Source organism: Rhinoderma darwinii, chromosome 3 (genome assembly GCF_050947455.1).
Source record: "Rhinoderma darwinii isolate aRhiDar2 chromosome 3, aRhiDar2.hap1, whole genome shotgun sequence".
NCBI classification, from domain to species: domain Eukaryota; kingdom Metazoa; phylum Chordata; class Amphibia; order Anura; family Rhinodermatidae; genus Rhinoderma; species Rhinoderma darwinii.
The window spans coordinates 95403825-95455556 of NC_134689.1; the positions used below are offsets into that span (position 1 = coordinate 95403825).

The 51732-nt window shown below is 41.5% G+C and overlaps 1 protein-coding gene across 2 annotated transcripts; it reads left to right on the forward strand.

Annotated features, from left to right (window-relative positions):
• Window positions 1-349: 349 nt before the first annotated feature.
• GRK6 (G protein-coupled receptor kinase 6) lies at window positions 350-40384 on the forward strand. 2 transcript variants are annotated; one of them, XM_075856481.1, is made up of 16 exons: window positions 350-443; window positions 1421-1516; window positions 2649-2761; window positions 2848-2925; window positions 22415-22515; window positions 22680-22772; window positions 23184-23247; window positions 26971-27111; window positions 30211-30401; window positions 32055-32092; window positions 34575-34664; window positions 34986-35194; window positions 37267-37404; window positions 37985-38122; window positions 38205-38339; window positions 39939-40384. In XM_075856481.1, the coding sequence occupies exons 1-16, from the start codon at window positions 365-367 to the stop codon at window positions 39987-39989; spliced, it is 1755 nt and encodes a 584-aa protein (XP_075712596.1). In that variant the 5' UTR covers window positions 350-364; the 3' UTR covers window positions 39990-40384. The 2 variants fall into 2 exon arrangements, with proteins under 2 accessions (XP_075712596.1, XP_075712597.1); XM_075856482.1 differs by lacking the exon at window positions 350-443 and adding an exon at window positions 515-626.
• Window positions 40385-51732: the final 11348 nt, after the last annotated feature.

A 51732-nucleotide genomic window follows, 5' to 3' on the forward strand; every position in this document is an offset into this window, starting at 1 on the left:
TTCAGCTCGCCTGGAAGGTTTTTTAAGGTGGAGAAAGAAAGAGTATTACTGTGTGCCAGCCTAATGCCATATAACAAGAGTGAATGGCGTATGAAGGCGCTATAGTACTTCTCCTGCAGTCCTACTACTGTTCTGTCAGCATGCCAACCATTCTCCGACTCAACAACTCGGCATCCGCCAGCCAACATATGGCCCCTCGTGACGTCACGACATGACAGAAGATTTATATAGAGCACAAAGCATCCCCGAGGGTTCCACGAATAAGGGCGGCTTCAAGTGACATTCCCCGTGACCAATCTCTTTATAGATCTGACCGAAGACTCCGCCCACTCCGGGCTGTTCTCCCAATCATCGTCAGAGCTCGATGACAGCTACTAGAGGCGATCTGGGCCGTGTGAACGGGAATTCAGTTAATGCTGATTGTAAAGTTCAGCCAATCATCAGTGAGTTCGGGGGTGCGGCTGATCGCTGGTTGGTAGGTGTGGGTGGGGTCTGTCATTGGCAGCAGGGTGCTGGGAGTCTGGCAGAAAGTGAGTGGCCGCCCGAGGCTCGGAGCCCCCGGCCAGGCCAATCTATGGAGCTCGAAAACATAGTAGCCAACACCGTGCTGCTGAAAGCCAGGGAAGGTGTGTATGTGCATGCATGGGGCTGGTGGACAGGGGCACTGGACGGGGAAAAGTTACATATGTCTTCCTATGTGCACGTCAGTTGTAGGCTACTCTGGCTACAGTTGTGTACGAGCCTATACATACATGGAGATGCGCGATATTTAGTGTGTGGGAAGATGAATGGAGTTGTATGTGACATGGTTAGATCATCATACACGTACATTTCACATATAATGTCACATTTCATTTGTATAATTTGGAGAATCTTTAAGAAAAATGAAAGATCTATGAAAGGACTTGCCTGGAGCTGTCATTCCTGACATTGGGGAAATAGAATTAAGGAGGTTATTAACCATAGGGGATCTTGTGCAGCTAAGTGGCTCTTAGCTTTACATCACTCCTATCAATAACTTAACATCATCTGGTCTAGACCATAACATTCAGAGCTATTCGTATTGAGCTAAGAAACCTTGTTATCACATGATCTGTATTAAAGGAATATTATGCTGTAAAAAAAAGCAACAAACTGATGTCGGAAGATGTTTTTATTTATTTTTGAAAGTGTAATACCCCTTTAAATGCATGTTTTTCACACAATTTTGATGCAAATCATTACATTGATGATGTCAGAAATGAAAAATACGATGTTTGTAAAGTCTGAAGTCATTTTCATGTATTTACATGTCAACAATACTTTTCCTGAAATGCGTGTAAGCGCTATTCAAACATGACCATGGATTTGCATAGATATGATCCTCTCTAAGCATCTGCTTTGCTGAATGATATCTGATATTTTTCATATTTGTCTACAGGTGGTGGGGGGAACCGAAAAGGAAAAAGCAAAAAATGGCGGCAGATGTTGCAATTTCCACATATTAGTGAGTGCGAGGAGTTGAGGCGTACACTTGGTGAGTCAAACGGATCACCCCAAAACGGTATTTTCTAACATACCCAAGAAGTCCATGTTCTCTCCTGCAATGTGATTCATGATATGTGTCCGATAGTGTTGGCTAATATCATTTCATCGCTTCCTCTTGCTACGGCGTTCTTACCACTTCCTGTACATCTGTGTAAATGTGTGATGTAGCGCGTTTCACAAGTAACCGTAAGAGTGAAAATGCTTTGCTAGGTCGTCTTGTGCCATGTGTAATGTTCACAGCTTGATTCAGTTCGGAATATGTACATCAGGAGAACCTTAGTCTGTGTACATTTGTTTCGTATGTGACTGCGGAAGTTTTACAAAAGTAAACTCCACCTTAAAGAAACACTCTGGCAAATTCCCCCCCCCCCCCTCCTCCCATCCATTTGTAAATATGATTCGGTGCAAGATAGTTGAATCTCTTACCAAGCGCCTTAATTTACAGTAAGTTGCTCCATTCCGGGTCGCTATTTGGTTACATAACCCGCACTCTGACTCCCTTAACCCTATATCGTCTGCTGTGTGGATCGGAAGCCGGTCTCTCAATACAAGCCTATGAGAGTCTCGATGTGGGTCTTATAGACTTGCATAGAGAGGCTGACTTCGGTCCATACAGCAGAGGATGTAGGATTCAGAGAGTCAGAGTGCAGGCTGCCGTTTATAGCAGTCTGCAATATACAGAATTTGATAACCCGTTATTTTCTGCTCCTATTTGCTAATATAGCAACATATACATTCACGTCAGTCCCTGCCACCAATAGAGATGACAGTCTTGTTTTAGTATGTTTTTGGGTTGTGGGATGGAGCCAGAATACCGAGAGGAAACCCACACGAGCACGGAGAACATGCCATCTTTATGCAGATGTTCTGAACTTGGGATATCAGAGCTGCAAGCGAGAAGTTCTAACCACCAGGATATTATGGAATTGCTATTTACGCAGTTCCCCATTATGTTCTTAAATCTGTTCGTATAGACCGTTTCACTGCCCTTTTTGTACTGCCCACGCTTTTAGCTTAGTGGCACCATTCTGTAGCTGTCTGTTTTTTCAGTGTGTACGTGGCTGAAGATATCTTGTAAGTCATATCTTTTACCTGATGTCTTCTTTCTATGTGTCCAATAGAGCGCGACTATCACAGTCTTTGCGACCGTCAACCGATTGGACGTCTCCTCTTTCGCCAGTTCTGTGAGACCCGGCCTGAGCTGCTGCGCTGCGTCCTCTTTCTGGATGCTGTGGTAGGAATATAGGGCCACCAGGATATAGTATCACGTATAAGCTGCAGGCGGTATGGATTTCTTTATCACGTTTCATTTATTGGCAGGCTGAGTATGAGGTGTCACCAGATGAGAAGCTTAAAGAGTGTGGACAGCAGCTGATCGAGAAGTATCTTATTGGCACGGTAAGGAATCTGATTCAGGAACAGCTTCCTATGAATTGTGGCAAAACTATTCACCACCTGCATTGCCAACAGTAATAGAATAACCAGTATTCATTCCCTACATGCAGAGGTGTTAAGAACTGCCTGGTCATCTCAGGGGTCAGTAATCTTCAGCACTCCAGCTGTTGAGAAGCTACAACTCCCAGTATGCCTTGACAGCCAAAGGCTTTATTATTCCAGTCAAAGGCATGCTGGGAATTGTAGTCTCACAACAGCTGGAGTGCTAAGGGTTGCTGACCCCTGCATTGGGTCCGTTAATGACACCACACCATGCATGATCTGACGACAGGTCAGTAGAACCTCTGAGATCTTCCTCAAAGGACGCCATGGGGTTGGAGATTGGCATATCTCCTGGGGAAAAATAAATTGTGACTAGTACGTAAGGCTCAGTACTGTTTTGCCTTCAACTAGTTGTTTTCCGAAACATGGGTAGATGCCAGCCTAGGGAAGAGTAAAGAACTTCTCAAACCCGCCCTTAAAAACAAACCTCAGACTCGACTGTCTAAAGTCCATTTAAATTGAGTACACCATTATGGCTCCTTAACAGTAGTGTCAAGGTTTTCCTCTCTTAGGCCCTGTTCACACAGTTTTTTTTTCCGCTGCAAAAAACAGCTGAAATTGACTCCCATTGATTTCAATGGGAGACTGTTTTTGCCGTATTTTTTTTGCCGCGATTTTTGAGACGCTCGCGGTTATTCCATCTTTCTGTTGAAGAGAGAGCTAAAAAACGTGTGTGGTGAAAAACCGCTTTAAAAAAACCTGAGCTGATTTTTTTCCAGGCAGAATTTTCTGCCTGCAAAAAACACTGTGTGAACATACCCTTACTTTTTTGCACTAAGAACAAGGGAACATCTTTCATAGTAAAGATTAGGGAATACGTTGATTTGTCCAATATTCTTGGTGCGAAAAAAACGGAAGGGAGAACAGACCCGTGTGACACTGTTACAAGTGCATCCAGAAGACGAATTTGCAGCAGCATCCATGAAGAAGTGTATATTTATTTCACCATATAACATTTTGGCCCGAACAAGTGGGCCTTGTACAGTGTACGTCATTCATGACCATTAAACCTTCCCCAAAAATCTTTGGATGCAGGCTGTTTTGGATGAGTGGTTTACAACCTGTAGATCTTCAGCTGCTGTGACGCTATATGCGATTGTCAGGGCATAGTGGGCGCTATCAAGCATATAAGAAGGCAGAAGAGATGACCAGCCCTCCCAAAATGCCCCTCGAATATCAAAAGGAGCATTATAGCCGTTGGCGCTCCGCGCAGAACAGTCCACTTGTAAAGGCAATTGAGAAGGGAATCCTCACCAGTTAAAACACAATCATTTGTCGCTATTCCTTGTGTGATGGAAACAAATCCAGAGTAGACAACAGCTGGTTTTCCGTGAGCGCGCATAGTTATGTAGTCGAAAAAAAGACACCGGTCCACCAAGTCCAACCCATAATCCTTCCATGTTGATCCAGACAACGTCAAGAAAAACCTATAAGGTGGATCCCAATTGTTCCATATTAGGGAGAAAAATTCTTCCCCGACTCCAAATACGGCGTAAACTCCTGGATCGACGTCCCATCTCAGAATCTAGTGCCCATGTCCAGAATTTCGTCTAGCGCCTTCGGCCAGAATTTCCTTGTCTTTTCAGTTGCATGCTGGGAGTTGTAGTATCACAACATCTATAACATACTGTTCTCCAGTATGGCATAATGTAAAAACTTGTTCAGTATCTATACCTGCTATTTCTCGTTTTCACTGTGTGCTCAGTGTTTGCTGTCACTCAATGACAGTCAGTGTCCTTGTAATCTCCCTGTTAAAATGACAAGAAAAACTTTACGGGCAAGAATTATGTGAGACGTTTGTTATACAGCTGAAGAAAAATGTCATTGAAGCCATAGTTTATTGACTTACATAGAAAGTTTACAGACTTGCTCCGCACCTCTCCAATGAAATTTTTATTTTATTTTTGCTTTTTAAGGGAGCATTAGAATGCATTTGACATTTTCCTTTTTCATACAAATAAAGCTTATAGGAAAAACATTAATTGTTGTAATATACTTCTGTTTTCAAGATCTCTGCTTGCTTTCAGAGAAGGAAAACAGCTTTTTTTTCATTTTTACAAGGAGGTGAGGAATTAAAACACAAAGTATATTAGATCATATTTACTGTATAGTGCATTAACTTTTTTTTTTTTTTTTTTACAAAGAAAAGCAAATGCAGAAAAATCCTTTAAAGGGGTTGTCTGCTCACAGGACGATTTTTAAAAAAAAAATTGTTTTATATAGTTAGTATATGGCTCTAGAATACGATTGCACCTGTTTTTATTGAAATTTCACTGACCATGCCCAAATGTCACTGCTCTGCTCCATGTAACTTCTGGGTTAATGGGCAGCTCCCTACGTGACTACAAGGCAGAACTGCTCCACAACATGGGCCAGTCCTTGTTGCTGCTGTCTGCACAATGCTATTCTGGCACTTATTTCTACAATGATAGATTGTCCCACTGACATCATCATCGCTTGCCAGATGTTAAAACGCACCGCAGGGGAATTTATGAGCGTTTTTTTTCCCAGCAGAATTGTTTCGCAGACATGCAATCTCCATAGACACACAGTAAGTTCTATTAATGTGAAGTGGAAACATCTAGGAGTTACAGCAGCTCAGCCACGAAACGGCACACCACGCAAACTCCGTTTATAAAGGGTGCAAGGCGCGTAAAAATCGCCTATCTGCTGCGGCATCACTCACTACAGAGTTCCAAATTGTCCCTGGAAGTGACATCAGCACAAGTGCTGTGGGTCAGTAGATTCATAAAAAAGGGTTTCCATGCTCGAGCTTCTGAACACAAGTCTAAGATCACCTTGCACAATGTCAAGGTAATATAAAGTTAACGCTACAGGATACAAAGACATTTTGGACGAGACCTTTCCTGTTCCAGCACAACTGTCCCTGTACACAAAGCGAGGTCCATAAATACATGGTTTGGTGTGGAGGAACTCAAATGGTCCGTACAGAGCTCTGACCTCAACCACATCGAACACCTTTGGAATGAATTGGAACACTGAATGCGAGCCAGACCTCGTCCAACGTCGGTGCCTGACCTCACAAATGCTCTCCTGCCTGATAGGGCACAAATTCCCACAGACACTCTCTAAAATCCATGGTTTTGAAATGGGATGTCCAACAAGCTCATATAGGTGTGATGGTAAGGTGTCCACATACTTTTGGCCATATAGTGTAAGTTGTGTGTATCCGAATGTTATTTAACATGGAATACATGGAGTAGCATGATGAGTACATGGGCAGGCAGACGCTGCGAGACTCCTGCTAGTATTATGAATGTGAGACACCCGCTGTTGAGTTTCGGTGGTCAGACTGTCCACCAGAATGTACTCCAGACAGCTTCTGATTGTGATCTACTGCTGTAATCTGGTGTCGTGAAAGTGGGGCTATAAATCCTCTTATCTCCCAATCCTCATTCCTTTTCTGATGACTACGAATTTTGTGTGCTCCAACACTGTCAGAGCCAGTCGCACCCTGTAAAAGTCAATTGAAACCGTCAGTTGTTTAGCAGTAGCGCAGCATTTCTATTGACTTTTGTGGGCAGAAATAGAAAGTCATACCATTGTAATCCGATGAAAGTCAAAGTGCCGCACATTACGTTCAGCCAGGGCCTGCTCAGGGCAAACATACTAGTCCTTCTCAATGAATTAGAATATCATCAAAAAGTTTATTTATTTCAGTGATTCAATTCAGAAAGTGAAACTCCTATATTATACAGATTCATTACACACAGAGAGATCTATTGCCAGCATTTTTTTCTTTTAATGTTGATGGTTATGGTAACAGTTAATGAAAACGTAAAATTTAGTGTCACAGAAACTTAGAATATTATATAAGCTCAATTTCAAAAATGATTTTTAATACCAAAATGTCGTCGTACTGTAAAGTCTGTACAGTATCTGCACTCAATACTTGGTCGGGGCTCCTTTGCATGAATTACTGCATCAATGCAGCGTGGCATGGAGGTGATCAGCCTGTGGCACTGCTGAGGTGTTATGGAAGCCCAGGTTGCTTTGATAGCGACCTTCAGCTCGTCTGCATTGTTGGGTCTGGTGTCTCATCTTCCTCTTGACAATTCCCTATAGATTCTCTATGGGGTTTAGGCCAGGCGAGTTTGCTGGCCAATCAAGCGCAGTGATACTGTGGTTAGTAAACCAGGTATTGGTACTTTTGGCAGTATGGGCAGGTGCCAAGTCCTGCTGGAAAATGAAATCAGCATCTCAATAAAGCTTGTCAGCAGAGGGAAGCATGAAGAGCGCTAATATTTCCTGGTAGACGGCTGCGCTGACTCTGGACTTGATATAACAGTGGACCAACACCTGCAGATGACATGGCTCCCCAAACCATCACTGACTGGGGAAACTTCACACTGGACCGCAATCAACTTGGATTGACGCCTCTCCACTCTTCCTCCAGACTCTGGGACCTTGATTTCCAAATGGAAATGCAAAATTTACTTCCATCTGAAAACAGAACTTTGGACCACTGAGCAATATAGAGTTGCTGACTCTCTCTCCTTGAGCAAAACAGCTTCCACTTTTCTGGGAAGGCTTTCTACAAGAGTTTGGAGTGTCTGGGAATTTTTTCTCATTCCTCCAGTAGAGCATTTGTGAGGTCAGACACTGATGTTGGATGAGAGGGCCTGGCTCGCAATCTCCGTTCTAGTTCATCCCAAAGGTGTTGGATGGGGTTGAGGTGAGGGCTCTGTGGTGGCCAGTCAAGTTCTTCCACACCAAACTCATCCAACCAACCATGCCTTTATGGATCTTGCTCTGTGCACTGTACCCACAAAGTTGGAAGCATACAATTGTCCAAAATGTCTTGGTATGCTGAAGCATTAAGATTTTCCTTCACTGGAACTAAGGGGCCTAGGCCGATCTCTGAAAAACAACCCCATAGCTTTATCCTTCCTCCACCAAACTTTAAGTTGACACAATGCAGTCAGGCAGGTAACGTTTTCCTGTCATTCGCCAAACCAAGACTTCTCCATCAGACTGCCAGATAGAGAGGGGTTATTCGTCACTCCACAGAACACATTTCCTCTATTCCAGAGTCCAGTGGCGACGTGCTCTACACCATTCCATCTGACGCTTGGCATTGTGCTTTGCGATGTAAGGCTGGCATGCATCTGCTCAGCCATTAAAAACTCATGCAATGAAGCTCCTGGGGCACAGTTTTTGTGCGAATGTTCATACCAGAGGAGGTTTGGAGCTCGGCAGTTATTCAGTCAACAGCGCGTTAGCGACTTTTATGCACTATGCGCCACAGCACTCGGCAACCATGATCTGTAACTTTATATGGTCTGCAACTTTGTTTCTGAGTTGCTATGGTTTCTAAACGCTTCTACTTGGCAATAATACCACTCACAGTTGATTGTGGAATATCTAGCAGGGAAGAAATTTCCCTGTCTTGTTGCAACGGTGGCATCCTATTGCAGCACCACCCTCGTATTGTGTGAGATCTTTAGATTTTTTTTCACAAATATTTGTAAAGACATACCGCATGGCTAGGTGCTGATTTTTATTTATTTTTTTATATATATATATATATAGCCATGGCACTGGATGAAACACCTGAATTAAATTAAGCGGTGTGTCCCAGTACGTTTGTCCATATAGTGTAGCTGGTAATTGGACAGATTCTTTAGCATAGCCGAGAACCTCCGCTTTTTTTTCTTTCTATTTGTAGAATGCCCTATCCCTGGAGTATTTTTCGGTTGTCACTTGACTGCTTAAGATAAAGATGCACAAGGTAAAAACTATTTTTTGTTCGGTTCCCAATGGAAGCTGTTGTAGGACTATTTCTAGAAAAAAAGCGTCCTTGAACGTAGCAGAAAAAGTAGTCCCATTCTTTTTGTTGCAGCTTTTATTGTTATAGTAGTAATTCTGTTCTTAGCTGCAACTTGTACCATATGTGAGTCCTTATGGTTATTTAGACTTTCTATAGGATCTACACCTATAAACAAGCCTAAGGCTGAGTTGACACTTCGCTGATTTTGTTGCTGATTTAATGCAGATCTCACCCTTTGCATTGCAAAGGGTAAAATCTGTGTTTAAAAATCTGCAACGTAGGATTTCAGTCTTAGGGCTAGTTCACACAAAGTATTTTGGAGCTCTTTTTGACGCGGAAGCCGTGACTATTGCTGCATAACTTGGCAATTTTACGGCTTAATCTTCAACTTTTTATATGCTTCGTGGTTCAATTCCTCACCATTATCAAGATTTTGGTTTGCTGTCTGCGAAATATAAACATTCTTGTTCAGCTCCAGAAACTGAAGACTGATTAGATAGATAGATAGATCTATCTGATCTAGATAAAAAGATATGATATAAATAGATTTAAAGTGATACATTTGGTATCCCCACAACCATGACTACCTGTACAATAAATTGATCATACTATTTGTGATCATTGGTGAAAAACGAAGGTGGAATTAATGCACCGGTAGATTAAATATTGTTTTTATTCACTTCCAATTTTAATGTTTTGCTGCAACCGAGGATACAGCTATGTCGATGTATAAATAAAAAATAATTCTAACCACCAGAATTCCCAGATGAAAAAAAAATAAAATTAGTTTTTCCATCTTTGACATTTATGTGATAGCCATATATGGGATATGGCTTAAATATCTCATTAGTGGAGGTTGTAACTTCTGTCGGGTCTTTTGATTTTTTTTTTTGTTTTTTTTTGTTTTGCCTGGAATAGCAGAAGTGCCTAGCTGGGTAGTTATTGCAGTAATGTTCTACTTGGCCATTCTTTGTTGCATAATGTTTGTGTCCGATTATATGGGGATAAGCTGGGCTGCTGTGTAAATAGCCTCTGCTTATTTTGTGGAGTGCCCAAGCAAAACCTCTTTGTATACTGCTTGTAAATATTTGCTTTAGCTGATTTATGTCATCCATATTTCATATATAGCTGAAATGTATAAGAAATCATTCAGCATATATCTCCCACTTTGTTCTTCACAAATATAGATAAATATATTCGACTTGTATACATATACTGTGACATTTTTTTAAATATGATGCCCCCATCCACTGTGTTCCTTTTTAAATAACAGGTTACAGCGAGATTACGCTTTGCTCTGCTGTAAGTACCAAACAAACGTTAACGAAATGCCGGTATTGTGAATAGACCTCCCGTCCTGGCTGGAAGGAATGTCTATTCACTGTGTAAACACTTCAGTAACGTAAACATATCAGTATAAGACAGCACATAGTGAATAACGCAGTGTCACTATGCGCTGACTAAATGAATGGAGAGAAGTGCATGACGCTGATTGGTTAGTGTCATACACTCCTCTGTACAACGCCCACTTGGTCTAAAGTAAAAACACGCCCACTTGGGCATTAAGAAACTAATTAGCATAAAGCTAAAATCGCTCATAAAGTGGTAAAAATAGATTGTTTTTCTAAATAAAAAGCACTGCTGTCATCTACATTATAGCGCCAATCTCCTTATGTAGGAGATAGGGCACTTATAATGTGGTAACAGAGCCTCTTTTTAAACCCTTCCCGCTCCTGGACGTACTATTAGGTCATGGCAGATGTATCGTTCGCGCTCCATGCCCTAATAGTACGTCTCGGGAGTAACGGCCGTTTCGGCCGTCCACCCGACACATACAGGAGATGTGACAGCTGCGGTCTTATACAGCAGCTGTCACAGCTCCTACAGCGGGGACCGATCGCTGTGTCCCCGCTGATTAACCCCTTAACTGGTTCCCGACCGCTGGCTGTATTTTTACGGCTAGCGGTCAGGGTCCTTAAAACCCGAGCCAAAGACTTTTTACGGCTCGGGTTTTAACTTGCTGCCCGCGTGATCGGGCAGCTGAATGTCGGGACTCCGGCTGTCAGTGGCTGCCGGGGACCCTGAGGAGAGGATAGAAGCAGCTTCCGCTGCTTCTTCTGTCTTCTCTGATGACTTGTACACAGCGCTCCATGAACGCTGTGTATAGGAATAGAGACAGCAGCAGCGGCGCTGGTTCTATTCCTCCCAGTGATCATGTGACTGGTCACATGATCGCCGGGTGCCGTTACTGACAGACTAGACACAGCCCAGTTAGTTAGCACAGCTGATTTCCCCTGTAACTGGGGCTGCTGTGCAGCCCCAGTTACAGTGGAAAAGATGGTGTAAAAGAAAGAAAAAAAAAATATATAAAGTTCCCCAAAGGTCTTTTTTGACCTTTTGAGGGACAGACCATAGTAATAAAAAAATTATAAAGTAAAGTGCAAAAATTAATTAAATAATAAATACACATAAAATACCCACCCCAAAAAAAAACGTTCCCCCCCCCCCCCCCCTCCCATCATTGTTGTAACGCTAGCGCTGACCCAATTACCCTAATATAGACATGTTATATATTAAAACTTACGGCAGACAATGACGATCACAAATAAAAGGTCTATTTTAGGGTAAAACTGTTACTACCCAAAAAAAATTGCTGAAACGTAAAAAAGCTTTTTTTTTTTACTATTTTCAAACTTTATGAATAAAAATAGCAAAAAAAGTGTGTATAAAACCGATAAAAAAAGAAACCTGCATTGTCTACGGAAAAAACATCGCAAAAATGACGTCGTTAGCCCAACAAATAAAAAAGTTATAGCCATTTAACTAACACATGCTAAAAATGTCTAAACAGTGTCTGGTCCTGAAGGCGCAAAATAGCCCAGTCCTGAACTGGTTAAAAGCCGCGTTCTATAGAGATCGTGGCTTTTTAGGGGTTAAGCTGCCATCGATGGTGACTATGGCAACCGGACACCAAACAATGCCGTCCGGCTCTGCCATAGACGGAAGCCTAGTGGGTCCTGACAAAGTCAGGACCCACTATGCTTGCTGTCAGTGAATAGCTGACCGTTCTAATACACTGCACCACGCATGTAGTGCAGTGTATTAGAATTGCGATCAGGGCCTCCTGCCCTCAAGTCCCCTAGTGGGACAAAGTAATAAAGTAAAAAAAAGATGCGTAAAAATAAGAAAATAAAAGTATTAAAAGTAAAAATCCCCCTTTTTACCTTATCAGTCATTTATAATTAATAAAAATATATAAACCAACAAATAAACTATACATAATTGGTATCGCCGCGTCCGTAACGGCCTGAATTACAAAATTATTTTGTTATTTATCCCGCACGGTGAACGCCGTAAAAGAAAATAATAATAAACCGTACCACAATCACAAATGTTTGGTCACTTCACCTCCCAAAAAATGGAATAAAAAGAGATCAAAAAGTCGCATGTACCTAAAAATAGTACTGATCGAAACTACAGTTCGTTACGCAATAAATAAGTCCTCGCACGGCTTTATTGATTGAAAAATAAAAAAGTTCTGGCGCTTAGAATAAGGTAACACAAAAAGTGAATGATTTTTTTTTACTAAACGTATTTTATTGTGCAAACGCCATAAGACATAAAAAAAAAGTTTAAACATAGGGTATCGCCATAATCGTATCGCCCCGCAGAATAAAGTGAATGTCATTTATAGCGCACGGTGAACGCTGTAAAAAAAATAGAATAAAAAACCAATAGTAGAATTGCTGTTTTTTAGTCACCACGCCACCTAAAAATAGAATAAAAACTGATCAAAAAGTCGCATGCACCCCAAGAAAACTACAATGGATTCCTCAAGGGGTCTAGTTTCCAAATTGGGGTCACTTTTGGGGGGTTTCTAATGTTTTGCCACCACAAGACCTCTTCAAACCGGACATGGTGCCTAATAAAAAGGAGGCCTCATAATCCGCTAGGTGCTCCTTTGCTTCGGAGGCCGGCGCTTCAGTCCATTACCGCACTAGGGCCACATGTGGGATATTTCTCAAAACTGCAGAATCTGGGCAATAAGTATTAAGTTGCGTTTCTTTGATAAATCCTTTTGTGTTATAAAAAAAATGGTATAAAGAGGATTTTCTGACAAAAAAAAAATGTAAATTTCACCTCTACTTTGCCCTAAATTTCTGTCAAACACCTAAAGGGTTCATAAACTTTCTAAATACTGTTGTGAATACTTTGAGGGGTCTAGTTTCTAAAATGGGGTGTTTGATAGGGGTTTCTAATATATGGGCCCCTCAAAGCAACTTCAGAACTGAACTGTAACCTAAAAAAATAAATAAATTAGGCAATGCTTCGCTTCTTACATTATACTGATAATGAGACGTGCCCACCCCGAGATGACCCCAGTTTTGACCGTTTGTATAAACGGAGACCCCTATTAGAACGTTTCAGTGCCCAGTTTTCCCAAGCATACACCCCCGAGAAGTGTATTTCTATTGATGAGTCCCTGGTACATTTTAAAGGGAGGGTTCAATTCCGCGAGTACCTGCCGGGTAAGAGGGCAAGGTATGGCGTGAAGATGTATAAGCTGTGCGAGAGTGCATCAGGGTATACCTACAGATTTAGGATATATGAAGGAAAGGCCACCCCCCAAACCAGACTGCATCCTGGACTACAGTAGGTACATGGGAGGGATGGACTTGTCAGCTCAAGTCCTGAAGCCCTACAGCGCCATGCGGTGTGGTATAAGAAGCTGGCCGGGCACATCATACAGATGGCATTGTACAATGCATACGTGCTACATCGATGTGCAGGCCAGAGGGGAACTTTCCTGGAATTTCAAGAGGTGGTTATCAAGAACCTAATCTTTAGGGACCAAGAAGGGGGGGGGCACCCAGTACTTCTGGAGGCGCGGCCACACGCATCGTACCAGGGCGGCAACACTTTCCAGGAGAAGTTCCCCAAACTGGCAAGAAGGGAAAAAGTCAAGAGGTTCAAAGTCTGCTATAAGAGGGCGATAAGGGATGACACAATATATCAATGTGACACGTGTCCCGAATAACCAGAGCTCTGTATGAAAGAGTGTTTTAAAATTTATCATACATTCCTTGGTTTATAATTTACCCCAATTTTACTTACCCTGATGTACTCCGCACAGCTTATCCCCCCTCGTCTTTCCCCTCTGGGCCCTGCTGTGTGCCCAGGCAGCTGATAGCAGCCACATGTAGGGTATTGCCATACCCGGGAGAACCCACATTACAGTTTATGGGGTGTAGGTCTCCGGTCAAACTGCTCACTACACCTCTAGATGAATGCCTTAAGGGTGTCGTTTTTAAAACGGGGTCACTTCTTGCGGGTTTCAACTGTACTGGTACCTCAAGGGCTTCTGCATACATGACTTCGCACTAGAAAATCCCCAGTAGGCCAAATGGTGGTCCTTTCCTTCTGAGCCCTCCCATGGGCCCAAACGGCAGTTTATCACCACAAATGGGGTATTGCGGCACTCAGAACAAATTGCGCAACAGAATGGGGTATTTTGTTTCTTGTGAAAATAAGACATTTTCAGCCAAAACTACATATTATTTGAAAAAAATAATTTTTGTTTTAATTCCCAGCCCAATTCAAATAAGTTCTGTGAAAAAACTATGAGGTCAAAATGGTCACAACACCCATAAATGAATTCCTTGAGGGGTGTCGTTTCCAAAATGGCACCCGAAAACCAATCCAGCAAAATCTGCACTCCAAAGAACACACAGCGCTCCTTCCCTTCTGAGGCCTCCCATGGGCCCAAACGGCCGTTTTATCGCCACAAATGGGGTATTGCTGCACTCAGGAGAAATTGGGCAACAAAATTGGTTATTTTGTTCCCTGTGAAAATAAGAAATTTTGATACAAAATGACACCTTATTGGAAAAAATTTCATTTTTTTTTCATTTCACAGCCCAATTCAAATAGGTGCTGTGAAAAAACTGTGCGGTCAAATTTGTAACAACCATATTTGAATTCCTTGAGGGGTGTAGTTTCCAAAATGGGGTCACTTCTGGTGGGTTTCCATTGCTTTGATACCTCTGAGGCTCTGCAAATGCGACATGGCACCCGAAAACCAATCCAGCAAAATCTGGACTCCAACAAACACATAGCACTCCTTTCCTTCTGAACCCTCCCATATGCCCAAACGGCAGTTTATCACCACAAATGGGGTATTGCCGCACTAAGGACAAATTGGGCAACAAAATGGGGTATTTTGTTCCCTGTGAAAATAAGAAATTTTGATTACAAATGACATTTTATTGGAAAAAATAATTGTTTTCATTTCACAGCCCAATTCAAATACGTGCTGTGAAAAAACTGTGCGGTCAAAATGGTAACAACAACCATAAATGAATTCCTTGAGGGGTGTAGTTTCCAAAATGGGGTCACTATTGGGGGATTCCTACTGTTTTGGCACCTCAACACCTTTTCAAACCTGGCATGCTGCCTAAAATATATTCTAATAAAAAAGAGGCCTCAAAATGCACTAGGTGCTTCTTTGCTTCTAGGGCTTTGTTTTATTCCACGAGCTCAGTAGAGCCACATGTGGGACATTTCTAAAAACTGCAGAATCTGGACAATACATATTTAGTAGTGTTTCTCTGGTAAAACCTTCTGTGTTACAGAAAAAAAATTGAATAAAATTGAAATTCAGCAAGAAAAATGAAATTTGCAAATTTCACCTCCACTTTGCTTTAATTCCTGTGAAATGCCTGCAGAGTTAAAAAAAAACTTTCTAAATGCTGTTTTGAATACTTTGAGGGGTCTAGTTTTTAAAATGTGGTGTTTTATCAGGGTTTCTAATACATAGGCCCCTCAACACTGTTTATGTTCTAAGCCTTGTAACGTCCAAGAAAAATAAAAATGTTCAAAAAACAATGCCAATCTAAAGTAGACTTATGGGAAATGTGAACTAGTAACTATTTTGGGTGGTATAACCATCTGTTTTACAAGCAGATGCATTTAAATTCTGAAAAATTCTATTTTTTCAAAATTTTCTCTAAATTTTGCAATTTTTCACCAATAAACACTGAATATATCGACCAAATTTTACCACGACCATGAAGCCCAATGTGTCTCGAGAAAACCATCTCAGAATCGCTTGGATAGGTTTAAGCATTCCGACGTTATTACCACATAAAGTGAAATATGTCAGATTTGAAAAATGGGCTCTGAGCCTTAAGGACAAAACTAGGCTGGGTCCTTAGGCTGGGTTCACACGACCTATTTTCAGTTGTAAATGAGGCGTATTATGCCTCGATTTACGCCTGAAAATACGGCTCCAATATGTCGGCAAACATCTGCCCATTCATTTGAATGGGTTTGCCGACGTACTGTGCCGACAACCTGTAATTTACGTGTCGTCATTTGACAGCTGTCAAAAGACGACGCGTAAAATTACAGCCTCGTCAAAAGAAGTGCAGGACACTTCTTGGGACGTTTTTGGAGCCGTTTACTCATAGACTCTATTGAAAACGGCTCCAAAAACGGCCGAAGCAACGGCCCGAAAAACGCCGCAAAAAACGTGAGTTGCTCAAAAAAGGTCTGAAAATCAGGTGCTGTTTTCCCTTGAAAACAGCTCCGTATTTTCAGACGTTTCTGGCTCAGCGTGTGAACATACCCTAAGGGGTTAAGGTTTATAGGTTTAGAAAGTATAGTTTGTAATATGATTGAAAATTGGCTCAAGGACCGTGTCCAGAGAGTTGTGGTCAATGATTCCTCTGAATGGTCCCCGGTTATAAGTGGTATACCTCAGGGTTCAGTGCTGGGACCGCTATTATTCAACTTATTTATTAATGATATAGAGGATAGGATTAATAGCTCTATTTCTCTTTTTTCAGATGACACCAAGCTATGTAGTAATGTTCAGTCTATGGAAGATGTTCATAAATTACAAGCTGATTTAGACACACTGAGTGTTTGGGCATCCACTTGGCAAATGAGGTTTAATGTGGATAAATATGAAGTTATGTATCTGGGTACCAACAACCTGCATGCATCATATGTCCTAGGGGGAGCTACACTGGCGGATTCACTTGTTGAGAAGGATCTGGGTGTACTTGTAGGTCATAGAATTAAATAACAGCATGCAATGTCAATCAGCTGCTTCAGGCCAGCAAGATATTGTCGTGTATTAAAAGAGGCATGGACTCACGGGACAGGGATGTAATATCGCCACTTTACAAAGCATTAGTGAGGCCTCATCTAGAATATGCAGTTCAGTTCTGGGCTCCAGTTCATAGAAATATACTAAAATACAGCATGCAGAATCTTAGTTATTAGTAAAGAATTAAAACTATTTAGCCTAAATTGAGGAGACCTAATTAACAAGAAATAAATTGAAAACTGTTCCATGTAAAATCCCCTCAAAAGACAAGGGGGTATACCCTTCGTCTGGAGAAAAAACGGTTCAATATGCAGAGGCGACAAGCCTTCTTTACTGTGATTCTGTGGAATAGCCTACCACAGGAGCTGGTCACAGCAGGAACAGTAGATGGGTTTAAAGAGGCTCTGTCACCACATTATAAGTGCCCTATCTCCTACATAAGTGTAGCAGTGACAGCAGTGCTTTTTATTTAAAAAAACTATCTGTTTTCACCACTTTTAGATTTATGCTAATGAGTTGCTTAATGCCCAAGTGGGCATATTTTTACTTTAGACCAAGTGGGCGTTGTACAGAGGAGTGTATGACGCTGACCAATCAGCGTCATGCACTCCTCTCCATTCATTTAGTCCGCGCATAGGGATCCTTTTAGATCGCTATGTGCTGTCTTATACTAACACATTAACGATACTGAAGTGTTTAGACAGTGTATAGACATTCCATGGGATGTCTATTCACAATCTCTGCACTTCGTTACTGTTTCTGCGGTAGTTACAGCAGAGCAAGCGTAATCTCGTTGTAACATGTCATCTACAGCGTAATCTCGCAAGATTACACTTGCTCTGCTGTAACTACCACAGAAACTGTAACGAAGTGCAGAGATTGTGAATAGACATCCCGTGGAATGTCTATTCACTGTCTAAACACTTCAGTATTGTTGATGTGTTAGTATAAGACAGCACATACTGATCTAAAAGGATCCCTATGCGCTGACTAAATGAATGGAGAGGAGTGCATGACGTTGATTGGTCAGCGTCATACACTCCTCTGTACAATGTCCACTTGGTCTAAAGTAAAAACACGCCCACTTGGGCATTAAGCAACTCATTAGCATAAATCTAAAATCGCTAATAAAGTGGTGAAAACAGATCGTTTTTTTAAAAATAAAAAGCACTGCTGTCACCTATATTATAGCGCCAATCTCCTTATGTAAGAGATAGGGCACTTATAATTTGGTGACAGAGTCTCTTAACTGGTTGCCGACCACTGGCTGTATATAAACGTCCGGTGGTTGAGCTGGTTGCCCGAGCGTTCGGATAGCTAAATGTCGGGTTCCCAGCAGTCAGTGACTGCCGGGGACCCTGAAGAGAGGATAGAAGCAGCTTTCATTGCTTCTGTCTTCTCTGATCGATTGTACATAGCGCTCAATGAGTCTATTGGTCCTGGCGATCATGTTACTGGTCACATGATCGTCAGGATGCCATTAGTGGAAGGCTGCAGCTGGGTCTAAGTAGACCCAGCACGACCCTATTAGTGACGATAGTCATAAGAGGGCTGATTTCCCCTGTAACTGGAGCTGCTGTGCAGTCAAAGTTACAGTGTAAAGGAAAACATAGTACCCAAAAGATCGGACAGACCATAATAATAAAAAAATAAAAGTAAAATAAAGTGTGAATAAAGGAAATAATAAATACACATAAAATACCGACCTCCCCCAAAAAAAAGTTCCCAACGCCAATCATTGTTATGAAGATAGCCCTGACCCAATTAGCCTAATATAGAGCTATAATATGTAAACATTTACGGTAGACAATGACTATCGCAAATAAAATGTCCATTTTAGGGTAAAACTATATTACCAGAAAAAAATTGCTGAAAAAGCATATTTACTATTATTTTCAAACTATAAGCCTAAAAATTCTAAAATCGCAAAAAGGATGTGTATAAAAATGATTTAAAAAAAAAACCCTGCATTGTCTACTAAAATTGTTTTTGTAAAAATTACATCGCTAGCCCAACAAATCCGTTATAGCCGTTTAACCCTTTCATGACCAAGAGTCATTGATGCCCCTGTGTCCAGGTCAAATTTTCCATTTTTGATATGCTCTTCTTTAAACGATAATATATTTGCAACCACTTTGAATATCACAACTATTTTAACTTAGTTTTTCTTAAGACTTAATGAATTCCATGTTATTAGGAGCAGAGAAGTGACAAATTTTTAAAAAAAAAGCACTTTTGTGTGTGTGTAGATGGATAGATAGATAGATGGATGGATATAGAGAGAGAGAAGAAAATAGAACACCGCAGCACTCACAAGACGAGGATGTATGGGTGCCAAGCAAGTCGTCCTGATCCAAGGACTGAACAATGTCGAAAAAAGCATGATAAAGGTCCTATTGTTAGACAGAAACGTCGCTGTTTTGTTGACTGAATAAAACCACCATTTTTTCACACATTGGAGTGCTGCAAGATTTCTATTTTTATATATATATATATATATATATATATATATATATATATATATATATACACTCACAATGCCATTCCAAGATGGTCTCATGTGCAAGCAGGTAATCCCGATCCAGGGGACATATATCAATATTGAAGAAAGTCCCACAGCACTCCGTGTTAGTGAAAAAAATTGTGGTTTATTAAGCTAGCACAAGCTGCAACGTTTCCGTCCTGCTATAGGACCTTTATCAAACATGCTTTTATATATATATATATATATATATATATATACATATACATACATACACACGCTTTTGCAGCTCTGTAACAATTAGTCTTTTCTCTCAGTCAGCCTGGATCGTTGTGAGGGGAGAGTCAAGAGGGTTATATTAACAAGACATGAAAAAAAGGCATTGAAAACGGATCAACTGTCAGTTTTTCATGGCTGTTTTGCATGTGTGTCTCAAAATTTTAATCCATTTTCCGGCCGTCTGGCTGTTTTTAACTGCCATTTGTCATTCATTTTTTCATTAGGGTTTTTTTTGTCCCAACACCACAGTGCCCATGTAGACAGTGCTGCAATACCCCTGTGGATGGTGCCATATTGCCCATTGTAGATAGTGCCAGTGCCCACTTTAGATAGTGCCACAGTTTCCACTGTAGATAGTGCCTACATAGTGGCACACAGTGTCCCTGTATATAGTGCCACCCCCCCCCCTGTATATACTGCCACACACCACCTGTATATAGAGCCCCCCTTGTAGATGGCACTATCCCCCCTGTAGATAGTGCCACCCCACCTTCAGGTAGCGCCACTCTCCCTGTAGATAGCGCCACCTAAGCTCACTCTAGGAACGGAATCCCCTGTCAGAACACTCTGGCCGGGGATTCCGCTCCTAGAGGGAGCCCCTGATGTTAAAAAAACAAAAAACAAAACCTTTCTCTGGATCAATAGGGGTAAAACAAAGTTCTATAATTTCTCCCAATCCTTCCCTTTCTCCCCTCCCTTGGTTGAACTTGATAGACATATATGTTTTTTTCAACTGTACGAACTATTAAACTGAATGGACACTAACTTTTCCAGCAACTTATGCTAATCTAATAGCTTACCTGATATGTATCAACTTTGTAAATTATGAACTTTAAAAAAAAAAAAAAATGTTGTTTTATCCATGCAAATTCTGTGTGAAGTTACTGCCGCTCGGTCCAGTAATCTGCTGTCCATCCCCTGTTGTCAAGTAAAATTTGTCCCTAGTTAGAGGAGACTGACTGCAGAAGGTGGGGATCTCCTTTCTTGTCTCTTCTCAACCTTCCCATAGAAGTCTATAGAGAGGGTAGTGGGGGCACGAGGAGGGCGAAGGAGCAGAGAGAGAGAGAGGAGACAGACATACTGCTTATATGAGTCTATGGAGGGGAAGCAGGAGTAGAGTGAGAAAGACAGACAGACATTCTGCAGCTTCTGCCAAGTGTTTACTGTCTCACCCCAGTGCTGGATTCTCAGCTACTTACTGTCTCACCCCAGTGCTGGATTCTCAGCTCATTACTGCTGTATAATCGCTTTCATGCTACTGCAGATTTATATATGTATGTGAGAGATAGGAGAGCAGGACTCTTCTCTTCCCTGGGTGCAGTGTTAGGCTCCGCCCCCTAGCTCACGGAAAACTGAGAATTAGCGATAGAGCCAGCAGAAGGGAAAATTGCAAAAAAATACAACATACAAGTCATATAATTGCCAGAAATAGTGTTATTCCTCATGTACACACACATGACGGCTTATTCTGAAAGTTAGGTATGCTTTAACCCCTTAACGACCGCCGTGTAATGTCTTTACGGCAGCCGCTCAGGGTAGTTCTTCTGAAGCGTCAACCTTCTCGGCAGTACTTCAGAAGCTGTTTTCCTCTAATCGGGCACACTGCTCCTGAAGCCCAGGCTGTTGATAACCGCATCGGGCTTCAGGACAAAGATTGTAGTCCAATAGCCGTTGTCTCCAGTCATGTGAGCCCAATTAACCCCTCAGATGCGGCAGTCAATAGCGACCACCGCATCTGAGTGGTTTTAGATGGGGGGGTTTTATGGCAGCCGCGGGCCTAACGAAGGCTGCTTCATTGTGTGAATGCCTTTTAGGCCATGTCAGAGGCAATTTTACATTGACAAGCAATAATACACTGCAATACAGAAGTAAACCTGAAATTTCGGCATACTTTTTTTGCTCCCTAAATTTGTGCCTCCCTAAAAGCCCTCCTACAGGGTTATGGCTCTTAAAATAAACGGCGTAAATTTAGGGCGCAAAAAAGTATGCCGAAATTCAGTTTTTGTTTTTTTTTCCATTACTCCACCAAAAAAGTTAATAAAAGTTAATCAATAAATTGTATGTGCCCCAAGATGGTGCTATTAAGACATACGACTTGTTCTGCAAAAAACAAGTCCTATGTCGACGCAAAAATAGAAGTTATAGCTCTTTCATTTCATTAAGTTTTAAAATACCTTCGATATTAAGGGGTCAAGGGTGTCAGCAGATTGTAATGTTGACAAACACATGACAACTTTCCATATTACATTCTACTCCGAGATTTCTGCCAAGTAATTCTGGGTGCAAGTGGGTTGTTCAAATCCCCCCCCCCCCCCGCCTTTATAACCTCTAAATCTGAATATTTTGCGACATTTCTAATTCCGTTCAATTGAAGATCAACTGTGTTGTGGCCATAATGAATTCCTATACCCGCAGCCAGCACATGACCTCAGATTGAGTGAGAGATCTCAAGGTCTAGACCTAGCCTAAATGATCATTGCCTTTTTTGTTTTTGTAATTTTTTTTTCCATTTTTTCTTTCCTGCTGTATGGATCTATATCAATTCATGTAATATCATTGGATTTGTTTTAGTCCGCATTATATGCATCTCCCAAAGCCTCACACTATTCTACATAGATGTCCTCTCTCCGGTAATAAGTGATATAAAGCCTATGTAATTACAGCGATTTACGCTACTAACCACACAGTGTCTGCGGATGACTGACTGTTTCTTTTTTTCTCTCAGAGTGAAGACTATATCACAGAGGTCCCTGAGCAGTTGGTCAGCAACTGCAAAGAGAGTTTAGAAAACAATCCCTGCAAAGAACTTTTTAAAGACTGTTCTAAGTAAGTTATGAACTTGTACGTAAGCCCAGTATATTGACCTCTTAGCATGAAAGAAACCATTTACAGATGCATGAAATCAAGTTGGACACAAACATCTAAAATGGTCATGTGAAGATCAAGTGTGACGCCTCCTTCCTGTGGTCCTAACATTTCATTTCTTTCAGACTTGTCCATGACTTCCTTAGTATGGCTCCATTCTCCGATTACCTGGACAGCCAGTATTTCAACCGTTTCTTACAGTGGAAGTGTCTGGAGAGGTGAGCATTGAGGAGATAGTAATGTATATATCATTTCTTTACTTTCGCCCTTTGACGTGTTAGGACAATTACGATTTATTATTTATATCTGAACGGTTGTTGGGTTTTTTTCTTTTCTTCCTTTGTCCTCCTTTACATTTCTCCAGTTTTTTTGGACTGGGTGAGATCCCGTTAGGTTCTATAGCAGCCTTTCTCTATATATATATATATATATATATATATATATATATATATATATATATATATATATATATATATATGTGTGTGTTGTATATTAGATCTATATTTAATTATGTGTGTGTGTGTGTATATATGTGTATATATGTATATATGTGTGTGTATATATATATATATATATATATATATATAATTTTTTTTATTGATGTTACATTATTAATAAATGTTTCGTAGGGAACCAGTCACAAAGAACACATTTCGTCAGTACAGAGTTCTTGGGAAAGGGGGTTTTGGAGAGGTAAGTTACTTCTCTTTGCTGTGCACTTCCTATGCTTCATGTGTCACTACCTGATGAGTTCCTTTTAAGAATTATGTAATTTTGTTGTGCTCTGTCCACATTGTCATCATATGCTTCGTCTGGGAGTTCCATCATCATACAGCGCTATTATGCACATCCCCATGACGAAACCTGATGGACCCCATTATAAGCCAGTGGGGTCAGTTGGCACTGCAACGTAGTTCTGCAACCGAAAACCATGACACAGATGTGAACAGAGCCTCAGTAGTTGTACTTGCTTTACCAGTTCTAGTGTAATCCAGAAAGGAATACTTTTTTTTTTTTTTTGTTTTTAGGCTAACTTGGTAATGTTGTCACGTGAAATAACAACACCTTTTGTTTTTAAGTCGAGAATAAAGATTTCATTGCTTTATCGACTTTCGAAACGTACCCCGGCGTGCCACAACATTTTTTTTAATTATTTTTTTAGTACCAGTTCTTTATTACAACCACAAGCAGAATTAAAGAACAGTATGGAAGCGTGATTTAACAAGACCTATAAATGTTTATTTATTAAATAAAACGAAAGACACCTGTTATGCAAACACAAAATCTAAATGTGACTGGGGTCATTGTGGTTTCTGTACTGCAAAGGTGTGCCAATAGGAAGATCTACTTCGGATAAGGAGCTGTGAGAAATAGAGTTAAAAGAAAATTGTCGAGCATCTGGATTTCCAATCCTCCATAAATCACACAGACCAAACTACACCAACAGTCGAGCCGAGGAGGTTGGAGGGACAGTTATCTCCATAATGCCATCATGGAACTAATCTAGATATGGCGACAAGTTAAGGTCAGCGCCATGGGTGATGCAGCCACAATTGACACAACCATTTGAGTAACTTGCTTGAATATGGTGGCAGGATATAGATGGCCACTACTATGGAATTTGGCAGGTTGGTATTGCTTTAGCGAGGAGGATATGGCGTAGGTCTTAGATGCATCCCCTGGGCCTCGCACAGTCCAGAAAATAACATTTATTCCATTATCCATAGATCATATCCAGCTATAAGCTACAGCTACTCATGCTGATTGGGTATTACTTACGATATGTAGACAGGGTCGTGCCAAGAATGGCTCATTAAGGCAAATATGACACTGAGGAAATAGAGCAGAGACAAACAGTGAAACGAAGGTGGAAGAAAGTCTCTTCAACAGATCACACGTTTGTTACCTCAAGTTTCGATCCTTGCTTGCCTTGGTGCAGTTTACGTTCATTAGTGTCCAACTAATGTAGTGCAGCGGAAGGGGTTTCAAGGATGCTAGTCTCGCCCAGCACTATCACCCACAGTTTGGCAGGGTATAGCACCGAATAGGGGGTATGGAGGATCCGTACCCGCTTCTTGATATATGTGAATTGCGCGCAATGTTTTTGGACCTCCTGCAGAGAAATCAGGGAATATGAACACTTAACGGCTGTCAATGGTGAGATCATCATGATCACATGCATTTCATGGAATAATGTCCAGATCCTTTAGAATGCAGAGTCGTGGTGAAGCCCCTGGTGGAGGGGTCAAAATGGCACTCTACGGGCATGTTCTATCGGAAATGGTGGAGTCAGTGTTTCTTTCTCAAATTTGGTTAGGAACCAGTAGCCAGTTCTCCACAAAAAATATCCCCTGATTTGCGGCCTTTGACGTGCTCCCACCAGTCTGATGTTTCTGCAAAGTCTGTTTTCAAGATCGTCAGACCTGTGCAAGAGCGTTGCCATATTGTTAACTAGTATCTTAAGATCTCGCTTCATTGGGAAAACTAGATCCTCTGAGCATTCTCGTCCACTACATTTATGCTGTCGTTCACTTTTTTTTTTAGGGTCATGTCAGATTAATGTAAAATCGTAGACATCAGTGCTTGGTTCACCGCTGCTCGTACATTTTTTTTTTATGGTGGGTTCACCCAGGTCTGCGGTGGTAGGTGTAGGATCTTGAGTAGTACATAACCCATGAGCAGGGGTAATGGCTTTTGGTGGCATTGGGGGCCGGGTAGGGAAGAGACAGCTGCCTAGACGGTATCTAGCATTGGATCATGCAGCACCTCATCAGGTCCATCATTCTCTCTGTCCGACAAGACAATGGAGGAGGCAGCAGATATATGTGCAAAGTTTTCAAGTCAGGCCTCTACAGCACAGAGCTTATTTGAGGCTGGGCACCATGTTGCTTCACAGGCATCATATAGTCTCTGCCTTTACTATCCTTATCACAGTTATTTGCGCAGTTCATGGCTGCAAGGGATAAGCAGAGTAGGTCTCATGGCTGTTTCCCACGGTAGGCAGCAAAATCGGTAGTGAATGCAGCAGGAGAAAGGAGCTTTTACAGGAGATTGTTCCCGGAGCCTGGAACCATGGGTCCTCACGCCTCCTAGTCAGGCCACGACTCTCTTTTGTAGTGCGAAAAGTATTAGCAGTTTACTCTCCGCAGTATGTGAGTACATTTGCTAATATACATTCTGGTCTCCTTTCGTGCTGATTTATGAGATTTTAATCGATTTTTTTACAGTGCTGGAGGGGGACCGGAAGTCTAGTGGCAGTGTTCCTTCATAATGACATGACTCGTCGTCATGTGACAGGCCCGGCTGTACTGTATGTAATCGCTGTACTACTGCTACTTCTACAGCGATTACATAGATCACAGCGGGGCCGGTCACATAATGACGTGTCGTCATGACAAGACTGTGCCACTAGACTTTCCGGTCCCCCGCCAGCGCTGTAAAAATTATTCAAATCTCATAATCAATGCGGCGGGGGACCAGAATGTATATTAGCAAATGTACTCCCATACTGAAATGAGTACACTGCTAATACTTTTCGCTCCCCATATAAGCACTTTAATGACATATCTTTCTAAATTTTTAAGTATATGTTCAATAAATTAGAACTTTATCTTGCTTCCTTGAATTGTAATGGTGATCACATGGAAATAGAAAAATATTTTTATGTTCACAGGGATGTACTCCTTTATGCAGTGTACACGTTCGCATGTTATGGAATGAGTGCGTATTTTGGGGGCAGAAATTAATGCCTCCCTTTCAAGAAATAAGATTTGTAATGCTGAACAAGATGCAGTATGGGTTGGCTTACCACATCATTAATATATGGCACAATTTTCCTTTTGTCTTCTGTTGACTCCGCTCAGCTTTTTCTCTGCACCTGCATAGACAGCCATTTTGGCAGAAAATGCGGCAAATTTATTGATGCAGACCTTTTAACAAAATTTGTTGCATGTTTGGCCATCTGTGCAACAGAAATTCAAACCTACACATGCTATTAATAGGTGTAGATGTGCGCCATAACATACATCAGTTTTTGGCAGATTATGGTAAAAAAAAAAACGTTTTTCAGCTGAGGCCCCGTCCTCCAACTAAACCCCTCCCCTTTCACTCGTGACTTTTGAGAACGTGACAAAAAATATGGTCGCCGATTTAGCGGAACTATAGCGGGCGGCAAAATTAGCTGCTTTTGATAGTGCCCTGACTGTGTCCAGCTCATTGTCAACCAAATACAGCATGTCTTACTTGTGATGTACAGAAACAGTGAATGAAAACTTTTTTATTTATATATATATATATATATATATATATATATATATATATATATATATATATGTGTGTGTATTGCGTGAATGTGTCATTTAAATAAATATAAAATATAAAAATGCCTTTCTAAATGAAATTTCGTCTTTCCTCCAGGTCTGTGCCTGCCAAGTGCGAGCAACGGGAAAAATGTATGCTTGTAAGAAACTGGAGAAGAAACGTATTAAAAAGAGGAAAGGGGAATCCATGGCATTAAATGAAAAACAGATCCTAGAGAGAGTCAACAGCAGGTTTGTAGTAAGTACACATCCATCTGTAAGTCCAGGGGAGGGTAACGGTAATATTACATAATAAAGTGTTATTAGGGTTTATGCCTAAGTGGTCACAAAGTTAAAGGTGTTATCTCATTATATGGACCGTGACGTCAGGAGCTTTCCCAGGCACAGCGCTTCAAGTAGCGCTCTGCCCGGAAGGTTTGGCAGTCGTTGTATACCTATACAGTGGGATATGTTTCAGCCTCCCATCAAGGGTATACGTCGGTAGTCCTCCCAGCGTATACGTCCGGCGGAAGGCTATAAACGTCAAGTGAGCAGGATCTTAGGAGCACAGTCCAGATTATAAGAACCAACCCAAGAGCCTTATTACTATATCAAATAAAATTTACAGTTCGCATAATACATTTGATAATGAAGAAATATATCAGGCAGCCATTCTATTGCTAATGTTTGTCTATGGAGATTGCACGGCTGTATATTTTATGCCCTTTATATCAATGGGTCTGGTTGAAATTGTACTTCTGCCCACTTGTATTGTAACATTGACACACTTTTTTTCAGATTTTTTAAATATTGCTTTTTTTTTTTTTTTGCCTTCCAAATATTATTTTCATGTATGTAATATAAAGTCAGCGTGGTAGTTCTAGAGAATACATAATGTATTTTTCTTTAAAATGACCATTTAACTAGATTTAAATTAAAGTGAGCTTTGTGTTAACAGGGTTTTCCCATCAGGGACATTTGACATATCCACAGGATATGCCATAAATGTCAGATGGGTGCAGGTCCCTATCCCTAGAACCGGGCCTCCTAAACCCCGTTCTACCGCTCTGTGCTCCGGCTGAAGCAGGTGATTCCCGACCATGAAGAAGAAAACTAGCCGAGCTACGCTATTTTCAAAAGTCCCATAGTAGTGAATGCCAGTTATGGAAACGGTGTAGCATGCGAGTTACGCTGTTTCCGTAACTACCATTCAGTTCTATGGGACTTACAGAAACCGCGTAGCTCAGTGAGTTAAGCTGTTTTCTTCTTCATGGTCTGGAATCACCTCCTTCATCCGGAGCACAGAGCGGTAGAGTGGGGTTTAGAGGACCCCGTTCTAGAGATAGGTGCGGGTCCCAGATGTGGGATCCGCATCTATCTGACATTTATGACATATCCTGTGGATATGCCATAAATGTCCCTGATGGGAAAACCCCTTTAACATTTTTAACTTTGTAAGAGGGGGAATATTTTCACCTCCCTTTCTTTTAAAGCGGTATTACGGGTTCAGCAAATGTTGTTTTTTTGTATAATGAAAAGTTATACACTTTTTCCAATATACTTTCTGTATTGGTTCTTCACATGTTTCAAGATCTCTGCTTCCTTTCATTTAATAAGAACGTTCATTGTTTACTCACAGTGGATATAAATCTGTTCTGATAATGTAATGGACACAGAGATGCACAGCTCGTTACAGTACATTTATCAGAACTGTGCCTTGTAATGAGCCTTGCACCTGTTTGTCCTTTTTATCCAGGGGGAGTAAACCACGTAGGTTCCTATTAAACAACTGCAAGCAGAGAACTTGAGGAACATTGGAAATGTATATTACAAAATTGTATGACTTTTTTTATGTTTACTGGTTATTTCTGGAGCTTCTTTGTTTAAGCATGAATTCAGTTAAACGTTTCCTCACCAAAATCAAGTAAATGTAAGCAGAGAAGCTTCATATAGTGCATGGGTGAGCATGGAAAGCCACGCTCTACATCTGTCTGTCGTGTCTGTAAAAGTATTGGCCTCCAGAAATATGGCGTTTTGTGTGAACTTCTGTATTTTCACACTATTCACATACACAAGCCCTGGCACATTGTGGAAATGGCACCCAGCACTTCACACTGGTTGGCACATTCATGCAATTTTGCATCAGTGTAAAGTTTTGTCAAAATGTATGTGGCCCAAAAAAAGACCCAAGCAAGCATATGTGACACCCCCCCCCCCCTAGAACTAGAATTTTTTTTATCCTGCTCCCTGACGTCAAATGAGTGTTGTTTCCCCTGAATTTTGCACTTAAAGCTTTGATCCTGGTAATTATTTGAAAGCTAAGATCATGACCTCAAAGCTATAGTCATTATATTCTCGTCACAGCAAGCGATTAAAGTAGTGGCAGTGAAAGAGTTAATGCAATTACAACTAGCTTAATGGGCTATCCCAGCATAGATAGTGGTGGCATATCACTATTATATGCCATTCCCTTCTGATCGAGCGGACGCAGCACTTAACCAGGGGTCCTCACTCTGCCCATATTCTGTTATTTAATAATTTGTCTATGGAGGGCACTGCTGCTTTATAGTCCATTGACCTCTATTCTATAGACTTTACCAGTATAGATGTCCTTATAATGTTGACAATACGTATACATACATACATACATACATACATATATATATATATATATATATATATACATACATACATACATACATACATACATACATACATACATACATACATACATACATACATACATACATACATACATATATATATATATATATATATATATATATATATATATATATATATATATACATACATCGCTTGAGAAAGGCCCCATTGAGCAGGGCTGAAACGTCGCGCTTGTGGTGAATAAAGGATCCTTATTTTACACTTTATCTTGGAGTGCTGACCTGTGTATTGGATTTGTCTGTGGATTTATGACACTGGTCGTGTGTCTGAACAGGGACTTGCACCCCACACTGGAAGAACGGTGCTGCTTTTACTTTACTAGCTTATATATATATATATATACATACATACATACATACATACATACATACATACATACATACATCTATACATACACACATGCACATATATACATACGCACATATATATATATATATATATATATACATACATACATACGCATGCACATACATACATACATACATACATACACACATACACACACACACACACACATATATATCAGTTTTATGTTGATTATTGGACTTTTTATGCATGGTTATTATACATCCTGATTTAACAATGACTTCCTTGATATGAGAAACAGGTTGACATATTTTTGCATGTAAACAATGAGAAGTTGAATACTTATCCTGTCCCATTTCCACTGCAGGTCAGTCTAGCCTATGCGTATGAGACGAAAGATGCTCTGTGTCTGGTGCTAACACTAATGAATGGTGGAGATCTGAAGTTTCACATTTATCACATGGGTGAGGCTGGATTTGATCTGGAACGAGCGGTATTTTATGCTGCAGAGATCTGCTGCGGCCTTCAGGATCTCCATCAAGAGAGAATAGTGTACAGGTAGATACGTTTCAATGAATCACATAAACTAGCACAGAGAGCCTGCAGTGTCCATGGATGATTTCCAGTGTTTGGAGATCTTTTTTGGGGAAAGAATTAGGAATATTTTATAACGCTACTTGACCTATTCTGTTTTAACCAATGTGTTGACTAATTATATATTAAAGAATATAATGACACATCTTAAAAACACAGAGTGATGAGTGGGAAAGTCGTAGAAATTTCTGCAACAAATCTACCACATGTGAATATAGTGATCGGAAATACTACCAAAAGCATATGTAAGTTGGGGCTGGGCACTACTACTGTTCAGTACCCCTGCAAATAACGGATAGTCAACTCCTTTATATACATATGATTGAAGAGTCAAATACTATCCTGTATTAGTTTTTTTGTATGGATTCCTCTCTCTGTGTTTTTAAGATGTTATTATATTCTTTGGTATTTTGATACGTCGTATTTGACTCTTTTTGTCTTGTTTCAATCACGTGTGAATATACCCGATACACATGCTGCAGAAATACCCCTATTCATCTGTATAAAAAATATTTTCGATAGCAGAAACTTCTGCAACAAGTGAAGTCTTGTAACTACCAGGAGTCATCAGGGAAGAATCAAAAGTTTCCGCAGGATCGCAACATGGTGTGAAGCGATCGCACCACATAGAGCTGTCCCAAAGAAAGTCCTTTAGGATGAAATGCGTAGGGATACTACTTTAGTTATTTTCTTACGAGGCAATATTTTTCATAAGTGTTTTTGAACCGTACAAAATTAATATTCCTTTTGACCCTAGATCTGTTTTTTGGGAGACACCTTTTCAATGAGAATGCCTTCTAATAATTGGTTTGCAAGTTCTAAAGCTCATTTTTGGGGTAGATGTTTTTACGTCTAAACTTTGGGATTTTTAATTGTACCCCTACAGTGCTGGGAACGGATGGTATCCCAAATTATTCAATATAATAAATGCCAGTTGCTTACAAGTGGAAAGATCATGTCTTTAAAAATAGATGTGGTCTTTGGATGGATTTTTCTAGAGCAGGTTTAAAAAAAAAAATTTTTTTTGTTTAACAAAGCCTTTTAAAGGGGCATTCCAGCCTACCGCATTTTTCATCTACCCAATGGATAGTTGATAAATTCTAGATCAGTGGGGGTCCTTCGGTCCCATTGGCTTTAAATACAGCAGCATTGCGCAAGCCCGGCCTGCGCCCTATTGAAACTACCCCTATCCGCCGTCTTGCGGCTGGGAGGAACAGGGTCCCATGTTCTGTTGATCGGTGGGGGTCCCAGCGGTCATATCTGTACCGGTCTAGATTTCTCACCTATCCTGTGTATAGGTGAAAAATACTGTAGGCTTGGATACCCCTTTAGCTTTAAGATGTTCCAAACTATAGACTACTGTATTAACTATTTAACAACCGTACTGATGTCTTTATTAACAAGTAGCCACAGTGAATTAAACAAAGTAAATAAGGACTTAAAAACATATTTGGATGCAAAATGTTTTCTTCAGAACTAAAACCTGGAAATGTTGATTGATATAAATTTGATACATTATGTACAATTTTTGAGATTAGTCCTATAAATTATCATTTGTTTTGTTGCTGCTTGCTTACTACTTTGTGGATCAACTGGCTGAAATTTCTTTTCATACAGGGATCTGAAACCAGAAAATATTTTGCTGGATGACGATGGTAAGAAATAGTATACTATATAGCACTATAATTTAAAAGGGGAATCCTCTCAAAATTTATAGTTTGACAATCCATAGAGACATGTCAGTGAAAAGCTCCGACAGAATAACTGAGCAGACTGACATTGATTTAAATGACCATTTCCTATGAAATTTGTGTTAGATTCCCAGTAACTATAATTTCCGTGTGGTGCTAAGCAAGTTTGAGGGCTCTAATAATAATAATAATAATCTTTATTTATATACGACATATTCCGCTGCGCTTTACAATTCAGGGGGTACATCGTACAAACAATATCAGAGATTACATATTGACAAAACTAATTTACAATTTAAACAAGAGGAGTGAGGGCCCTTCTCGCAAGAGTTTACGATCTATGAGGAAATGGGGGAGACACAAAATGTAAAAATGCTTGTTGAGTACATGGTCCAGTCATCTTTTATACATATGGGGTAGGACTCTTAAAGCTGCATGAGCCGATCACCAGCCAGTATCTGTGTATGACAGATATAAAGCGCATTAGGGTGCAAGGAGTGTGGGTGATACTGCTGAATGAAGGGGTCAAGTTCTCTTGACTAATGTAAAAGGGGGCCAGGGAAAGTAGTCAGATTAGGGAATGTTACAAGCCTGTCTAAAAAGATGTGTTTTCAGGGCATGTTTAATTAATCTGATTGTCTGGGGTAGCGCATTCCAGAGGACTGGTGCAGCGTGATGAATATCTTGAAGATGGGAGTGCGAGGTTTGGATTATGGAGGATTTTAATCTAAGGTCGTAGGCTGAACGTAGAGCGCGGATAGGGTGGTAGACAGAGATGACAGAGGAGATGTAAGGAGGTGCAGCACCGTGGAGAGCTTTGTGGGTGAGAGTAATAAGTTTGAATTTAATTCTGAAGAGTATGGGTAACCAGTGCAGTGACTGGCAGAGGGTAGTGGTATTGGTATAGCAGTTGGTCAGAAAGATCAGTCTGGCTGCTGAATTAAGGATATATTGGAGAGGGGAGAGTTTAGTGAGGAGAAGACCGACTAGTAAAAAGTTACAGTAGTCCAGACGGGAGTGAATCAGAGCGACAATGAGAGTTTTGGCTGTTTCCATAGTAAGAAAAAGGAGGATTCTGGAGATGTTTTTGAGGTGAAACTGACAGGAGCGTGCAAGAGATTGAATTTGTGCAGTAAAGGAAAGATGTGAGTCAAACATAGCCCCAAGACAGCGGATGTGCTGCCTAAGAGTTATGGTAGTGCCACACACTGAGATGGAGACATCAGGTTTAGGTAGGTTAGTAGATTGGTGGAACACAAGGAAAGATTCAGTTTCAGATAGAGAGAGGACATGATGTTAAAGATGGCGGACAGACAATCACTGGTGTTTTGTATTAGAGCAGGGGTGATGACATCGGCAGAGGCATATAATTGGGTGTCATCAGCGTAGAGATGGTACTGGAAGCCAAATCTGCTGATGATTTGTCCAATAGGGGCTGTGTAGAGAGAAAACAGGAGCGGACTTATCCCTGGGGAACCCTGATAGTAAGGGGAAAAGATGAAGAAGTAGAACCAGCAAATGACACACTGAACAAGCGGTCAGAGAGATAGGAAGAAAACCAAGAGAGAGCCGTGAGTATAAGGCCAATAGAGTGGAGCATGTTAAGTAGGAGTTTGTGGTCTACAGTATCAATGGCTGCAGAGAGATGCAGAAGAATCATTAGACCATATTTACTGTTAGATTTTGCCGCCAACAGATTGTTTGAGACTTTAGTAAGGGCAGTTTCTGTGGAGTGTAGAGTGCGGAAACCAGAGTGTAAGGGGTCAAGAATGGAGTTAGCAGAGAGATGGCAGATAAGGTGAGAGTAGACCAAGCGTTCCAGGAGTTTGGAGATGAAGGGGAGATTAGAGACTGGTCGATAGTCAGAAGCGCTGGATGGGTCACGAGTTGGTATTTTTTCAGTAATGGGTTTCTAATGCCATGTTTAAGGCTATGTTCACACGTTCAGCATTTCCCTATCCTGACGTGTATTTTACAAAGAATCCATGGCAGAAATACAAGGCTGACCCTCTGATTTCTGCCGCCGATGTGCCAGCAGATCCGCATGTGCGTTAGCTCTATTGTCATTCTATGGGGTTAATCTGCTGCTTTTCCGTGTGGAAATAATGAAGATGTGACACTTCTTTTTTTAGTGGCACAGACAAAAATCTGTGTTGCGTGTTCCGCTGCATGTGAATGGGGTATAAAATACCTCATACACTTGCATTGAATGTGGAATGGGAGTTGATTTAATGAAGATTTAGATGCAGAATTTGCGCCTAAATCCTCATCAAATCCTGAACATGTGAACATAGTCCTTTGGTAATCACGGATTTCCAAAACAGTCACTGTGTCAAAAGGTTTATTCTGGATAAATTTGCCCTTGAAGTGTGTACAGTATGTGGTCAGTGAGGTTGTGTAATTGATAAATGCCTTAATATTCATGCTTTGTCTCTTGCTATTGGAGGACACATACGGATCTCAGATCTTGGACTTGCGGTGCACATTCCAGAGAGCGAAACCATAAAAGGAAGAGTAGGCACTGTAGGATATATGGGTGAGTAAAGATGCTGGAAAATGGTGATAAGGATTCGTGCCTGTTCACATCAGCGTCAGGGTTCCGTCAGTCGTTTCCGTCAGGGGAACCCATGAATGTAAACGATAGTGTCTATTTGCGTTAACATTGATTTCAATGCTAGAGCTTCCATTGCAAATGGTTTCAGTTTGTCTCCGTTTTGTAATGTTTCTGTTATGGTTTCCGTTCATGGGTTTCCCTGACTGACAAGGTCTGACAGAACCCACGAACGGAACCCCGACGCAGATGTGAACACACCCTTACTTATAGAGAATTGCTATATCACGCTTCTGTCTCTATTAGCACCAGAAGTGGTGAGGAACGAGCGCTACACCTTCAGCCCAGACTGGTGGGCACTCGGTTGTCTGCTGTATGAGATGATTGAAGGACAATCTCCATTCCAACAAAGGAAGAGAAAGATAAAGCGGGAGGAGGTGGAGCGGCTTGTTAAGGAGGGCGAAGAAGAGTATTCTACTAAGTTTTCTCCAGAAGCAAGGTCTCTATGTACTATGGTGAGTACATCATAGGTAGTACATATCCCCGAAATGACCTGATTGTCATTCATTCTCTACCTCTTGACTACTACCTTCTGTGCGCCTCTAAGACTATTCTATTCATACTTTCATCATTGTGTTAAGAACTAGGTTAAAGTACTAGGCAATATGATTCCATTGAAAACAGTCTATTATTGCGGTTTCGTGTTATTGTTATCTGAAAGCAAAAGTAAAAGGAAGTGACAATGTTGCAGCTCAGCCTCATTCAGATAAATAGAATGAACTGCCATACCCGATATGAACCATAGACAGAAGTGCCGCTGTTTCTGAAGGGAAACAACCATTGTTTTTAGTATCGCCATCCCCATATAAAACTCTGTAACTGGTTCTAAATTGCCAAACAACTTTTGAACTTTGGGCTGGTTCATTTCTGACTCATCAACCCGATCTTTCGAAGACGAACCTTTATCATCCAGGGAGATGAATGGCGCCCAATTGTCAGTTTTTCTGTTTACAAAATACCTGCAAAAATAATAAACCATTAGAAGTGTGTGTGTGTGGTCTGGTCTGGTCTGTCTGTCTGTCCTTTTTAAAGAGGTTTTGTGTTTTTAGGTAAATAAAGCTTATTCATTGTTTAATACAAGATGTAAAACATTCTAATACATTTACGTTTCAACAGCTCATCATTTCTAAGATCTCTGCCTGCAGCAGTAAATGGAAACTATTTAGCTTGCATTCATAGAATGAAAACCTGTTCTGATCATGTGCAACTGACACAAGTGCTTTTCACTGACCGCAAGCAGAGACCTTTAAAATGATAAAGGAATTGAAAAGCAAACTATATTAACAAGTAGCATAACTTTGTATTACGAGATGATTACATTTTATTGCCAGGAGACTGTGAGACCCCTTTTAGCCAATCCAAGTGGTTTTGGTCCCATCTTGTTGTTATGAGTTTACGGATACTGAGTCAAATGATGAATGGCTGGAAGGATTTTCCTTGCTGGAAAATTTACAATTTAATAGAATATCCTGAAGCAAAAATCCAGAGTAATACCATGTATCATGCGGTGTCATGAAGCTAGGAGCACGTCCACATTAAGTGCCTGCCTTAGGGGTTTTTGCGACCGCAGTGCCAAGGGAAGGTATGTTTACAATGCCCTCCCCTATATGGCTCCGTCAGCGGTTTTGAGGCCTCAAAACTGCTGACCGATTACCTTTTAAAGGAGAAATCCAGGCATTTTCTAATTTCTCATATAGAGATAGCACTTTCCTTCGATATCGTGTTGACGATTATCAGTGATCATTGGAAATTTAGTACAGATAGAAATACAGCCAAACATTTTATAAAGTTCCCACCTGACTTTTATCGCCATCACAGTGTGGAGTGAACTATAGAGCTCTATATCAACGAGGTGAAGGGAATTGTACATAGAATACTCTGTTACTATGCGCTTGAAGATTCGGGTTTGAGTTATTATATCTTTCTTCTTCTTATAATCATACATTTATTTCTACAACCTAGACAAAAAACAATACCCCCTAAGTGTTCTTTCTGCGTGCAAATTATTCTATTACTTGAATCGTGTGAAAGGAAATCTAGTTAAGATTTAGCCAAATATTTAACAAATATTTCACCTTTTTGCTGTTGGCTTTACTTAATTTAGGGTATATTCACACAAAGTGCACGTAAATAGCAGGTATATAAACGTCTCCATGTTAAATATACTGGCATATGGAACAAACGTGGAGCTTCAGGGGGATGCGAATGTATACTATACAGTGGCACGTTATCATTCAAGCGCTATGCAGGTTTTTTGTATTGGCCGACTGTATAAATTAAAAGAGGTATACCGCCGTTTACCTGCCCAGTAGATGCCGAAAGGACAATCTTTCCATTTGTCGGGTCTATAGGGATCTATGGACTCAGTCAGCACGTGCGGCAGGAGTATTTCCCAGCTTATACGCTGAACAGTCGCACCAAACGTGGTGTGAATAGACCCTTATAAGCACACGAAAGCCATGGACCATACAAGTATGTATTCTACTGAAAAGTTGTTGTTTTTTATTATTTTACTCTTTTTCCACAGTTATTGTGTAAAGACCCTGAGCAACGATTAGGGAGTCGTGGTGGCGGTGCCCAAGAGGTGAAAGAGCATGAGCTCTTCAAGCATATAAATTTCAAAAGACTTGAAGCAGGGATTCTAGAGCCGCCATTCAAACCAGATGTAAGATTTCATTCTAATTTACAACCTCTAGGGAAACTGTAAAGGATGAGCACTGTTGAGATCCTTATGTTTGCCCCAGGGTACCCTATGCTTCCTTGTCTAGATTTTGTTTGTAGTCAGACCTTAGCTAGCTTTGTTGCAGGGGCACCTTGGCTCTCTCTGTCATAGGGAGATGTCTTTGCTGGCTCTATTTCATGATGCCCTCCATGTGGGCATCACTGGATAATGCTATACTATATATCCCTCTCCCAAGTTCCTACCTATACCGGTGGATACAGGCTTGCCAATATTCCTACCTATACCCGTGGTTAAAACCACAATAATATTCTTTGGCCAGCCAACACCGAAAGCAGTAACTGGGAATTTTACCTAACTGTTTCCTTTACTGCCTGGTCATAAAGAAAGGGGTTCAGTTAGTAGCTATGTATTATGGATTTCCTGTAAACGCAATTTCCTTACATTTAAGTGAAAATTTAGTAAATGGATTTATTCAGATGTTTACAGTATACATTACGATATTTTATACTTTTATATAAGAATTTGTAGAATTATATGAAAATATAACTTGTCTGTCTTTCAGCCCCAGGCAATCTACTGCAAAGATGTTCTGGATATAGAGCAGTTCTCAACAGTAAAAGGTGTGGAGCTTGAGCAAACAGATAGTGACTTTTATCGCAAGTTTGCCACGGGATGTGTGCCTATACCCTGGCAGAATGAGGTAGGTTGTAAGCAAGTGCAATATATCAAGAGGTCAATGCTAAAATGCAACTAAACACATTTTTATGTATCTACTGTTTCAGATGCTAGATACAGACTGCTTTAGGGAACTGAGTAACATTCCGGTGGATGGGTCTGTCCCGCCAGATCTGGACTGGAGGGGTCTTCCTTCCCCACAACCAAAAAAGGGGCTTCTACAACGATTCTTCAGCAGAAAGGTAACAAGGAAATGAGGGTAATTCTAACGGAACCGTTGCTTTCCGTTTAATGTATCAAGGCTCTCGTCCTCTCATGGATGAGAGGTAAATTCGTAATAACGCCAGTATGAAAGAAGCCTCACTAAAAGATCCTCTCATAGTAAGGCCTCGTTCACATCTGCGTTGGGGTCCCGTTCTGACGTTTCGTCTGAGCTTTCCGTCAGAACTTGACCCTGAACAGACACAAACGGACACAGACGGAAACCAGAGGTTTCCGTTTCCATCCCCATTGATTTCAATAGTGATGGATCCGGTGACCATGGTTTCCGTTTGTCTCTGTTGTGCACCGGACCCATCGTTTTGGCAGAAGTAGTAGCATAGTCGACTATGGGCACCGGATCCATCACCATTGAAATCAATGGTGATGGAAACGTCAGTTTGTGTCTGTTCTGGGTCCCGTTCTAACGGAAAGCTCCGACGGAACGTCAGAACGGGATCCCAATGCAGATGTGAACGAAGCCTAAGCAGAGTAACATGCAACACATGGAATTCTCAACTCTTAATATTTAGAATGAGCTGGAATGTTATTGACCGTTCATTTTACTTACATTTTGTCCCTAGAATTATGAATGATATTCTTTACAACTAGTACAGAATAATGGAAGCTTAGATTTACCATTAGACGAGTGCAACATTGCTAGTGGGAAGTTTGAAGGGTTTGTCCAGTTTAGAAATCCATTTTCATATGCCCTATTAGGGAATTCTTAGTTAATAGAGGAGGGTCCTCTGTTCAGGATCCTCAACTCTTGGCCATAGTGGTGAGCAACTACAAAGAGGCGATCTCCGCCTGGAGGACCTGTCCTGTTCTGTGAAATACAGGCAGAACATAGAATTTGAATGGCCACTGTATAATGCTTCATTTATTCTGTGGTGGCGCTACAGGGAAACTAAACACTGCCAGGTTTCACCACAGATTACAGCTGATCGCTGGGGATCCCATCAGGGGGACACTTTGTGATCATCTTATCATCAAGGGACCCTTCTAAAATCTAGGCATTCTCCAAAGCAGACAACCTTTTTGAAGTAGTGGTTCGATTTAAAGAAGCTTCAGGAATTCTTGGCAAAGAGAAACCGCTGCATGGAGCGCTAAGCAGATACTTGTCCTGTGGAAGCAAGTTACATTATCCACACTTCAACCAGTAGTGGGGAAAATTGTGTGGTCTAGTAATGAAGCTCAGTGCTTTTTTTTTTTTTTTTTTCTAATCCTTGACAACCCTTTTACATGATAAAATTCTGGCTGTCTGCAGCCACCACTAGGGGGAGCTAACTGCATACTCTCTATGTATTGAATTCGATAATAAAACAGCTCCCCTTGTTGTGGCTGCAGACAATCAGAATTTTATTGTTTAACTTTGTTTGTGCAGTGGATTTGGAGCTCTATATTAGAAAAAAAGCTCCTAGCACTATAAAGATACATTAAGAAATGAATCAGTTGGATCTAACAATATGTTGGTAAAAGGCGGACATTCACTTTAAATTAAATGAAATTTGATAAATACAGCAACATATGTGTGTCTTTCCTACCAAAGCCATCATATCTGGTTTTTTTTTCCTTTCTAGGACTGTTGTGGAAATTGCAGTGACAGTGAGGATGAGCCAACTCGCTTATAGCCCTGGTGGGACAGCAGAACTGAATAAGTTTACACTTTTTTTGCACACTTATTGGCCCACAATTTCCTTGCAGAGCGGCATTACGACACAGTGCTCTCTATTGTGCCTCAATCGTCTGCTAAAGAAAATGTGTTAAATATGTTATTGTAATGTATAAATTAAGATCTATAAATATAGGAATGTATATTTTCAATGTTTTGCTCTCACCGCCTTCAATACCTCCCTTTCCTTGCTGCCATAGGCCAAAGGACTGTTCAGGCCTCTCAGGAAGGACTGGCTAATGGAAAACTCACAATGTCAACTATCCTCCGCTCTTTCTATCTTTGTTCTAAGAGATGTTTTTATTTTGTTGAAGAAAATGTATTTTTTTTAACGTATAAATATATATATAAATATGTAGAGAGGAATATGTAGATTAGTGAATGCAATGTCTTTCCTCCAGGCACATCTTAAACGAGAACTCCCAGAAGTGGTATATGGAAGTAATTATAGATTAAAAAATAAATAAATCATGGGGGGAAAAAAAAATTACATCACCGAAAAAAGTTACTGGCCCAACACTCGTAGTTTGTCTACGCCAGCATCAGTACAATACTCCTAGTCTGCTTTGGTGGGTCACTATTGTCATTGGGACCTCTATGTGGATACTAATTCACATCCGTGTCCACATCGTCTGCTAGGAACACTAGTTACTGTAATGGTGTGGATCACGTCCATGTTTCTATACCAACCGTAGAGCAAGACGGGAGATGCTGGAGACGTGCTGAAGGCGTTTACATATAACAAAGGGTCTTTCTAAATACTGTTTGCTTTTTTTAGTGCCATGAACGCTTGAGATCTCAGTACTCCAGTATATGATATGCACTTTGTAGGCAGTGTAATGTGTCATTTTAATGGCAATAATGTATTGCTGTTTAGGGTCACACTAGAAATTATTGGAGCCGGACACTGTTATATTTCTTCACATGTTGGACAGGTTTAGATTTGTAGTGCGCAGCAAGTTAGTCAATGCACTGTGCGATTTTTAAAGTTTCTGTTTTCCAGAAAAGCATGGTTTATTTATTAAGGTCCTACTCATATAAAATCCCTATGTTATGTAGACCATGAAACCCACCACAACTATTAATATATAAGTATAGCCATGTATCAAGTCATTGTAGCAATTCCTCACCTATAGTCACACACTGGTAAGAGTCACCTCCCCGAGTTACTGGCGAGCATTGATTTGCATGATCTGGCGGCGCTTCTCTAGTGCCAAACACCTCCTGGCTACATGTTCTTCTAGCAGGCTGGAAGAAGCGCCAGGCTCATAAGTGACCAGGTCTGTCCTTTTCCTGGTCTCTAAGGATGTTTGGCTGTATGTCTGTGTATATGTAATCTTTTATCACAGCACTACTACCTGTCAGTACTGCTGCAATGTCACCAAATGCCTGAATCATTTTATTTTTTTGTTTGTAACTTTGTTGATTTTATATATGTTTGTTTTCCTAAACAATTGTCTCGTGGTCTGTGTCTGTTTGCGATTGAACAAGGTTAAAGGCACAATACTAAACCGTGAATCTAGCTGTGCTGCCTTAGTTAATGCAGAGCAAGAGATCTTTGATATTACTATTGGCTTTCCTTCTGTTGAGTATCTTCAGAAAAACATCACATATGTGCTCGAATTATGCCCTCTAGTGGTGAATTTCTTGCATAACAACTGTTTTTTGACAATGCTTTGTTTTATTTTTATTTTTATAAATTGTAAAACAGGCAGATCTCATTCCATGGGATTAAAGAGGCTCTGTCACCAGATTTTGCAGCCCCTATCTGCTATTGCAGCAGATAGGCGCTGCAATGTAGATTACAGTAACGTTTTTATTTTTAAAAAACGAGCATTTTTGGCCAAGTTATGACCATTTTTGTAGTTATGCAAATGAGGCTTGCAAAAGTCCAAGTGGGTGTGTTTAAAAGTAAAAGTCCAAGTGGGCGTGTATTATGTGCGTACATCGGGGCGTTTTTAATACTTTTACTAGCTGGGCGCTCTGACGAGAAGTATCATCCACTTCTCTTCAGAACGCCCAGCTTCTGGCAGTGCAGATCTGTGACGTCACTCACAGGTCCTGCATCGTGTCGGACACATCGGCACCAGAGGCTTCAGTTGATTCTGCAGCAGCATCGGCGTTAGCAGGTAAGTCGATGTAGCTACTTACCTGCAAACGCTGATGCTGCTGCAGAATCAACTGTAGCCTCTGGTGCCGATGTGTCCGACACGATGCAGGACCTGTGAGTGACGTCACAGATCTGCACTGCCAGAAGCTGGGCGTTCTGAAGAGAAGTGGATGATACTTCTCGTCAGAACGCCCAGCTAGTAAAAGTATTAAAAACGCCCCGATGTACGCACATAATACACGCCCAGTTGGACTTTTACTTTTAAACACACCCACTTGGACTTTTGCAAGCCTCATTTGCATAACTACAAAAATGGTCATAACTTGGCCAAAAATGCTCGTTTTTTAAAAATAAAAACGTTACTGTAATCTACATTGCAGCGCCTATCTGCTGCAATAGCAGATAGGGGCTGCAAAATCTGGTGACAGAGCCTCTTTAAAATTCATTCTTTCTAAATGCTCTAAGACATCAGTGCCATAGAGATACATTTTTCTATGTTTTTTTTATTGTGTTAAAGACCCCAAAAACTCATCATTGTGTCATTTAGAACACAAATCCCTTCACTGATAATTCTTTATAACATTAAAGTCCATGGACAGAAGACTGTACAATATGCCTCAGTTCCTCAATCTGGTTTTAATATCTTACAATGGATATTAAGGTGGTTATGCGGGGACCAAAACTTACTAGCAGTGTACTGACTGCAGTATGTGAGTAGACTCGCTAATATACATTCAGGTCCCCCATCGCACTGATTCTGAGTTGTTTTTTTTATAGATTTTTATCGCACTGCCAGAGCACCGGAAGTCTTCTTTGAAGACGATATGGCTCTTCGTCATGTGACCAGCCCTGAGTACTCTATGTACAAACGGGCTCTGTCACGTGACCTCCGGTCCCCTGGCAGCGTTATAAAAAAAAATCTCAGACGGGACGGAATGTATATTTGTGAGTGTACTCACATACTGCAGTCAGTACACTGCTAATAATTTTTGGTCCTTTACATAATCCCTTTAAAGTTGATCTAACAGCAGTTCTATTAAATTTAGGACGCTGCATAAAAACACATTGGCCCACATTTATTATTGGTATTTACATTTGATTTCGCCAGAAGTCATACGGGTTAAAAAGTCGCATCTAAAATTGCTTTCAATTTGTCTTCCCACATCATAAAAGAAAACATTTGAGAAAATTGGTTAAGCAGTAAATGTATTTTATCAAAGTCAAATATTAAAAAGGAACAAACTAGTGGCACAAATGTACGGCTACTAATAGCAGACATAAAAAGAAATTCAGATGAAACATTAAAACACATTGGCCATCAAGACCTAAAATGCAACAAACAATTAAAATACACTGACATGGAGAAAAAGCTACTGCGAAACGCGCGTCGGGGCTCCTGGTGTGGAGTTCTTTTTTGGGCTATTCATGCTACACATGGGTTGGTATAGGTTCTGGGACCGTACTTTGATTTATGGTGACTTCCTGGTCTCTATTTAGCTTTCTACATATTGTACTTTGTTTGCTGCCATCCCTGTGTATACATTGGTGGGTCAACTTTATGTTGTTGTGCGATTACATGGGTGTCTGAACCTTATGTTTGGTCTGCAGATTTCCTCATATCATACACACACAGCTTGTTTAACTAAGTGACCTGTATTGCTGCTATATATACAGCATTTTTGTGTACATGTTATTTTTTGAATAGCCCGTCTGTTCTCCATGTCAGTGTATTTTAATTGTTTGTTGCATTTTAGGTCTTGATGGCCAATGTGTTTTAATGTTTCATTATAATAAAGGATTTATACATTTTTTGCAGATACAATTTGTATTTGGTGTTATTCTTCCCTCAGTGGAGGTGTGATATGTCCTCACATTCAGCTATTGGTATTCAATGTCTATTCTCTTTTTGATATGTGCGGACGTTTATTATAACGTGTATCGTTTGGCCTGACTCAGTATAGGTATTTATAAAAAGAAATTCAGACAGTTCCTAATCCACCAGATGTATTTAGAGGTGTGCAGATTTTAACGAATTGGGCCTAATTCTCACAAATTGTACGTTCTAATTTCATTTTTGTAAAATACACCATTATTAATAAATGTGGGCCTATGGGATTTGTATCTAAAAATAATATAACAATCTAACTAGGTTTCTCTAGCTTTTCACCCTCGTGCAGCATGGGTCAGGCACTGTGATTTATTAAAGGGGCAAAAGGGGTTCCCGACCTTGAAAGCTGGTCTACAACTTGTGAGTATTGGTACTGGACTAAAAATGTCTTCATTCACTTCAGTGCAGAAGCAGTATTGAGGGATGCAGACATAATTCATTCCTAATATGTGACATGACCTAGGACCAGAGCTCCTTAGCTGCTAAACATGGCTGCCAAAACTTCTTCCTGGATACAGCTACTAGAGAAGACCTGGAGCATTACTGTCTGAGGAAAAATAAAAGCACAGCACACAGAGATGGAACAAGAGGTGCTCTCAGCACGGCTTTCTAGTTCTTCTTTTGACAAAGGACCCACTTTGGTAGGGATTAAAACGATTGGCAAAAGATGTTTCCACTTCGTCCCCCATGACGGCACACAAGGAGGATGATCCCTTGACATTTCTAGGGACAGGAACTGAGAGAGGTTAATAGGCCTCAGCCTCACCAGTGTATTTCCTGTCCGTACAGGGTCAGGATGGAGAGAGGATCCTCTCTTCCTGGAAGGGAGGGGGTTGAAGAACTAAACAGTTTCTACATGCCTTAGGAATGGTGGTTTGGATCGGGTATTCCTCCTTCCAGCCTAAATCCATTTGGGGGAGCGTGTCCGGCGTCTTCCCTCCCCCTAGCAAACTTTCACCCCTCTGCCTGCGGCCCCGGGAGACTAAAGCTGGATGGTGTTTAGTACTTCTGCCCGGTATCATGGCACACGTGGGGCCTTCCAGCGTTAGCCACATCTATACGCAGCTTGAAGTGTGTAAGTTCCGGTGGAAGTTGCGTCAGGCGACCCAGACTTACGTGACGACACCGTTTATTTATCCAGCTAGACATGACGTCTAGCTGGGTAAATAGACTGGCGTGCTCTGTATGCTTGCCACGTGCTTCCTCTCTGAGGTCTTTTTTTTACCTAGAATGTCCTTTCCTTGCGCCAATCCGGTCGATCCCAGTTTGATGAATCTGCGGTTGTCTGCCTGTCTACCCCTGTGAGTTTTCCCCACAGGGGGATAATATATTTTTGACTTAAACACTGTGAGTTTGTACTAGCTGGGTCTCTCTCGGTCTCTCTTTCACTCTCTCTCGGGAACAAGATGATAAGAAATGCTATTTTTCTTCCAAAGACATGGATGATTTACTGAAAGCGAGCACGGGTACGATGAATATTGAGGAAGTTAAAAGACAAAAAAACATTCAGGATGAAAAAAAAGGGGGTTTTCCTAATTAATGAAAATGTAATAGTATTAAGTGACAAATTGTAAGGCCCAGAGTAAAGTTTGGGGGTCTCCCGTGAATTTAAAAATAGACTTTGGTTTAATGAAAAGGATACAAGTATTTGAGATGATTTCCCAAAGATCGATCTTCAGATGGCAAAGGTAGTCAAGAAAACATCCTTGCCTTTTGAAACCCAGCCCAACTAACTAACTCCATGGATCGAAAGTCAGATTGTTTTGAGTGATTGAGGACCTTGGAAGCTTCCTTATTCAGTATGAAGTCTAACATTGTGGCCACATCAGTAGCCAGAACACCCTTTATCTGTTTAGGTGAGCTAAAGAACCACCTTTAGGCAAAAACACCCAGGGACTAGTTAGTTGAATTAATTCCTCTCCTAAAAGCAGCAACAGGGTTTCTAGCAGACGCCTCGACTGGATGTATCAGATTTGCGGCCAAAGAAGGGGCTCTTACCAACGCCGCAAGAAGGTCCCTCTGGTTAAGGTACTGGCAGAAAGGGGACACTTGTTCAAAAGAATAAACTTTGCAGCATCCCGTTCCAGGGAAAGTATGTTTTTGGCCCAGACCTAGATAAAATTCTAGAAAAACTGTCAGTTAGAAAAAAAGGATTTCCGGAAGATAAACAGACTAAAAGAAAGTATTCCTTTCATTCTCAAAGACCCCAGAAAGACAGCTATAGGGGGAAAGGAAAAACAGGTCATTGGAGATACCCGAAAGGATGGAGAGGTAGAGGTTTCTTACTCAACCCAAACAATTACAATAAACCAGAGAACAGATTATGACGCCAGGGGCAGAGGAAGGTTGTTAAAATTCTACCAGCACTGGAACAACATCACCCAAAACAGATGGGTCCTAGACATAATAAGAAACGGATACAGATTAGAATCTTCAACTCTTCCGCTAAAGAAATTCAGCCTTCAACTTTTCTAAAAAAAGAAAACGTTGGACAACATCCAAGACTAACTCGAATTAGGGGTGATATCCCAAGTACTGCAGGCTCAGTGGGGAGAGGGCCACTATTCCTCTCTGTTCCTGGTAAAAAAAAAAAAAAACAACAACATTTACAGACTAAGGGTATGTGCACACACACTAATTACGTCCGTATTTGACGGACGTATTTCGGCCGCAAGTCCCGGACCGAACACAGTGCAGGGAGCTGGGCTCCTAGCATCATACTTATGTACGATGCTAGGAGTCCCTGCCTCGCTGCAGGACAACTGTCCCGTACTGTAATCATGTTTTCAGTACGGGACAGTAGTTCCACGGAGAGGCAGGGACTCCTAGCATCGTACATAAGTATGATGCTAGGAGCCCAGCTCCCTGCACTGTGTTCGGTCCGGGACTTGCGGCCGAAATACGTCCGTCAATTACGGATGTAATTAGTGTGTGTGCACATACCCTAATAATAAACTTGAAATCCCTCAACAGATGGATAATTTACAGGAGGTTCAAGATGGAATCAATAGCATCAACGACTCCACTAATAAACAGAGGGGCTTACATGTGCACCCTTGATCTGAAGGATGCTTACTAGCACGTCCCTATTCATCCCTCCTCACAAAAGTTCCTGAGATTTGCCATAAAGGTCTTTTCAGGTGAGATCTTACACTATCAATTTACAGCTCTCCCCTTTGGGATATCGTCGGCCCCAAGAGTGTTTACAAAGTTAATGATAGAGGTAATAGCATAATTTCGCAGACAGGGAATAATTAGTCCCTTCTCTAGACAACCTCTTGATCACAGCAAACACCCAAGGGATCCTTTCCACTCAGGTGGATTTGGTAACACAGCAGCTATCAGATCTAGGCTGGATTATACATTTCAAAGATCTGATACCGCACACTCGGACAAAATTCTTAGGGGTTCTATTGGACTCTACTTTCCAGATATCCTTACTCCCCGCAGAAAAAAGATGGAAACTATTTTTCAGCATCAACAAATTTCAAAAAGCAACCTCTTACAGGTTGCAGGGCAAAATGACGGCTTGCATCCAATCAGTTACCTGGAGCAAAAACCATTCCCGTCGGCTTCAGAGGTTGATACTCTCATCATGGGACAAAAACCAATTGTCCCTGGATCAGAAGATAAATATACCCAAAAAAGTTAAATCATCTCTGTGCTGTGGACAGAACACTCAAAGCTCAGGAGGGGAGGGACCTGGCATTAGTTTCCAGTAATTGCCATCCTAACAGATGCCAGCAAACAGGGAGAAGGAGCAAAACTTCCAGACAAATATATTCAGGGGACTTGGCCATCTTTCATCAGTGCGCAGTCTTCCAATTCCCGAGAGCTCAGAGCAGTCTGGGAGACTCTAAAAACAGCATCTCTTTTCAAAACAACCATGTCAAGATACTATCAGACAACATGACGATAGTGGCTTTTCTTCAGCACGAGGTGGGTACCAGGTCTCCCACCCTTCTGGCACTATGTCAAAAAATGTTTTTTGGGGCAGAAGAGACTTTCTCTATCAGCCATCCACCTGAAAGGGTCAGAAAATATGGAAGCAAATTTTCTCAGCAGGAAAAATCTAGATCCGGCGAATGCTCTCTAAACTTAGAAGTCTTTCTTCGGATCCCACGCAGATGGGGTTATCCTCCGGTAGACCTTTTTGCAAACAGATTAAATTTCAAATCAAATTTGTTCCTCTCCCTAAACTGGGGTGGGGAATGTATGGCTCTTGGAATCATTTGTCGCGTTATTCATTACCTGGCTCCGTCAGCAGCGGTTTGAGTGAGATCGGTGTGTGCCGGCCCACGAGTGGATCAGTCCGGTCACCTGACCTGAGTCAGTGACGTGAGGTCAGGTGACTGTGTTATGGCTGCGGGCCGTCAGGCTCACTCACTGCCTGACGGCTGCAGCCATGCATGAGTCTGTGAGCGCTGGCCCCCATCTCCTCCTCAGGTGACGCCAGCGCTCACTTCTGCTTCTCTCGGCCCTACCTAAAGATTTGGAAGAAGTTTTCCTCTTGGTGTGGAGACCAACCCCTGGACCAAAACCATTCGGTCATACAACAAATTCTGGACTTCTTACACCAGGGACTGGATCTGGGTCTTTGACCTGGCACCCTCAGAGTACAGGTCTCAGCCTTAAGTACATTCTTTGACACCCAACTCGCAGAATACAGGTGGGTGAAAAGATGCATGGCTGCAGCTTCAAAACTGATTAACTATTAGACAGACATCTCCTCAGGGGGAGCTTGGCATTTTCCTCAGGGCCCAAACAAGACCTCCCTTCGAACCAATAGATCTCATAGACAGTGAAAGAAAGAAGAGGAAAAATCACATGGCACTCACCATTTTCCAATTGATCTTGGTGCTTTAATTCATTCATTTGAGGCGGACAAGACACGGGAGACATAGCTAAGACAGCTGGCCAGAATTTTCAGGTGACCTTGACCCCCCGATCAGATACGATATGAAGAGGCAAGCCATGCAGGCGGAAGATATGTTGTATGAAGAGGTTCGCCAGACAACGAGCAGAAGGTAGGCCGGTTCACGGGATGAAATGTGCCATCTTAGAGAACAGGTCAACCACCACCCAGACAGTATTGCATCATGCTAAAAGAGGAAGATCTGTAACAAAGTCCAAGCAAAATACTGTCAGGAAGCGTTGGGCACAAGTAGAGGTTGTAGAAGACCTGCAGGTCTGGAATGGGCAACTTTATTAGAAGCACAGACAGTGCAGGAAGATACATGGTCCATAACATCTTTGGGCAGCACGGGCCACCAGAAACGACAAGTTATCAAGACTTGTGTCTTACGGACACCAGCGTGCCCAGCCAATTTGGAGCTGTGTCCCCAGCGAAGAATTCTCCTCCTGTCTGTCAAACAAACCAAAGTCTTTCCAGGAGGAATGTCTCCAATTTGCAGGGGGTTAGCGGCAAAAATACAGCACGGGTCTATGATACATTGAGGGATCTCCTCAGTATCCTCCGTTTCAAATGACCTAGACTGGCCCTCACATTTTTGTCAGCGGGACGGAAGTGGAGCATAAACTGGAATCGGGCGAAGAACAGCGACTACCTGGCTTGATGGGGGTTTAGCCGTTGAACCGACTGGAGATAGGTTGGATTCTTGTGGTCGGTGTATATTATGAAGGGATAAATTGCGCCCTCTAGCAGATGTCTCCATTCCTCCAGTGCCAGCTTGATGGCCAGTAACTCCCGATCCCCAATGGAGCAATTGCGCTCTGCGGATGAAAAAAGTATTGAGTAATAGCCACATACTAGTGCCTTTCCCTTGGAGCTTCTTTGGAACAGAAGTGCACCTGCACCAACAGAGGAAGCATCCACCTCCAAAGAGAACTGTCGGGATACATCTGGATGATGGAGGATCTAGGCTGAAGTGAAGGCACTCTTGAGGCTGTTAAAAGCTGACTCTGCCTCCGTAGTCCACACCTTGGCATTTACACCTTTGTTGGTAAGGGTAGATGTCATGGGGTTGTTTAGGTTAATACACAATCAACAGAGCCAGTGATGACAGGGCAACTCCAACAGGGTTTATTGTATCCAATGCTTACAGAACAAGTAGCCTTCAATGCAGGAACAGCACACAGTCCACAAAAGCAGGTAATCACAGGAAACTCCTCAGGCCTCAGCTTCAGCTCTCATTAAAGTCTACATCCAGGAGATCCCCATCCTCCCCAGGACAAGCCCTTATATACCCCTAAGGGGGAGGAAAATCTTGGCAGTTTCTAGTCAACATAATTTGTTATGACGACTTTAGTTTGTAGTTCTACTGTCTGTATGTGAGTTGTGGTCTTATGTGTATTGCCCAACTATTGTCTGTCACAGCCAGGATGAGGACAAAGTGGGGGGAGATAATTGGATCTGCTTGGTTTGCTGGTCTGCACACTAGCTGAGTGATGATGGTTCCTCCTGATGATCCCCTGTGGAGACTGGACAATGAGGACACTATGTCTTGTGGACTGCACCTCTGACTCATCTGATTGTCCATATGCTGGAGACACGACCTGTGGTACCTGATTACAGGATCATTCCTCTCTGCTGAGGACTCACAATAAACCACACAAAATGCACCATCACAGTAGAAATTGTAGCAGTCAGCGACGAGAAATTTCGGATAAACTGCCGGTAGAAGTTAGTGAATCACAGGAAACGCTGTATGGCCCTGAGGACGTGGCCACTCCAAGACGGACTTCACTTTCTCAGGATCCATCTTTAAGCCTTGATCAGAGATGATGTAGCCCAGGAAGGGCAGAAAACTCTCAAATGCATTTTTCCAGCTTGGCATACAGACGATTCTCCCTTAATCGCAATAGGACTTGATAGACATGCCTCCGATGTGTCGTCGGATCTGGGGAGAAGATCAAGATATCATCCAGATAAACCACCATCCAGACATAGAGGAAATCCCAGAAGATATAGTTTACGAACTCCTGTAAGACTGCGGGAGCGTTGCACACACCAAAGGGCATCACCAGATATTCTTAGTACCCGTCTCGAGTGTTGAATGCCGTCTTCCACTCGTCACGCCGACGGATTCGGACCAAGTTGTAAGCCCTACGCAAGTCCAGCTTAGACAAAATTTTGTCTCCTCGTATGCGGTCAAATAACTCAGGGATCAGCTGCAATGGATACTTATTCTTGACCGTGATCTGGTTGAGACCACGGTAGTCGATGCAGGGTCGAAGTGATCTGTCCTTTTTAACGAAGAACCAGTCTCCGGCCGGGGAGGAGGACTTAAACCCCCTCTCAAGATTCTCCTTGACATAGACCGACATGGCCTGGGTCTCTGGCAAGGAGAGAGGATATACCTGTACATGGGGAGGTGAGGCGTCTGGGACCAGTTGAATCGGACAGTCGTAAGACCAGTGAGGAGGAAGAATCTCCGCCTCCTTCTTGCTGAAGACGTCTGCAAACCGTGCATAGTGAGTGGGTAGTCCCACTAATAACTGGGGCACTTGGAGCTCCATTGGAGAACTTCTTAGGAATTGCAGTCAAAGGCTGGGGTATGCAATCGGAGCAAAGGCAGACCCAGCAAAACAGGATTGAGGGCTTTAGGCAGGACAAGGAAAGCAATCTGTTCTGTATGGAGGGCTCCAACTTAGAACCTCAGTGGCTTAGTCTCAGACACGATAGGATCAGGCAGAGGAAGTCTTCACAGAGGCAACAGCCAGGGGTCTCTCCAGAGAGACCGT

Excerpts from the sequence above, each read along its gene's own strand:
- GRK6 (XM_075856481.1), top strand. The coding sequence starts at position 365 with ATGACAGCTACTAGAGGCGATCTGGGCCGTGTGAACGGGAATTCAGTT. Across the intron at positions 30,402-32,054 it reads CAAGAGAGAATAGTGTACAG|GGATCTGAAACCAGAAAATA; the intron begins GTAGATACGTTT and ends CTTTTCATACAG. Across the intron at positions 34,665-34,985 it reads AGGCACTGTAGGATATATGG|CACCAGAAGTGGTGAGGAAC; the intron begins GTGAGTAAAGAT and ends TGTCTCTATTAG.